We start from the raw sequence: 72,089 nt of genomic DNA on the forward strand, positions 1-72,089 counted from the left end.
TTTGCACCCCAGAGCCGCATCTGCTAAAGATGGCCCTGACAAAGAGAATAAAGTGGGAAATGATGTACAGTGTAATACAAGGTCCTTGTATTCATTTCCTCATATGAAACTGCCTGGGTTCTGAGATCTTTGGAGGAAGTCCTTCTCACAGTTCCACCACCCTCAGAGGCACATTTGGTGGGGACGCAGGAGAGGGCCTTCTTGTGGGATGTAACATCACTGAAGCAGTCATATACAACATGTCAGGGACACGCCCAGCAGAGAGGAATCTTCAGAGGAAGAGGAATTGGCTGCACCCCAGTCGCCAAGAAGTAGGAGGCGTAGCAAGCAATTAGAGCAGAGGCGGGCCAGGAGGCGGGTGCATATATCTGGCCTTGGGAAGGGGTCAGAAGCCAGTTGAGTTAACTGACTCTGATGGCGAAGGATGAGTTGTGGGAGCTTGGACTGCTGTAAGCCTGTTATTGAGAAATAAGCCTCAGCTACTTAAACTGCCAGCGTTCCGTGTCTTGTATGATCTGTGGTCTAAACCACAGAGCCAAGGGCTTGCCGATCGGAAGGTCAGCGGTTCGAATCCGTGTGACGGGGTGAGCTCCCATTGCTCAGTCCTAGCTCCTGCCAACCTAGCAGTTCAAAAGCACATCAAAGTGCAAGTAGATAAATAGGTACTGCTCCGGCGGGAAGGTAAACGGTGTTTCCGTTAGTTGCTCTGGTTTCGCCAGAAGCGGCTTAGTCATGCTGGCCACATGACCCGGAAGCTGTACGCCGGCTCCCTCGGTCAATAAAGCGAGATGAGCGCCGCAACCCCAGAGTAATCCGCGACTGGACCTAAAGGTCAGGGGTCCCTTTAACTTTACCTTACTTAAACTGCCAGCGTTCCATGTCTTATGTGAGAGAAGCGCTAAACCTGACGCCAACATTTCCTGTTTGCCCAGAGTGGACACACAGGGGAATGTTGCTCCAGCCAGGAGGACATCCTGTCACACCTGATCTGGAGCATCCTCACCCTGTGTGTGACCAAGTAGCAGACCCTACAAAAGGGCTGGTCACACAGCCATTTCCCCTTTTCCCCCTTATTGCATTTTCCCTTATGCTGTCTGCCGGCTCTCAATCAGCAGTACATGGGCTCATCCCTCACAGAGGCATAGCTGCCAAGTTTTTCTTTTCTCGCGAGGAAGCCTATTCAGCATAAGGGAAAATCCCTTAAAAAAAGGGATAACTTGGCAGCTATGCACAGAGGATGAACCCACACTTTCCTCTGTAACTGTAATTACAAGATAAAACCTGCCTTCAGGACCACACTGTGAACTGAATGTAAGTAAACCTTATCATTCCTTTTAAAAGAAGACTGTTGTGTCATTGTTGTTTTTTAGAGGGAACTAAAAGGGATTTACCAGGAACGATCCAATCTGGACAAACCAGACTGAATTGCTTAACTCAAATGATTCTCACGAATCCATCAACTAACTTCCTGCAACGTACAAGGGAATGTGCTCTGCTACTAGCTCACTAGCGTGAGTGAGGAAGGATAATATTTAATCAATATATCCTCTCCTACTATCCTCAGCATTCCCACACTTCTCAGTGGTGGTTTCTCATAGTCTTTGGAACTCCCTCCCTAGAGAAGGTAGCCTGTCTCCCTCCTTGTTGTCCTTCTTGTATCAACAGGATTTTGGGAACTGACAGCTTCTAGTGCAGCGTTTCTCAACCGCTGTTCCGCGGCACACTACTGTGCCGCGAAACGGTGGCTGGTGTGCCGTGACGTGCGGCTTGTTTCCCGGGCGAGAGCGCAAACCTGGCTGACGAGAGAAAGCTCCACTTCCGCCACCCCCGCACGCCGTTGAGGAGCCAGAGAAAGGACTACAGTTCCCAGGGGCTCCTTTCGGGCAACTGTTCTCGCCGCTTGCTCTCGCGAGATGGCCTGGCGCCGCTCTGTTCTCCAACCCCACCTCTCGCAAGTTCGCGCTCGCTTGCGGCGCGGTGGTTGAATGTGGGGCGGTGGCGGCGATGGCAGCGCGCTCCGCTGCCTCGTCGTCTCCTCCGACGTTCGTCCGGAAGCTCCGTAAGTGGTGGATCCTCCGAAGCCCCTCTCCCTTTCAGGCTAGTGGAGACGAGCGCGCTGGAGCCGCAGCCGCTGCTTCTAGGGGCGCCGGAATGAGCGGCAGAGGGGAACTTTCTTCCAGGTGTGCCGCGTGATTTTTTTTAATGTAACAAGTGTGCCTTGGCCCAAAAAAGGTTGAGAAACACTGTTCTAGTGAAAGGGCTGGTGCTGTGCTGTTTTATCATAATTGTTGTATGTTTTAATACAGGGGTAGGCAACCTAAGGCCCAGGGGCCGGATGCGGCCCAACAGCCTTCTGAGTCCGGCCCGCAGATGGTTCGTGAATCAGCATGTTTTTACATGAGTAGAATGTGTCCTTTTATTTAAAATGCATCTCTGGGTTATTTGTGGGGTCAGTTTTTACCTGAGTAGAATGTGTGCTTTTATTTAAAATGCATCTCCGGGTTATTTGTGGGGCATAGGAATTCGTTCATCCCCCCCCCCAAATATAGTCCAGCCCACCACAAGGTCTGAGGGACGGTGGACTGGCCCACGGCTGAAAAAGGTTGCTGACCCCTGTTTTAATAGATCTCTCTCCTGGCAATAGCTTTGTCCTTCCAGTTGACACATTTGCATAGCTGCCAAGTTATCCCTTTTTTAAAGGGAAATTCCCTTATGCTGAACAGGCTTCCTCATGAGAAAAGGGAAAACTTGGCAGCTATGCACATTTGTTCTCGATGGTATAGTCCAGGAGTGGTCAACCTTTTTATACCTACTGCCCACTAATGCATCTTTCTTGATGGTAAAATTTCCTTACCACCCACCAGTGCTCGATGGAAGGATTCAGCTTGTGCCATATAGAACCCCCGTGGACTGCTAGAAGATCAAACCTATCCATTCTTAAGGAAATCAGCCCTGAGTGCTCCCTGGAAGGACAGATCGTGAAGCTGAGGCTCCAATACTTTGGCCACCTCATGAGAAGAGAAGAATCCTTGGAAAAGACCCTGATGTTGGGAAAGATTGAGGGCACTAGGAGAAGGGGACGACAGAGGACAAGATGGCTGGACAGTGTTCTCGAAGCTACGAACATGAGTTTGACCAAACTGCGGGAGGCAGTGCAAGACAGGAGTGCCTGGCGTGCTATGGTCCATGGGGTCACGAAGAGTCGGACACGACTAAACGACTAAACAACAACAACCACCCACCTAGAATCCTGAAACGCCCACTAGTGGGTGGTAGGGACCTGGCTGACAAGTCAATCAAATATGCAGTATGCATATATAACATAGAGTTTGCAACAAAATAAAAAAAATTCCTTCAGTAGCACCTTAAAGACCAACTAAGTTTTTATTTTGGTATGAGCTTTCGTGTTCATCAGCTACACTGAAACAGAAGTAACCAGACCCTTATGTATATTCAGAGGGTGGGGGTGATGGGAATGGGTGATGGGCTGATAGGAGTGGTAAACCTGCTGATGACTGTTAACGACTGCAATTGGTCTAGGGGGGGGGAAGCAAGGGCTGGGGTGCTAAGGAAAGCTTGATCATGTATAATGAGATAAGAATCCTGTGTCTTTGTTTATTCCAGGTGGTTCCATGGTTTTAAGCTTGCTAATGAGTTGCAATTCAGCAACTTCTCTTTCCAGTCTGTTTCCGAATTTTTTCTGTAATAAAACAGCTGCTTTGAGATCTTGTATAGAATGTCCTGGGAGATTGAAGTGTTCTCCTACTGGTTTCTCTGTCTTGTGGTTCCTGATGTCAGATTTATGTCCATTTATCCTTTGGCGTAAGGTTTGGCCTGTTTGCCCAATATAGAGAGCTGAAGGGCACTGTTGGCATTTGATGGCATACACAATAGAGTTTGCAGATTTTTTTAGATGTGGTTGATATATTGTTTGAATGTTGGAAAAGCCGTCTGTTGCTGCCGCAGCAGGAAACATGCTGATTGCATCTGGTTTTAAGGTGTATGTTGCCTGGCCTAGTTGCCTTTGGAGATAAGATCATTGGACCTGGATTGTTCTCCATGACTTGGCTCTTGACGGCTTCTGACATGGAGATGCCTACACAGTTAAGTGCCTGGCTGCCCTACTTCCTGTCAGCCTTCATGAAACAGAGCTGCCACTCAGTGTCCATTAACAGACAAGTGACCAATTATTTATGTTACATCTAGACACTAACACTTCATGGCTATACTGTAATAAGAGCCTGAGGTGAACCAATCAGATGTTGCCATCGATGATGACACCTCTACATACCTGTTCCCTTATCTGCGGGATATACGCAGGGCTGCAAAGTGGCAAACCCGGAGGCGATCTTCTATAGAACATCATCTCATTTGACATCCTGCCCGCAACAGATCCCCATTGGAACAGATGCAAGGATGGCCAGAATCCAGCGGCTTCTGTTAACGACTCCAAGGTTTAATGGATACAGTAGGCCTGTTTATGCTTTTCAGAACAGGGTTGCCAACTTTGCAATTAAAATGCTGGCATGGGGTCAGGGATTGGGATTCCCGCAGCAACAGGGCTATTAGCAATGAGTGTACTTCTTCCCCCTACATTTTTGGGGCCCTGAAGCTTGAACAGTCCTGGGGGCCCCTTCGCAACGAGGTCTGTGTTTTATCTTCTTCAGTGGGATTGTTCCACGACAGATCACCACACCTTTACAACGTCTGTGATGCTGGGATTGTTGAAATATAGACAATAAAATAATAATAATAATTCATTATTTATACCCCACCCATCTGGCTGAGTTTCCCCAGCCAAATTAATCAATTTGAGTTGTGCAACTCAAATTGGGTCTACTACTAGACCCAATTCTTTTAAGCTATGTCTTTTGGGCCAAAGGACTTTGGAGGATGTGCAGGAAGGTGGAAAGCAGAGTCGAGGCAGAGCTCAACCACCCGGCTTCGAAAATGGGTGCCGAGCAGCTGAAGCATGTGCTGAAAATGCTCCTGCGTGTCTGTGCGCATGTGTGAACCCGAACCAAACATGACCCTTGGTGTCAAAGAGGTTGCCTACCCCCCTGACCTAGATGATTCACCTAATAATTGGCTGGCCATGAGTCTTCTACTTGGGCATGCTGCTTGAGCCGATGATGGCAGCTCAGCTCTATGCTATTGGCCTAGCAAAGGTAAAGGTAAAGGGACCCCTGACCATTAGGTCCAGTCGTGACCGACTCTGGGGTTGCGCGCTCATCTCGCATTATTGGCCGAGGGAGCCGGCGTATAGCTTCCAGGTCATGTGGCCAGCATGACAAAGCCGCTTCTGGCGAACCAGAGCAGCACATGGAAACGCCGTTTACCTTCCCGCTGTAGCAGTTCCTATTTATCTACTTGCATTTTGACATGCTTTCGAACTGCTAGGTTGGCAGGAGCTGGGACCAAGCAACAGGAGCTCACCCCGTCACAGGGATTCAAACCGCTGACCTTCTGATCAGCAAGCCCTAGGCTCAGTGGTTTAACCACAGCGCCACCTGGGTCCCTATATTGGCCTAGTAGCTGATGCTAATTATCTGGCCCCATTTCAATCTAGATTCTGGCACACGTCATCTAGTTGTAACCCTTACAGCTGTAGCATAATTATTACCCCAGATACAGGAGAGGCGTGCTCAAGGCTGCCTATTGGTTTCACGGCATAGGCAATATTAAAACCAGAGATTTCTGATTCATAACTCAAGTCTCCTAACCACAATGCTTTGGCACCTCTATGCTGCTACCTGCCTAAGGCTAACCTCCTTTATAATATAAAAACATGAAACACGTTATGGCAGTTCCTACCTAGAATTAGGAAAGGGCAAGTGCCCTGCAGCTACATCCAATGAACTACTTTGGGATTACTGTTGGGTGTTAAATATTTTTCACGTGCTTGTTTTTCAATTTGTTGCAAGTTAACACAATGAACGCTGTTCATATCTGAACTGATTGGGTGAGAGGCGATTCATAGTCGACTTAAATTTAAAAAAACCCCGAGGTTAGGTGGCAAAACACATGCTGCCGATTGTGAATGGCAGCAGCACACTTAAATGGCTGGGTTCTCCTCCAGCAAGCATGGAAGCAAATGTATAGAACGCAGTATAGTAGATGCCCAGGGCTAGTTCCCAGGTTTCCCTCTTCCCGCTTTTAGCCATGTGCTCTTTAGCTCCCTCCCCCAAACCACTCCCATAGTTCCTGCGGGCAGTACATCTTTTTGAGTTTTTCCATCACCCCCTAATTATTTTATTCAGGCTTGCTTTCTTGTATGTGCTTAAGACTGTGCCCTCCATACTCTGTCGGATGATGACAGCGGCATTTGAAATTTGCCAGGCGCATTTTGCCATTTGCAACCAAATGAAGATGCCAGGATGGCGTCTGACGTCTTCATCATCTGGAGGTGAATGCTGGAGGGGGGGAATCACTGGATCTTGGCTGTTTTCACACACTAACAACAGATCCTTTAGAATTCTATGAGCGATATTTTATCTGCACAATCAGAATGAATTTCAGGAACCAAAAAGTCGTATTGAAAAGTACGACTTTTTGAGCCGCCTGGTCCTCAAATGGCGAACTAGACGTTTTGGCGACTGTAACCCTGGTTTAAGGAGTTATATATCCGAGTTTCTAACGCTGGCATGGCATTACTCTGAAGGTTCTGTTACAGAAGAGAGCTAAAATTGGGGGGGGGGGAGACCCATAGCTGCCAAGTCTCCCCGTTTTTCCAGCTGTCCCCAGCTGGAAAAACGGATTTTTTTTGTTTTTCCCCGGTTTATTCTGGCGCGGCGGCCATTTTGGAACTGGGCGGAGCATGCTCAGAAGCGACTTTTGATGCTGCTCTGCCCAGTTCCAAAATGGCTGCAGCGTGACTTCTGGTGCGGTGGCCATTTTGGAACTAGGCAAAGCAGCATCAAAAGTCACTTCTGAGCATGCTCCGCCCAGTTCCAAAATGGTGGCAGCGCTACTTCCGGTCTGCTACTTCCGGTCCGATCCCTTATTTTTCAAGAAGGAACTTGGCAGGTATGGGAAGACCTACTCCTAGCCCCAAAAGGCCTTGCACCTAGACGTGATCAACAGCTTTGCAAAGCAAAAATGGGGAAGCCCTTTATTAAAGGTTAGTAAGAAAGCAAGGCTTTGCACACAATCCCGTTCACTCTGCATTTAATGCGCTCCCAAAGCTGGTTTGGGAAGTGGCACACGGCATTGGCCACAATCCATCCTCATCCCATCATTTCTTTTGAAAGACTGTGTTTTGAGGCATTTCCCCCAAAACCAGCTTCGATCCAGACTGAGAAAAGCAACGGCCTAGCTGTGCTTAGGGACCCAGGTGGCGCTGTGGGTTAAACCACAGAGCCTAGGGATTGCTGATCAGAAGGTCGACGGTTCGAATCCCTGCAACGGGGTGAGCTCCTGTTGCTCAGTCCCAGCTCCTGCCCACCTAGCAGTTCAAAAGCACATCAAAGTGCAAGTAGATAAATAGGGACCGCTCCGGCGGGAAGGTAAACGGCGTTTCCGTGCACTGCTCTGGTTCGCCAGAAGCAGCTTTGTCATGCTGGCCACATGACCCGGAAGCTGTCTGCAGACAAACGCTGGCTCCCTCGGCCTATAGAGCGAGATGAGCGTTGCAACCCCAGAGTCGGACACGACTGGACCTGATGGTCAGGGGCCCCTTTACCTTTACCTTAGCTGTGCTTTAAGCTGGCAATGTGTACAACCCCCCCCCCCAAACTCTGTGCTAACTTCTGTTTAACAGGTTTAGTAAAGGTAAGGGACCCCTGACCATTAGGTCCAGTCGCGGATGACTCGGGTTGCGGCGCTCATCTCGCTTTACTGGCCGAGGGAGTCAGCATGCAGCTTCTGGGTCATGTGGTGAACCAGAGCAGCGCAAGGAAATGCCATTCACCTTCCCGCCGGAGCGGTACCTATTTATCTACTTGCACTGGTGTGCTTTCGAACTGCTAGGTTGGCAGGAGCTGGGACTGAGCAACAGGAGCTCACCCCGCCGCGGGGATTTGAACCGCCAACCTTCTGATCGGCAAGCCCTAGGCTCTGTGGTTTAGACCACAGTGCCACCCACATCCCGTGTTTAACAGATTTACTTCTATAGAAAAGCAGCATGAAAGAGAGATCTTTATTATTGTCAAAGTTTATTTGTAGTGCAAACAAGTAGCCGTTTAGCCTCTGGGAGGGGGGAATCAATTTTTTTTCTTACACTGTGCACTAAATAGTTTTGCATAAGAATCTTCCTCCATCCAGCTTTTAATGCAAAAAAGTTGCCGAGACAAGAGTGCTACGAAACAGAAAAATGAAAGAACAGAGAAACACAGGTGTGCTGCTGGAGGTTCATCTGGTATCTCTGCCATCCAGCACAGCAGCAACTTTTTGAAATTAGGGGCTGTGGGAGAATCATTCCTTCCTTCCTCACTTTCCCTGCTTCTAGCCACACACATGCTGCCCTGTCTTTTTTGGGTTTGATATAAAACAACGAGGGAATCCCCCCCACCCCCAATCTCTGCATAATATGTTGTTCAAACCTCATTGTGACAGCAGATTTGCGTGCAAAATCAATTCAATTTACCAATGTGATTTTGTGCCCTTTAAAATGGAATGGAAGGAGATTAAAAAACCAATACCTGGTAGACTTTGGATACTGAGAAGGCAGAATGCAACACTGTAGTACTGAAAATGTCTTTTCTGAAATGGAATCCTTCTTTCCTACTTTCTATAATGGAAAATACATCAAAGGCTTGTGTCTAGGGTTCAAGCTTAATATTAGATGACATCGGCTGGAAGGAACTCAATAATGCAGAATGAGGGGTTTTACTTCGCTACATTTGCATTACAAGCCCACCTTTTCTGCTTTTTTCCTAATCTATATTTGCACAGAGAGGCTCAAAAGGTGAGAGGACCCCCTTATCTAGAGAACACACTTCTGAAAAACACGTCTGAACTGACAAAGGACAAACTTGGGGTGTGGAAAAATAGCCCTTGAGAGTTTGCTTTTCCAAATGGTCCCCACAAAACAAACTTTATTGAAGGCAATTCCATGGAGAGCCTCTGTATTTGGGAGGGAACAATAACTTCACCATGAGCTGGTGGGCTCATGACTTCACACTGGGCTTCAATATATTTCCAAAAACAATTGCCCAAACTGTAATAGATTTTTGTGAAAGGAGGCCCCAATGAACTGGACACTAAAAAGGCTGGGGAGGGAAGCAGGAGGGACTGCCATTTGTGGCTATTACTGGAAGTGTGACAATTCTGCCTTTCTTTAACAAAACATTGAACAAGAACTTCAGTGCAGTATCAAGTTGCTCCAACCTTCAACTGAATTTTAATCAGAACGCTTTCTTAAGGAGACAACCCGGAAAAGGCAATTAAAGCAAGAATCAAGACCTGCCGTTTAATTCTCGGAGACGCCTGAGCAACTTCTACCACGAATTTTTGCTATCTGACAACTCTAAAAAGGTCACGTTCTTCATTGCAGGTTCCCTGTTACAACTGAGTTGCTGCGATCTCAAATGGCCGCAGCAGCCCTGGTGGCGAAACTCTCCACGGACTTCATCCCTTTTTGCAGGAATCCTAATCACTTTGCAGAACGTTAGGATTTGGAGGCAGTGGCTCCCGCGAGCAAGTGTTCTCGCAGCTACGGATTCCAACTCTTGCCCGATTTGTTGCTGAACGCTCCACTCTGGTTGGCTCGTTTTTCATTTGGTGGGTTTGGGGGCCCGCGCTGCAAAGAGATATGGTGACAACACATCAGCAGAAACAGCAGGAGGAGCAACAACATTGTATGCGGAAGGATTATCGGACCATGGCGCTTTTAGTGAAATAAGTGCTTCATAAATACACGAGCAGTTTTTGGCTTTGATGGGTCTTCCTCCATTTAAGAGTCGTCATAGAGAGGGTTGTTGTAATTGCCCCAGGATCCATAGTCATGGTCATCCAAGAGTCTCCCATACGAAGAATGCCTGAGGGTGAAACAGAAACAGCACCGTACTCTGGTCAGCCTATGCTTATTACAGAAATGTAAGGTTCTGGAGTAAAAATTATAACCATAGCCATCCCTCTTTCACCTGCCTCCTCCCGCTGTCCTTTTGGGGATTGTACTTCCGTTACTTAAACTTTCAGGCTGATCAGACATTTAAAAGTGCTTGTGAATGGACTGCTATCTGAGAAGATCAAATGGTGATTACAGTGGTACCTCGGTTTAGGAACTTAATCCGTTCTGGAAGTCCGTTCTTAAACCGAGGTGCGCTTTCCCTAATGAGGCCTGCCGCCGCCGGTGCCCTTCCACTGTTCGGATTCCATTCTTAGACTGAGGTAAAGTTCTCAAACCGGGACACTACTTCCGGTTTTGCTTTACGACGACCTTTGTCAACAATTCCTGGACCGGCTCTGCATCCCCAGAAGGAGACCAGAGCGGGAAATCTTACAATTCCTATTGTTGGGGAAGGACCAGGAGCTCACCAAGATGGTGGCTCATTATCTTCATTTGCTATTTTCTCGTCGTTATAATCTGCAGACGTCTGAATTATTAGAAGCCCCAATGTCATGAAAGTGGATAGCGGAATACTCCCTTCTCTCTCTTAACACAGCGTTTGCCACAGTGATAGTTTTAATCTGCTATTATTTTGTTTGCGTGTTTGTTTGATGCCAATAAAGGTTTTACCGAATACTTCCGGTTTTGCGGAGTCCGTAAACCGAATAGTTCGTAAAGAGGACTGTTCTTAAACTGAGGTACCACTGTAATTAAAAAAGTAGATCTAAGGATCTTAGTAGACCACAACCTTAACATGAGTCAACGGTGTGATGCAGCAGCTGTTCTAGGGAGCATCAACAGGAGTCTAGTGTCCACTTCAAGGGAAGTCATAGTCCCACTCTATTCTGCTTTGGTCAGACCCTATTTGGAGCACTGTGTCCAGTTCTGGGCAGCACTACTTAAGAAGAATATTGACAAACTGGAGGACTATGTGCAGAGGAAGGTGACCAAGATGGCCAAGGGTCTGAAAACCAAGCCAAGGAATGGTTGAGGGAGTTAATATGTTCAGCCTGGATAAAAGGAGACCAAGTGGAGGTTTGATAGCCATCTTCAAATATCTAAAGGGCTATAAGACATAGAGGATGGAGCAAGCTTGTTTTCTTCTGCTCCAGAGGGTGGGACCCAAATCAACGGCTTCAACTTATAAGAAAGGAGATTTTGACTGAACACCAGGGAAGAAATTTATGACAGTAAGAGCTGTTTGACAGTGGAGCTGATGGGCTCTCCTTCCTTGGAGTTTTTAAAGCAGAGGTTGAGTGGCCATCTCTCATGGATGCTTTAGTTGAGATTCCTGCATTGCAGGAGGTTGGACTAGAAGACCCTCAAGGTCCCTTCCAAATTCTATGATTCTAAGTTTCTCATCTGTGGTAGCCTGTTGTCAGTTTACTGTTGCATTTGTTGACACTCCTATTGCTGGGCTTTTGCACAGCTTCTGTATGCCTCCCTAGGAATAATTTGGGATTGAGTACTCTTCGTCAGATGTCTATGCTATCTGGGTAAGAAGTGAATTTTATAGGGGCTCTTCCCACTTTCAGCTGTGGAGGAGTGACTGTAAGAACCATAGTTATAAAGCCAGCCTCTCCCCAAGGAACTACTGCCTCCCCTCTAAATAAGGGCACCAATTCTTACCTGATCTTCAGGAATGCGGCTATGCCGAACACCAACAGAACCACTGCAATCACTACGATGGTAATAGCTGCAATGCTGCCTGCATAGCAAAGGAGATCACAGTTTCACCTTCAACCATCCAGATTATTTTTCATCTTATGATTCAGTCCACAGGCACACTGCCCTCTAATGTAGAAAACGCGGCAAACCAAGAAAGCTTTGAGCACGGAGAGCTCAAAGCATATTAAGCGCCGACTCCAAATCCTGTGATTTTAAAATCTGCACACATGCAGACAGAGTTTGAGATTTAAACAGCGTGGGGTAATTATAATAGCCACTAGGACGGATATAGCGCCTTTCAACCGCTTCTCTGAGGTCAGTCCTATCATCCTCCTATTTAAGCAGCAGAGGTGAGGGGGAGAGAATGGTTGCTTGCTCAAGGCCATCAAGTAACATTAGGGCTAAGAGATTTAATCTCTGGGGCTTTGAACTTCTGCGTTCAAAGCTTGTGCGCTCTTATTAAGTGGCTAACTGCTATTCTAGCTTTTTTTTATACTAGCTTGTAAAAGCAAGGAGAGGGATCGGGGGGGGGCACATTAATTTTTGTAGTGGGGGAAAAACCAACGGCTGCCTGAGTACTAGAGGCCCTCTATCTGCTCTTTCTCTCCTTGTTTCATTCACTAAAGACAGCCTACCGTAGTAGGTTCCATGTGTTCAAGGTACTTTCAAAGTCAAGGCTGGAGAACCCAGGGCTGTCTTAAGCGCCCCTGGCGCCGTGGTGCGACGGATCCCTTCGGCGCCCCCTGCCCCGTTTCCCAGCGCGGTGGGCAGGCACAGCGCGGTTGCCGTGGCGGGCCGGCACCGTGGTGCCCTGCGCCACCCAGCTTGGCCGTAGGGCCGGCCCTGGGAGAACCTGTGGTGATTTATGTGGAAACTGTTCAATTTGGTTGTGTATCAGGCCCGTCGTAGCCATAGAGGCTAGAGGCGCTGTGAACTACGGCGCCGGGCGCTGGAGGGCGCTGGAAGGGCGCCAAGTGAGCGCAGGGTTCCGGCGATCTGGCCAGGACTGCGCTCCACGAGCTGAGAGGCTGCGCTGCATCTCTCTCCTTCTCCGAGGACTCCGTGCCGCATCTCCTCCTTTCCCCCGTGCTGGGCTCCACTCAGTCGAGCTTTGCTACCGGCGCGCGCGCAGCGCCCAGACAGCTCTTGCTGGTCCCGTGGTGCGCGCGCTGGTGGCAAAGCTTGACTGAGCGGAACCCAGCGCTGGGGAAACGAGAAGGAGGAGCAGCGCAGAGTCATCGAAGGTGGCCTCCCGCTGCTGCCATGGTCCATGTGGCACTCCCGGGTCCTTGGAGAGGCTCTGGAGCAAAGTCTGGCTGCTCAGGAGCTGGTTTGGCCAGCAAGGCGGGAGGGGGCTGCCTGTAGCCCACCAGCTCATAGAAGGGCGGCTGCCTCAGCATAATCGCTTTGGTGCTGCACTTTCAGAGGGGGGAGCTGGAGGGACCTTTGCGCCAGGGCGCTGGATGGGCTTAAGACGGCCCTGTTGTGTACTTTTTGATGTGTTTAATTTATTGCTTATGACTATTTTGTTATATTTGTAATTATGTCAATCTTTTCACGTAGTAAGTTGCCTCGAGCGTGCTTTTAACTATGGAAAGGTGGCATACAAATAAAATGATAATGATATTAAGGATTTATTTACAGCTTTCAAGAATGATATCTGCAACTTCCATGATTATGATTTAAACTCTACAGATGAATACAGACATCACTCTAAACCATGGTTAAGTTTAAATTTGCTCTGGCCTGTTGTGTGAATTGACAAGACGTGGTTTGCAATCGGCTGGCAAACCAGAATTGGGAACTACAGGGAGAAGCCGCCTCTCTCTTTAGAATCTGTTAATAATTTATATTTTATTCTTGGCTTCTTCCCCTGCCAGATAAATTTAGAGATATATTTTTGCCACTCTTTGAAGTGACTGAGGATCAGACAGAAGCATTATAACCCTGGTTTATTCTAATGATGATCTGGCGTGATGCATGTATGGAGTGATGGGAGAAACACAATAGTTGTGGCCATCACTCTACAAGCTGCTGCATCACATACAGAAAGTAAGAGATAGGAATGCACCTTCAAAGTTGAGGGCCGAGAGGACGGCTAAAGAAAGCAGACAAACAACTCTAAACCATGGCTTGCCTATTACCGTATATATTGTAGTTTGGGTTCTATGCTATGGTGAATAGCAAACCATGGATTATTACAAGTTCTGCACTGAGTCCATTTTTCAGAAATGTTAAAATGTATCAGGGTGAACAGAAATTTTTTTAGTGGGTGTGTTCTGTTGTGTATTGTTATTAATTAAATTTACTGGTTGCTTTTGCTTGCCAAAGGCAACTCAAAAGTGACTTACAAACAAAACAAACAAACGAAAACCCACATAGATATATTAACACCCCAAATTAAAACAATACATTAAAAACACCCCATCCACTCTTAAGAGGCCACAGGCCTGGTTGAAGAGGGAAACGTATACAGTGGTCCCTCTACTTACGAATTTAATGCGTTCCGAACACACATTTGTAAGTTGAAAAAAATGGTCAACACAACCATTGCCGTGCAAAGCACGGAAACAGGCCAACTCACCCGAACTCAAAGCCCGCTGAACTTCTTGTATGGTTACCCCCACAGAGAACGTGGTACTGCCAGTAGAGGTCACTGGAGTAGCCTTACTTGACAGATCCACTTGAGAAGAAATAGTAGCCCCTTGCGTGGAGCCCGGGGAGGATGCTGCCGCAGATGTCTCTCCAGATGTTGTCTCTCCAGTAGGGAGTTTGCTCGAGGACACAGCTGCTGGAGATGTTTCTGCACTCGGCACTTGGGTGGCACCAGCGGTGCTTAGATAGGTGGCGTTAGTAGGAAAAGGGTTGGTGGACGATCCATTTAGAGTAGGCGAAGAGCTGACTGGTGCGGTTTCTGAGTGAGGAATGGTGCCGGCAACTGGTGTCGCAGAGGCTGATGTGTCTTCCGTGGTTTGTAAGCCAGTGTTTGGCTGCGGTGATGAATGAGCTGCTGCTGAGCTACCCGGGGCTGTTGCTCCTGAAAGGGACGTTACAGCCGAAACGGGGTTTGCACTCAAAGCTTCCACTGTGGTGGTAGGAGCAGTGGCGCTATCCTGCGTCGAAAGTCCCCCTGGGAGTGTAAGTGTCACGGAGGCTCCTTTCTGGGTGCTCAAAGGAGGGCCAACACTGGTTGTAGCAGCGGGATCATTCAATTCTGTTGTTCCTGAGCGAACCGTGCTTGAGGGAGTAGGTGAAGAGGCACAGGAGACATTTAAGCCTGCACAGGTGAAGCATACGCACAAATATTATTACCTTCTAGATTTATAACCAGTTGGCCATATTATTCGCGTGACCGGGAAACAGAATCTGGAGGGGATGGGTGGGCGATGCAGGTGGATTGGAAGGGCTGTGAAGGAAGGGAGGAGGCTAGATTCTCAATGACCAAAGCAGGGATATTGCAGGTTGAGTTCCTCAACCCAACAGTGCCTCTGAATCACCCCTATACATTCTCCCATCTAAATGAATGGTTTAACTGAGTCCTCCGCCGGGTGTTGCCAGCTATCAGAAGGCTACATATCTGACTACTGGAGAGAAGACCTTTTCTGTGGTGGCACCTCAGTTGTGAAGTTGCTTCTCCAGGCAAATTCACTTGACACTATCGATGCATTTTGAATGCCAGGCAAAATTTGCTTGATTAATAAAACCAGGATTCTTTTATTACTGTTTGTAGAGGATCCCACCGCCATATACCAACTGCGGCAGATCCCACCTACCTACACACTCTGTAGTAACTACCGCAGGTTATCTTTTGGATTTTGTGTGAGGAAATACTTACTCAGGCAAAAGTTGAACGAATAAGAAATATTTGTTATATAGAACAAAGTGGATAAAACAGGCACCCCCAGACTTGGCCCTCCAGATGTTTTGGGACTACAATTCCCATCATCCCATGTTAGCTAGGGATGATGGGAGTTGTAGTCCCAAAACATCTGGAAGGCCGAGTTTGGGGATGCCTGGGATAAAACAAAGGATGTTATCAGGAGATAATGTCCTTTCAGGAAACAGTTAACCTATTAATAATTATACTAAATCTAATGGATGTGACAGGCTTCTAATCTAGCACAGCTTCTTTTAAACTTCAGTTGCTTAAGTTCAATTATTACGCTTCAGGTAATCTAGACTAGAAGGTAAATAAATGCTCAGCTTGTTTCCAGTTATTCCACTTCCGTCCCGTAACTCAGTTGTTGCAACACATCTCACTACTTTGGTTCTTAAACAAGGTGGCCCTTTTATCAACCACACTCCTGAGGTGCTTCCAGAAGTATAACGGACACAGGGGGTCACCACACCCCTTTTAACTGGTTTTGGGCTCTTTTCTATCTAGGAAGACCACTCCCCTCGTGACTGGGATGAGACCCAAGTAGCCTTGTACCCTCACAACTTCTTTTTCTCCTGGCTCAAACTCAGCCCTCTGTGGATCAAGGATTCAGTTGTCAGGGGCTAGCCTCCATAATTCCTAGCTTCTCCCCACGCTCCACCCCGACTAGCATAAGCAGGGTCAATTGTGAAAAGTAAGGGAAACCGGCAAATCTAATCAGCCCATCCATGCTGCAAAATTCGGCTGGTGGAAAATTTACGACTCCTGGCTTCCTTTTTGTTTCGCAAAGCGCTCACTGAACCCTGCTTAGTATCTGCTTGCCCAAAAGTCGCATTTCTCCCGCCGAGCTGAGTCTGCATCACTAAATCAAGCCTAATTAACTTCCTGTCGTCAAAGGGTGAAGACAGGCGTAACATTGCAGCGGGACCGCAGCGCAGGGCGAGAACAGACCTCAGTATGACTTTGCAATTTGTCCCCCTGCAGCTGCACGCCAGCAAGGTGAATGCCGGCTCCTCCCTCGATCTTGGCCTCTCCTCTCACGCCTCAAGGCAGGCTGACTATCTTTCAATAAAACTAAAGTGAAAGCAGCCCACCCACCCTGGCTTTATTTGCTCGTTAGATGAAAAAGTGAAAGCCTTCCAAACCGGCCAAACTACTCCAGCGATTGACTGGGAAGCTGTGCCGGCCAACTGGTGTCAGCCACAGCTGTGGTTTCCCCAGTTGAGCGGAGCAGATTCTAAAAAGCCGCAGAACACTTTTATAGTTCATCTAGAACAGGGGTGGCCAACTTCCAAGAGACTGCGATCTACTCACAGAGTTAAAAACTGGGAGTGATCTACCCCCTTTGGGGGGGGGGGGTTCAGGTCAAAGTTGTTGTGCTTTTTTTTAGGAAGGAGGAAGGCCCATGTTGGGGGGTTGTTTCCATGTAAAAGTTGTTGAGCTTCTTTAGGGAAGAGGAAAGCAACATTGAACTTTTTTTTTAGGAAGGAAAGCCTGTCTTTGGAGGTTCGGGTCATTTTAGGGGTGCAGGGCAAAGATGTTGAGCTTTTTAAGGGGAGCCAAAGTTTTTTAGCTTCTTTAGGGGGAGCCACTGATCTACCGGTGATCTACCATAGATGTCCATTGATCTACTGATAGATCACGATCTACCTGTTGGACATGCCTGATCTAGAAAAACAGCAAATGCAATTCCAGCCCCCTTTTGCCTATTGCTCTGAGAAATCTTGCTTTCACCCAATTTTCATTCCCCCAGCAAGCAGAGAAATTTTTCGAGTTTCACCTGTAGAGGCTAGGTGCCAAACAGCATCTTAAACCAGAGTTACATTCCCCATAATGGAACGTCTAGTTGCTCTTTCGGGGCAAGACGGCTCTAGACTCTTATTTTTCAAATGAAGGACTGATTGTGATTGATTAGCAGTTAAACAAATGGCTAGTTTAGATGATAACCTTGAACTAGGCTGAGAGCTTGGAGAACTTAAAAGAAGAAAAGTCACTTGATCCAGGGAGAGTCTCTCTCTCTCTCTCTCTCTCTCTCTCTCTCTCTATATATACACACACACACACACACACACATACACATACACATACACACCGGCTGATTCCTACCTCTTCTTCTAAATGGCCAATTCATAACATAAGAGTATGCTTCACAACTGTGGGGAGGGCAGTGGGAAGAGGGGGGAATGTAAAAATAAGCTACAACAACTGTTCACTACTCTTGCTCAGGCTGCACAGAGGCAACACTTTGGTTCCTGAAATTCACTCTGATTGTGCAGATAAAACACAAACAGGATGGGGTATAAGTGTGTGGAGCAGTCCCTATCTGATGATCCCAGATGGTGGAGATGTCGGGCACGATCCTGGCACTCAGGCATCTTCACTTGGTCGCAAGTGGCTGGTAGCCCGGTCCAAAATGTGCCAGGTGCCTGGCTAATTTCAAACACCGGCAGTGCCACCTATTTGCCAAGAGATGGCTGCACAGGTGGCATTGTGGGGTCAGCTGAGAAGGTGACAGATCCAGCCGCAAGAAGCGATGAGTTCCTTGGAGGCCGGCTGCCCCTGTGGATCCTGAGGCCTGAGGGTCATCTCACTTTGCCTCATGGGTGTGCCAGCTCTGGCAGAAAGCCTCTCTCCTCACCCACTGTTACACCGATTTCAATCGTGGAAAATGAAACCCAACGTAACAGTATGCTTAGGCAATCCACTCATATGAGGATTTTAAAAGAAAAAATAAATATCACAATGTAATTATTATTTATCTGGACCTGGGTGGTATTCAAGCACGTCAAATGCGCCCGTCTTTGGACAGAACTAGATCCTGAAATTATACCAATTGTTTCTCTCTCCACTTGCGTGACAGGAATTGTACTGTCAAGAACTGTCGCTGAAAAATGTGGGGCTAATAATATACGCACTCAAGAACAATTTCTTTTGTCCCTGTGGAAGCATATCTATTAAAGGTCATTATAACTTTTGTGCTAGGAGGACTACATGTTGATGAATGAAATTCCTGAACCTTCTGTACTTCTCTTTGGTGGCAATGAAAAAAATAGCTAGTGTCAAAACTTTCCAGTCCTTCTGAGACAGTTAATACGTCTGTTTGCTCCCTCACACTTACCGGTAACCATTTGAGGATCAGAAGACACTGATCTGAGCATTTCAGATAATCCACAAATTTCCCCCAGTCCCCCACCCCCAAGATTTCTAAGAGGTGTGTTATTTTTAAACTTCAAGGGAATTGGTCGTGGTGGGTGTGAATATAGTTCCAATATTTAACAGGGGGCACAGCAGGTTCATCATCCATGGCTTTGCAACTTGTAGAAAGTCAAACACAGGCTCAGTTGCCAATCATAGAATCATAGAATCGTAGAGTTGGAAGAGACCACAAGGGCCATCCAGTCCAACCCCCTGCCGAGCAGGAAACACCATCAAAGCATTCTTGATACATGCCTGTCAAGCCTCTGCTTAAAGACCTCCAAAGAAGGAGACTCCACCACACTCCTTGGTAGCAAATTCCACTGCCGAACAGCTCTTACTGTCAGGAAGTTCTTCCTAATGTTTAGGTGGAATCTTCTTTCTTGTACCGTGTTTCCCCCTTTTTAATACGTAGTCATAAAGTAAGACATGGCAGGGTTTTTAAGCATTTGAGAACTATAAGACATACCCCGAAAATAAGCCATACTTCCGCGCCGCGCGGAGCAAGACCACCGAGCACCCCAGCCAGCTAGCGGGACCCAGCACACCGGCCGCAACAGGAGGAAGCCTGCCGGGTCGGGTCGGTGCCCGGAAGCGGCGGCGGCTGCTGCAGCACTGATAAAGCGTGCAGCAGTGCCGCACGGAGCACCAAGGGCACAAGCAGCAGGAGGAAAGAGAGAGAAGCTCGTTGCTTGCGGCCGGAATGGGGGAGCAGCCCGTTAATGGGAACAGCTGCTGCTGCTCCGGCAGTTCACTGGGCGAAGACGGGGGAATTCCAGCACCGAGGCTGAGACCGGGAAAACGTGCGGAGGGATGGTAGCGTGCGTGCGTGCGTGGCTGCTGGCGAGGCCAGTGCGCGCCAAGGTGGGAAGCCGCGGCAAGGGCTGCTGAAGCGGGAGGAGGAGGAGACGGCGACCACAGCAGCAGCAGTAGCGCAGAGAAACAGGGAAGCTCCGTTTCCCTCTGGCGTTTGCGTCTGGGAAGGCTCCTCGCTGCCAGTTCCCCACTCCCTGGTGAAGTTTTCCGAGACGGAAAGCCAAGCCGAAAGCTCCTCGTTCTCCCTACGCGTGGAGCATGCCGAGCGCTACGCAGCGCCGTTCGGGCCAGGCGGAGTGCCTGAGCCAGCAGCCTCCACCTGGCCCGGCCAAGGAGGTCTGCCTCCCCGCCGCCCGGAACTGGCGGCTGCAGCACCGAGCACACCAAGCGCTCCGCAGCGCCAAGCGCTTGGAGCGCCCTGTCGGGCCGGGCGGAACGCCTGAGCCAGCAGCCTCCGCCTGGCTCGGCCAAGGAGGTCTGCCTCCCCGCCGCCCGGAACTGGAGGCTGCAGTGCTGAGCGCTTGGAGCGCCCTGTCGGGCTGGGCGGAGCGCCTGAGCCAGCGGCCTCTGCCTGGCCCAGTCTTGGAGGCCTGCCTCCTCGCCGCCCGGAACTGGCGGCTGCAGCGCCAAGCGCACCAAGCACTCCGCAGCGCCGAGCGCTTGGAGCGCCCTGTCGGGCCGGGCGGAACGCCTGAGCCAGCGGCCTCCGTCTGGTCCGGTCAAGGAGGTCTGCCTCCCCGCCGCCCGGAACTGGCGGCTGCAGCTTGGAGCGTTGGAAAAGACTCCTGGATGAAGGCAGAAGAGAAGCTGGGGGGTTTGTGAGTTGACCCCAGGGCAGAAGAATCGTGGGCAGTGTGGAGGGATGCAGAATGAAGTCGGGCAAAATTAAGACACCCCACCGAAAATAAGACACCCCGTGTTTTTTTGAGGGAAAAAAGTTATAAGACGGTGTCTTAAAAAGGGGGAAACACGGTAGTTTGAATCCATTGCTCCGTGTCCGCTTCTCTGGAGCAGCAGAAAACAACCTTTCTCCCTCCTCTATATGACATCACAGCCTCCCCCACCAGTCATGTATTAGATAGCCACTCCTGCTTATATTCCAAAGTGCCATATTTACCAATAACTGTATAAATACACCCACACCCAATCTTATTTTAAAAGCTCCACAGATACGGCTGCAAAATTCCCGCGAGAACTGAGGTGGCTTCCTCGAGTCAACCATACTGCAAGCGTGCAAAAACCACCCCTCAAAAACAGGATCCCAAGGCAGAGGAACATACGATTGCACGGATAGCGATGAGGGTTTTTCCACATGAGACCTACTGGTCTTAAAATGTCATGTCGGTCTCTTTCCTTAATAGATTGTTTCCTAAAAGGAAAATGCAATGTATGCTGGAGAGCTCAGGACGGGGGAATCTCTTTCTGGAACAGATCAGGGATACACACCAAGGATACAGTCAATCGTGAATTCTTTATCATTTGGATTTAGTAAATAAGACATCCCTTGCTTTTGTTTGAACGAGGTGTCATTCTTTTGATACCAGTAAAAAGGTAAAGGGACCCCTGACAGTTAAGTCCAGTTGCGAACGGCTCTGGGGTTGCGGCGCTCATCTCGCTTTACAGGCCGAGGGAGCCGGCGTTTGTCCGCAGACAGTTTTTCCAGGTCATGTGGCCAGCAGTGCTAAGCCGCTTCTGGCAAAACCAGAGCAGCGCAGAGAAACGGCGTTTACCTTCCCTATTTATCTACTTGGACTTTGACGTGCTTTTGAACTGCTAGGTTGGCAGGAGCTGGGACTGAACAACGGGAGCTCACCCCATTGTGGGGGGATTCGAATTGCCGAGCCCAAGGCTCAGTGGCTTAGACCACAGCGCTACCCGTGTCCCTTTGATACCAGTACAGTATATTAAAAATGTTTGGGGACGTGGAGTACAGTGGCAAGGCATCTCTGAGTCGCGCTGAGACCGACTGTGGTGCTTTCTCGCCAGTCCAAGTAGGGAATCCTGAGCTAGCAGAGTCCATGGTCCAACTCTGTAGAAAGTAGCTTCCTAGGTTCCTAGAATTGATGCTTTTGAATTATGGTGCTGGAGGAGACTCTCGAGAGTCCCATGGACTGCAAGAAGATCAAACCTATCCATTCTGAAGGAAATCAGCCCTGAGTGCTCACTGGAAGGACAGATCGTGAAGCTGAGGCTCCAATACTTTGGCCACCTCATGAGAAGAGAAGACTCCCTGGAAAAGACCCTGATGTTGGGAAAGATTGAGGGCACAAGGAGAAGGGGATGACAGAGGACGAGATGGTTGGACAGTGTTCTAGAAGCTACCAACATGAGTTTGACCAAACTGCGGGAGGCAGTGCAAGACAGGAGTGCCTGGCGTGCTATGGTCCATGGGGGTCACGAAGAGTCGGACACGACTAAACAACAACAACAACAGGTTCCTACAGTCTGATTAATGCACTGGCCTTGGTTTAATTATTTTCAAATGCAAACATAATAATTAAAAAAATAGGCCCTGGTTAACTCCAGCCAGTGATCAGCATACAACAACAAAATAAGTAGCCGATGGAAAATAACGCAGCCTGACTTTTTAAAAAGCATGTCTATATATAAACAGACAGCATATGCAATTAACCTGCCTTCTAGGTTGCCTCCAGCAGATAAACCAGAGCAGCACATGGAAACGCCGTTTACCTTCCCGCTATAGCGGTTCCTATTTATCTACTTACATTTTGATGTGCTTTCGAACTGCTAGGTTGGCAGGAGCTGGGACCAAGCAACGGGAGCTCACCCCGTCACAGGGATTCGAACCGCCGACCTTCTGATCAGCAACCCCTAGGCTCAGTGGTTTAGCCCACAGCGCCACCTGGGTCCCCTTAGTGTTTGTTACTGCTGATCAAAATTTAACTAGGTTTGGGGGCTACTTGTGTTATTACATTTCTTATCACTGGTTTAGGTTTTGGGGCTGCTTGGTGGACAGGAATATGGGCAAGAAGTAGAAGGGAGTAATTTTCTTTTCTTTTCAAACTGCCCTTCAACAAATAATAAGTTTCGGATCTTACTGGCTGGTGAAAGGCCTGTTTGCTCCATCTGTCTTCCAGCATTAGCTGGTTGGCGCTTGATAAGGGTTTTGGGTTGCCAAAGATTCTCTGGAAAAGCAGCAGCAGCAGCAACAACAACAACAGAGGAGGAGTTATGAGGGCCACTCAGAAACTGTGACAGTGAACAGATAAAAGGCGGTTTCCTTCTCCACCCTATCCGTGCTTATCCGGTCCCCTTCGGAGAAATACAGCAGCAGCCCTAGTGGCTTTAGCAATGCAAGAGTCTGGTAGCAAATTGCTTTGCTAGTCATATTCATTTTATATTGGTCATTCCCGTTTGCTGTAATTCCACCAGGGGTGCTAATGATGGGAGGGTCAAAGCACACGGTTTGCATGCAAAATGTCCTCTCCCCAATCCCCAGTAGCTGCATGCAGGGCTGGAAAAGATGCCAGTCTGAAACTCTGTCGGTCCAAATATTGGCAATATGGTGCTGGATGAGCCAATGGTCTCACTTGGTACAAGGCAGGCATCCCCAAACTGCGGCCCTCCAGATGTTTTGGCCTACAACTCCCATGCTTACCTTCCAAGTCCCGGATTGCAGAATCTGGGACCGGCAGCCGTGTGACACCGGAAGTTGCGTCGACGTAACTTCCGGTGTCGCTTTGCCCTTTTCTATGGGCACCAAAAATGGCCGCCGCTGGCTTCGAAAGTCGCTTGTACGCATGTCAGGAAGTGCGTCGACGCAACTTCCGGTGTCGCTCCGCCCATCTATGGGCACCAAAAATGGCCATCGCCGACACCAGAAGTCGCGTCTATGCACTTCCGGACATGCGTAGATGCGACTTTTTAAGCCGGCCGCGGCCATGTTTGGTGCCCATAGACGGGCAAATCGGACAGAAAAAAAATGGCCGCCGGCAGGAGAAAATAACGGAGAAAAACGGGAGACGAAGTGATACGGGGGACCACCGGGAAAAGGTAAGTAAAAACGGGGGTTTCCCGGGGAAAATGGGGTACTTGGCAGCTATGCTCCCATGATCCCTAGCTAACAAGACCAGTGGTCGGGGAAGATGGGAATTGTAGTCCAAAACATCTGGAGGGCCGAAGTTTGGGGGTGCCTGGTACAAGGCATCTCCCCATGTCCCTATGATGGCGGGATTCTACTACAGTATTCCTCATGCCTGCAACAGAATTTTTTTCTCCAGTGAAAAAGCTCCCCTCTGCTTGCCTTTCCCCCTTTGCAGAGCTAGCAGGTGAGTTTAGGGCAGGCATAGGCAAACTCAGCCCCTCCAGATGTTTTGGGACTATAACTCCCATCATCCCTAGCTAACAGGACCAGTGGTCAGGGACGATGGGAACTGTAGTCTCAAAACACCTGGAGGGCCGAGTTTGCCTATACCTGGTTTAGCGGGATGAATCACAGAAGGAAAATTGTCAAAACCGTATCCCAGAGCATGGGTAGGCAAGCTAAGGCCCGGGGGCCGGATGTAGCCCAATCGCCTTCTAAATCCGGCCCATGGACAGTCCAGGAATCAGTGTGTTTTTACATGAGTAGAATGTGCCCTTCTATTTAAAATGCATCTTTGGGTTATTTGTGGGGCATAGGAATTCGTTCAATTCCCCCTCCCCAAGGTCTGAGGGACAGTGGACCGGCCCCGTGCTGAAAAAGTTTGCTGGCCCCTGTCCCAGAGAATTACCTCTCTGAGCTGCAGGGCAGAGCATCCCCTACAGGGCTGTGAATGAGCAAAAAAAACCAAACAGCCAGATATCCTAATCAAGCCTCTAATGTTTCTGTCTGGCCCTCAGCCTGAGTGGGATTAAATTCAGAAACAGAATGCTGGTAGAGCCATTATATTCTGAATGATTCCCTGCACCAATTAAGGTTTGATGTAGGGACAAAACCGGGGGGGGGGGGAGAGAGGAGAGAGAGAGAGGCATATTGTTATGTTTCAAGCCACGGAAATACAGTAGCCGCTGTAATTTTCTGTGAAGTCTGTAACTTGAGACGTTGTCTTGCTGCTGCGGTGGCAGGCCCCCAGGGATGTCTGAACTGGTTTTTAAACCTAGGCATTGCCAAAATACAATCGAGATTTGCTTGATGACAAGCCTGTAACATTCTGTAATTGACAGAACGCATGCAAAGGGCAAGGCTGTCCAAGAAAACAGAGACAAGGCAGATATGTCTGCTTCGAGGGTGGAAAGACCTTGCAAGGAGCTGTCACGAACTGGCCGTTACTAAAATGCGCTGCAACTTATTGTTATCGGGACACTTATTTTCTCACATCTTCATTTCTGTACAGTAAAATGTCAAGATGGCTTTCTTTTCCTCTTACTTATTTTCCATAACCCCCCCCCCCAAAAAAATCACTGCTCTGGAGTGCTTTTCTTTTTATCTCTCTGCTTAATAAGGTTCGTATTTGCTGAGAAATTTAACCTGTGCTGACGTCGCAAGATTGAGCGTTGTGTTTGCTGAAGGCAGGGTGAAACTATTTGTGACACAGCTATTTCCCTGATCTAAAATTTGCCCTCCTAAACCTGCAATTTGAGCCTTCCTATTTTAACCCTGTGAAGCTAATAAGGGGTTTTCTGTTTTGTTTTGCAAGGCGTGGGGGGATTGAATCAGGGAAATACCATGGGAGAAAAGGATCAGACCCCCCCCCCTCTCCCAGTGCCAATTCCCTAATCAAAGCTTACAGTCTCCTACAGCTGCTTTGAAGTTAAAACAAATAAACAAGCTGAATGCATGTGGAAAATTCTGGTCATGCCTTGTCTGGCCCTTCCATTCCAGATATGGCATTTAGTGGTTCTCCCCAGTCGCACAATGGCAGCAATAGATGCTATTATTTAAAAATTCTTCTCTTTTCTCTTTTATTTTCTCTGCTCTGTGGATCCCATCCCGTAGCTTTCGGATATCTCAAATTGGGGTTTTTTTTTTAATGTAAATGTAACCTCTGGTTCATTTGAGCACATTGAGAAATGACAGTACAGTAAATGTTTTAAATGGAACGACACCTTGCGCAAATGGAAAAGGCCACCGGCACAAATTTTAGCATACATGTGTGCTTTTATCCAGTTATAAGGAACCTTGCTTCTCCGGCTGAAACTTTGTAGTACAGCCGTACCTTGGTTCTTGAACAGAATGCGTTCCGGAAGTCCATTCGACTCCCGGAACTGTTCAAAAACCAGGGTGCGGCTTCTGATTGGCTGCAGGAGCAGCCACGCCCGACGTTCAGCTTCCGAAAAATCGCCCCAAAACCGGAACACTCACTTCCAGTTTTTGATCGTTCGGAAGCTGAAACGTATTAGTTCCGAGGCGTTTGGCATCCAAGGTACGACTGTATTCCCAAAGTGATTTCAATATTAATTTGCAACCTTCTACCAGCAGGTGCCACCAAACGATGGTTTGGGAAGGTGGGTCAGGGTGAAGAGTGTTGGAGAAAACGCCTGTGGTCAACTCACCTGCTGGCAGAGGGATCTATTCTAGACCTTTATTTACCAGGTCTTGGTGCACAAGCCGGTTTGGCAGGTAAGGAAGGGCAAAAGGGAAGGAAGAGACTTTGCAAGACAGAGGGAGGCAGGAGCAAAGGGTCAGCACAGAGGGTTCCCTCCCCACACGCTGATGACCTGTGAGCCCCAATGCATTCTCCTATTTTTAAATCAAACTTGAGCTTTTGTTTTAACCACTGAGCAAATTCTCTCGTGCAAAGTCTTTAAAAATGGGCAAAGGTGGTGTGAATTGCCCTTGTGATAATCTCTATCTATATGATGGGCATATACTAAAATCAGACAGCAGCCGTAACCAGGTGTTTTTATTATTCTGTTGAGAGAACACACTATCTATCGCCTTGCTGCTGCGGCTAATAATCACGTTTGCAATGCAGCGTTAAATCATGGGTTACTTATTATTTTTCACTTGTCCTTTTCTTTGCTAGAACTGTCCATCTGCCAAGAAGCACTTGTTTCTAGGCCCCCTCTCTCTCTAGCTGGTCCTAGGACAGGTGGTGCAGCAATAAAAATGCAAGCCCGCTTGCAAAGCTAAGCAGGGTTCCGTATGGTTTCAAACTGGATGGGAGACTGAGTGTTGAGATTTCCTGCATTGCAGGGGGTTGGACTAAATGACCCCCTGGGTCCCGTCCAACTCTACAATTCTATGATTCTAAGCACTTGCTACATTCAGGTTTTCCCTTGCTGTGTCTGAGGCAGGCATAAATGTCATAAAGCACGTTTCGTGATGTAATTTATATCCAGCCAAAGTTAAGTATTGAGTGGTAGTTGACAAAGTGAGTTTCTTTTCTGCTGCTTTTATATCGATTGAGATTAATGCGCCTGAACTCTCTGCTGCGTTATGCTGCAGAATTGGCACCAACATAGATATATTAAGACTTTCCTTTGGAGAAAGTCATTATGGGAGATGGTAGACTTGAGAGGCTATATGCTAAACTGCAACCAATACAATGCAACCGCCCTATGGCATGTGGGGAAACAACTGCCAGTCTCTAAATTCACACGTCATGGGTTAGGTAGCAAGGCACTCAAAACCACTTGCCCCTGTAACAACAGCAACCAGTTCTGATCTTTAACTGATGACAACCACCAGTACATGCTGCCCAAGAGGACTAAATTCTCGCTGTCCCAATCATAAACAAGATAATAAATGCTGGAAATGTAAAAAGCAAGAAGGAACCTTCTTCCACATGTGGTGGATGTGCCCCCAAGTGAGAGACTTCTGGGAAAAGTTTTATAATGAATTTAAAAAAGTGTTGAAAAACACCTTTGTTAAAAAACCAGAGGCCTTCTTACTTGGGATAACGGGAGATGAAATACCTAGGAAGGATGTTACTTTTTCTTTTTGTATGCCACAACAGCTGCAAGAATTCTACTTGCAAAGAATTGGAAGAATGAAGAATTACCAACAGTGGATGAATGGCAGAAGAAGTCGATAGAATTTATGGAACTGTCTGAACTGACTGGGAGACTCCGGGATCGGAGTGAAGTAGCAGTGAAAGAAGATTGGAAGAAATTTAAAATTTGTTTAAAGAATAAACGTATAATAGATTAGAATCAGTGGAAGTGAGGGAGATAAAATAGAGGTTGTAGATAATACAATGGTGTGAAATAAGTATTGATAGAAGTTAAGGACAATTTAATTAAGAAGCAAGATCTAGATAGAATATAAAAGGATAAGATATAAAAGATTAAAGAATTAAGGTATAGTTAAAGTAACAATTAGAATTTATATAAGATTTAGAGTTTACTACGGAGGATATGTAAAGAATCGCAGAAGGGGGTGGAATGAGGAAGTCAATAGATTGGAAATAAGGTTTATAGTTAGAATTTTTGTTTTTGCATTTTTGTATATTCTTGTTTTTTTTATTTTTTATGTTTTGTAACTCTCTTTGTGTGTTTTGTATTTTTGTATGTTTTGTTGTTTGAGAAAATCTTTAATAAATACATTTAAAAAACAAAAAAATTCTCGCTGTCCCAAATCCAATCTTATTTCTGGAAACAATGCTCACTTTCCACCATGGCTTGGTGGGCTGCTTTGAAATACTGGCTTAAGATCTCAGCATTTGGCCTGGGGAAGGGACTACTAACCAACGAGGAGTTTATCAGCCCATGGCTGAAAACTATGGCCAGAAAAGCCACCTCAATTGGACAGTCACCATCCCTTTTGTACCAGCTGGGCTACGATACCGCCCTTGTATCCCTGAGGCAAAGGCTTTGGGACATCTCACATAGCAACTGTGATCCACATCCAATGTAATCTGTGGCCCGGTAGCAGCTGGAATACAATACAGGCACAACTTTTAGTTAGCCTCATATCTTAGGAATTTGTCTGTACCCACCTATCGGCGTTTATTTACCAAAACTAGATTAAATGTATTTCCATCGGAAGTTCTAAATCAGGCATCCCCAAACTGCGGCCCTCCAGATGTTTTGGCCTACAACTCCCATGATCCCTAGCTAACAGGACCAGTGGTCAGGGATGATGGGAATTGTAGTCCAAAACATCTGGAGGGCCAAAGTTTGGGGATGCCTGTTCTAAACGGTAGACTGAGAGGCATCCCCTACCAGAACAGGCTTTGTTTATGTTCTCAGGATGTCGATTGGATGAACCATATCCTACTGCATTGTGGGCAGTATGGGCAAGCAAGGGATGAACTGATCAAGCCCTTACTAGCAAATTTGCCAGGAAAATCTGAAGCCTCCCGTATTAAATACCTTCTGGGGGATAGGTCAAATGATATTACACTGACCGCGGCAAAGTTTCTTTCGGAGGTCGCAAGAAACAAAGACCATCACGCTCTAGACATAACAAAATGACTACCTCGGTCTCTTTCGCCCGTTGTTTGGTTGTTTTAACTGTACCTTGTTTTGAAACTGTTTTGTGGGTCTATGGACCGCAATAAAGGTACTGTATTTGATTAAATTATCGCTGAGATGCTAAACCTGTGCCTAGGTCCTGGGATGTACCACATCAGACCGGAATTTGCCCTGCCACACACTTCCGCCCTCCAAATCCCTGCACCTGGAAAACCAGCTGCCGGGGAGGAGAATTCAAGCAGAATATTCTCCTTGATATACCAGTTTTCTATCTGCAGGTGACTTTTAAGCATGCCCCCACCGGAGCCCCCGCCTGTACCCTGAAGTGGTACAACTCAGGGGTGCACCAGTTCAGTAGGAAGCAGGTCATCGTCTCAAACCCCTGTGCCTTTTTGGCTGCAGTTTTCTGAAAATCCTAGGATTTGGCATGAGGATATTTTTGCAGGGACAGCAATACAGAGCTATAATATTCCCCCCCAGCATGCTCTGTTATACTAGGAGTCGCGGAAGGAAAGAAGGGAAGGTTTCTTCTAAGTTTCCCGTAAGAAAGACTTATCTGTTTATGATTGAGAGCAGCCTGCATTCTCTCCAAGTAATTAGATTGCATATTCTTGGAGTCACGCAGCCCTGTCGGTCTTGCGTAAATCACTCTCCATAGCTCTATAGTTCTGGGCAGCTGCTGCTTAGGAGATGACATCCCATCACCACATTAATAAGCTTCACTGCCAGGCCTATTTTATTGAGTTTACTGGTCTCTGCTTTCTGTCACCGGAAAGGCACTGTGCAAGCCATCCGATAACTCCGCTGGCAGGCTTGGCCTCGACCGCGATAGCACACAGCCTGTTTTTGTACGGTGTTTCCACTATGAATATGCATTCAAAAGCAGAGTGTGTAGCAAAAGCTATGGGGAAAGGGATGGGAAAATGCACTGGATAAGTGTGGGATAACAACTCCTTGGCACAGAATCGTCTAACCTTCCCACAAGCAAATCAGAATGAATGATCAATATATAGTTGACCCTCTTTTCTTTTGGCTAATGTTTTCTGCCACTGGGGAGGTGGTAATTCTGTTATGGATGTTTGTATGTATGTGATGCAATAAAAGGTTTGATGATGATGATGATGATGATGATGATATATAGTTGATGCTGTCTAACCTCCTTGCAAACTTTGTGCCAGGGTGGATAAAAAAAAAAAATCGGATTTTTTGATTTAAATCGATTTTTTTGATTTAAATTGGATTTTTTAAAATAAAATGCTTTTTGAGGAAAATATATTACCATCCAAAGGTTGTTCCATCATGAAATAAAGATTAGTTTTTAATTATGTAGAATAAGGTTGTATATGTTTAATTTTTGGGGTAAATAAATTCCATTAATCCATTCACAATGTCATGCTCTTCCAGAGGTTTTTGTAAGATTATTGGGCAGTTTCTCTGCCTACAAGATATTATCACAGATGCTTGGTTTACTTTTGCAGTTCGCAAAACTGAATTTGACTCAACAGAGATCACATGCCTCTTCTTCACAGCAAAAATGTTATAATATGAACAGAGTTGAGAAAAAGACCTTAATCCTATTGTTCTACAAACCTATGAATACAGAAACAACCCCTTCAGTGCTAAGTTTCAAGAAGTTCAGTGAATAGAATAGAAACAATATTTTCTGATTGTTTGGAGTGGACAGTATTTAAGTTTTTCATATATTGTTTTTGTTTAGCCAAATTAGTTAACAAACATGGATGTTTGTTTAAGCAAATAACATATGCTGTAATGTTATTGTTTCAGTTGAATAAATCTATTTAAATTGTTATTATTAAGGTAATGATTATTTTTCTCCTTCCTAAGTACAACAGTAAAGTTGTCCAAATATGAATTATTAACCTATTAAACTGGGGATAAAAAAACTAATATGAAAAGTTGCTATTCTAAAAATCTTCATCTACTTGCATATTAAAGTTATACCAGCAAGAATTAGTCTTTATGTAGAAAACTATGATTTAAATCAAGCCTTACTGACTAGTGATTTAAATCATGATTTAAATCGGTTTGATTTAAATCAAATCCACCCTGCTTTGTGCCAATAAATCAGGGTGTATGCTCAAATGAATAGGTTGCCTGAAGCACCCGTTGTCCTTGGTGGCTGGCATTTAAATTTTTGAGGACAGTGGTTGGACTGACTGGAAATAGAAGTGCAACCAACCTTCTTTCTTTTCATTCTCTGCTGGAATCCCTGTTGTGGTTTTTTTTGGGGGGGGGGTGTCCTCTGTGTGTGTGTGTGTTTTGTTTTTTGGGGGAATGGTGTATATTGCTTTCCTTATTATTTGTTTAATATTATTTTGGTGCTGAGCCCCCCCCCCCTCCATATGGTGATGGGGTGTTGCCTGTTTGTATTTCCCTTTGTTTTGGTGGTTTGGGGCATTGTGTGTGTTTTGCCAGTTTGAGCACTGCCTATCCTTCTTCTGTGAAATGGGTACATTTTTTTGGTGACCGTGACAGTTCCTTATATTGCATTCCTATGGGATTCGACTTGCAGTTTTTGCGTTCGGAACACATTAAATCCGTAAGTAGAGGTACCACTGTATTTCCAGAATGTGCTTCCCCTGACAGGGCCTGAAAAGATTGTGGAGCCCTGTTTCAGTCTGAGGGAAGTACTGACCTGAGAGACAGTATCGTCCTTCCACACAGTTCCCATTCTGTCCAAAGTGGCTTTAAAGGGATTGCTTCCCAACTGTTGCCAAACAAAGGAGACGGAATTGCACCTCTACTGACCCCAAGAACTCGGAGCAGGTGTATTGGACTGCACCAGCCCGTTACCTGGCGGATATCCACTATGTGGAATACCGCAGATTACTTGCTGCGGCTAGACTGAATGTCCTTGATTCGGCGGTTTTGAGGCGAAGATTTGGAAGAGTCCCATACGGTCAGAGAATGTGCCATTGTGCCTTGGGTGAGGTAGAATCCACAGAACACATTTTACTGAGTTGTCCCTTTTATAATGATTTAAGGCAGTATCTTATAGCCCCATATTTATCTCAGTTTAGTTCCCAACTAAGAGAACGGCAGGCAGCATATTTGCTAAACAAGCCCACTGGGAAAATAACCTTCTCAGTGGCTAAATTCTTCTTCCTGGCGCTCAAGTGTCGGAAACGTATAATCGAATGTCTTGATGTGGGTTACCTGTAGGAGGTTTAGTAGCGCGGTCATACCCCATTTATGTATCCCTCTGATGCCTTCAGTTTTATATTTTTATATTTGTATTGAGAAATCTTTTTTCCTTCTGACTATCGGTCGAATAAAGTATATTGATTGATTGACCCCAAGAACTCAAGAAACCAGCTGTATAGCGGGGAACTCCAAAAAGAACTGTAAAAGCAAACGTTTTGGGTCCTCGAGTGGGCTCAAAAGCCACGCTGCTAAATGTTGAACTTATTATTGAATGATTATTCTTTTCATGTCACCACAGTGCCCTCAGGTCCCAGCAGCCAGGCTTCCGATTCCTGAAATTGTCTAGTTTGCTGTCACCCGCCTGTACATTAAAGCAGCAACAGGGCACTAGTTCGGAATTCAAACTCATAATGAGGCAACTGGCTCATTTTGTAGCTTTTCATCTCAGCATGAGCTTTGATCTCATTAAGACAACAGTTCCATAGCATCAAATCCTTCTAAATTATTCTTCGCCACCCTGCTTTTCAAAATGGAGTGTTTGTTTCTTAAGGCACGCTTGTCTTGCGTTTAACAAGCATGAGGAAAAGAAAATGCCTTAACAGTTAAATCTCAGTTGCAGTCCACAGGGATTTGAAGAACCATTATCCACAAAGGGGGGGGGTGGACCCACAACTAGTCATCTAAGGTTTTTTTTAAAAAAATAGCAATGGATTTCTTACAGGGGTCAAAGCAAAGCGCCACACTTTTTTTTCTAGTGGGAACCAGAATAGATCCAGAATTATTAATTACAGTGGTACCTCGGTTTACAAACTTAATCTGTTCCGGAAGTCCGTTCTTAAACCGAGGCGCCCTTTCCCTAATGAGGCCTCCCACCACCGGTGCCCTTCCACCGTTCGGCTTCCGTTCTTAGACCGAGGTAAAGTTCGCAAACCGGGACACCACTTCCAGTTTTGCGGAGTTCGTAAACTGAATCGTTCGTAAACAGAGCTGTTCTTAAACCTCCTGGCAAATAGAAGGGGAAATAATGGAGGCAGTGAGAGATTTTACTTTCTTGGGCTCCTTGATCACTGCAGATGGTGACAGCAGTCACGAAATTAAAAGACGCCTGCTTCTCGGGAGAAAAGCAATGACAAACCTAGACAGCATCTTAAAAAGCAGAGACATCACCTTGCCGACAAAGGTCCATATAGTTAAAGCTATGGTTTTCCCAGTAGTGATGTATGGAATTGAGAGCTGGACCATAAAGAAGGCTGATCGCTGAAGAATTGATGCTTTTGAAATATGGTGCTGGAGGAGACTCTTGAGAGTCCCATGGACTGCAAGAAGATCAAACCTATCCATTCTGAAGGAAATCAGCCCTGAGTGCTCACTGGAAGGACAGATCCTGAAGCTGAGGTTCCAATACTTTGGCCACCTCATGAGAAGAGAAGACTCCCTGGAAAAGACCCTGATGTTGGGAAAGATTGAGGGCACAAGGAGAAGGGGACGACAGAGGACGAGATGGTTGGACAGTGTTCTCGAAGCTACGAACATGAGTTTGACCAAACTGCGGGAGGCAGTGGAAGACAGGAGTGGCTGGCGTGCTCTGGTCCATGGGGTCATGAAGAGTCGGACACGACTAAACAACAACAACAACCACAACCACAACCACTGTATTGCTCAGTGATGAGAGTTCATTCTAGACGATGCTGGTATCTCATTTATGTACAGGGCATGTGAACACATGCACGGTTTCTGCAGGAAACAGCTGTCCCTATGTAAAACTAGCGGGGGGGACGGACGGCTATGGTGGCTGAGTGGCTAAGAGTGTGCATATATAGCAGGGAACCATTTTTCTCTGTGTATAGAGGAATACGTCTCTGTGTGCAGCAGTGACAGGTGAGAAGGCCAACACCACGAATATAGTGTTTTGCTTTGGGCCCATAGGAGTCAGGTTACCTGTTTAATAATTTTTATGCCTCTCCCTCTAGCATCAAGGCGGAAGTCTACAGAAGCCGCGCCAAAGCCCAGCGACAACAGGAGTGTGTCAACAGACAACCAAACACAACAGTGAAACTGACAACAGGCTACAAGCACCCATTGCAAATTCTACCACAGATGAGAAACGTTGCACCATGGGATCACAGAACTGGCTCACAGAATTATAGAGTTGGGTCGCCTAGTCCCGTGGTTCCCAACGTGGGGCACAGGCCCCCAAAGGGGGGGCAATCTGATTTTTAAGCGGGGCAATTCGAGAATGAGTTATTAACAGTGAATGGCCTTTTAGGCTTCCTGCACGTGAATAGGAGTTCACTTTTTGAATAACCAGAATTATATGTCACCAGGGGGCGGGGGCATCAAGATTTTAGAGATGCTTAGGTGGGGTTTTCCAAAGAAAGGTTGGGAACCACTGGCAAGGCAGGAAACTTGTACAGTAACGCTGAAACACCTGTAAAATTAAAACATATTCTGCCAAGGGGCTGAAAAGATGTCAAGAGGTGATGGCAGGTGACCCCTCCCCCAAAAAAACACCCCCCTGAGGAATTGCTACCCATCTCACCTCAATATAGAGGGATATAATCTTGGGTAGACTTGGGATTCCAGTCACTAACTCTCTCTCTATATACAGTTGTACCTCTACTTACGAATAACTCTACTTATGAATGTTTCTACTTATGAATGGAGCTCCGTCCGCCATCTTGGATGCGGTTTAGATAGGATTTTTTCTACTTACGAATTTTTAGATAGGGTTGCTTCGACTTACGAATTTTTTCTCCCAATGCATTCCTATGGCATTCGACTTACAATTTTTTTCGACTTACGAATGTGCGTTCGGAACGCATCAAATTCGTAAGTAGAGGTACCACTGTATATAACATGTTTATATGTTTATTGGTTTATATGTATGTTAATTTTTATAATATATATATATATATATATATATATACACACATATATACACACACACACACACACACACACACACACACACACACATTGCAACATAGTTGTGCAGGGGGTGGAACAGGCTATCTTTGAGGAAATGTGATGATTTTTTTTTAACTGAACCTGGAAGTCATCGGTCAGAAATGGAAGGAGGGAAGGCCCATTGTTCCACAGCGCTACAGGGGTCAGAAGGATCACACCTGCACAGATGGAAAGAAGATTCTGGACCAACCAAAGATGAGTGGCAGATTAAACTTAACAGGAGCAATAAGGAAGCCAGAGGAGAGAAACTTTTATCAGAGACTGAGGCGAAATTGTAGATTATTTGAAATGCCATTGTACGCACCAAAGTTCATTAGCAGGATTAACTTAAACCAAACAGTTAAAATGAAACTTAAAAGGAAACCAACGAGTAGTTAATAATTGGAGTAATGAAGAAAATGCAGTGTTATAAATTAAAATAAAATAAAAAACCGCAAAAGGGGAGGGGGGGAGTCAAAATATTTTTGTTTATTGCAATATTGGATTTGTATTGTTGTCAAAATATTTTTTAAGGGAAACTGAGAAAGGAAACTGAGAAATTATAAATATAATTTTAAAAAACCACATGCATACACCCATTCCTTAGGAGCAGTCATGTGCAATGCCAGCTGAGCTATTCTGCACTCCACTCCTGTCTTCTAAACTCTCTCCCCGGGAGACTGAGTCCCAGCCAGACACCCTTTCATTCTCTTGGGCTTTGATAAAGGCTTGCGTTGTTTTCTGATTGTGCTTTTATTTATTATGTTTATCCAAAGGTTTGTAAATCTGCTCTGAAAGATGATACTGAAGTGCAATATATGAAGCGTTTTTTAATAAAAGAAAAAACGAAACGAAGAGGTACGGTACCATTGCTACGTTTCATTTCTCCCACTTCAGGCAAGTCACAACTGACTAGATGCAGTCAGAGCCAGGCTTCCTAAATCAAGAAGGAAAGAAATATCTATTTGCCCTCCATAAAATTAAGGTAAAAAAAATAAAAAAATCTTAAGATCATGGTGAAAGGAGAAAATACGCAAAGCCTTGGGTCAGTAGGTTGCCCTGCTGATCTCATAAACGCTCACTAAAAGGTAAGACTTATAGCCAATAGACCAGGGGTCAGCAAACTTTTTCAGCAGGGGGCCGGTCCACTGTCCCTCAGACGTTGTGGGGGGCCGGACTATATTTTGAAAAAAAAAAATGAACGAATTCCTGTGCCCCACAAATAACCTAGAGATGCATTTTAAATAAAAGGACACATTCTACTCAGGTAAAAACACCAGGCAGGCCCCACAAATAACCCAGAGATGCATTTTAAATAAAAGGACACATTCTACTCATGTAAAAACATGCTGATTTCCGGACCGTCCGCGGGCCGGATTTAGAAGGCGATTGGGCCGCATCCAGCCCCCGGGCCTTAGTTTGGAGACCCTTGCAATAGACTCAACCGCCCAGGTAATTAGGGGCAAGGAGGAAAGTTCTCATTCCTTTTCACTCAAGCAAGATTCACAAAAGGCTAAGCTGTCCTTAAAGCGGCCTGCAATTTCCTTGGTGAATTTTGGACCTAGAAAGTTACAGGATAACTAAGGAAGAATTGCATGGTGCCAAAAGTCATTCAGTATGCAGAGGCGGCTACAAACTCGGGTGGAGAGCAACAAACGGCTGCTGCATCTTACAAGTAACTGAGTTGAAGCTAAACCCCCAAAAGGGATCCAAGTTACCTCTTTTTAACTATTCAAAAGTCTAGGGGAGAAAGATTAAAATGCTATTTTGGATTGCAAGGGGATGGCTCTTTGCAAAATAACTTGATTATTTAGAAAACCAAAAACAATAAGAAAATTGAAGTAGGGAGGGACCCGGAGGAACATCTAGTCCAGCCCCTGCATTGCAGGAATATGCAGTTGCCCCATGCAGGGATTCGAACCTGCAACCTTGGCATTATCAGCACCATGCTCAAACCAACTGAGCTATCCAGGCTGACATAGCTGAAGGTGCAACCATTTCACTGCACACTTTGTCAGGTGCATGAAAAGTTATCAAATGGATGGGGGACTGCGTGTCGAGATTCCTGCATTGCAGGGGGCTGGACTAGATGACCCTCCGGGGTGGGGGGTCCCTTCCAACCCTACAGTTCTGTCCTTCACCAGCAGGTGTCTATACACACATCATGGTAACAAGAAAAAAAAGGAACCGGATCTCCAACAAAGCCTAAAGGACAGAGTGATCCACTCACAGCAGTTGATTAACTGAGAGGAAGATTTGACAAAGGGCCATACAGGCTGTTGTACTGTCAGGAACTGTGCTCCGAAGCAAAGCACGAGGTTCAAGTGAGCTTGCAAAATACTTTGTGACAGTGGAAGCTGCTGGATACCTTTCATCAAGCTGGGCTTGTCCCAAGACTCGCTTAAAAGTCCCAGGTCCCCAGGTTGTTTTGTACAACAATAAATACTGCAGGAACAAAGGAAAGGGCAAATTATCACAAATTATGTCAACAAGCAGAAAAGCCTTTCTGTTTCCAGGCAACCACAAAACCACGGAACAACAAGCATCAGAATTGGGAGACGCCGCCTGCCATTGCTGTCGAAAGAAAGCGGGCACACTGGGAAAACGAAAAGCACAGCTTGAAGAGAGCTTGCAGCCCCAAACAAGACCAGCGACTTGTTTTGAGCGAGCTGCTTCCGACTAACTGTGTTTAGCTAAATTGTAGAGTGTGAGGAAGACTCTACAGTGCAAGTATGGCCCTCTTGACAACAAGAACATGGTTAGCCTGGGGAAACGTAGCAGGAAAACCAATGAAGTGGAATATTGTGGGGATGGTCCAGTATTAATCCATTTGCTGGCATCCGTCTGTCTCAGGAGACAATGGAGTCTGCCTCCGGGGGTGAAGCAGCACTGAAGCGACCTCCCTGGGGCGCAAGTCTGGGCAGTGTGTCTGGAGGTCCTGGGCTGCCCAGATGACAAGACCCACCCCTTCTCGTCCTTACTGCTGTGGTTCAAAGGAAAGCAGAGCAAGACATTTGGCACCTGCTTGGCTGCAGGAGTTGCCCAAATTCCTTCTTTTACACATCCGTTAAAGATCCCGGCCTTGCCTCTCTCTGACGCTGCGGCAGTTCTGCCAACCAGCCACCAAGGCTTCATCCATCTCCCAACCTCCCTTCAAGAACAAAATCTTGTACTGAGTTACTCTGTAATGGCAATTCTCCGAGTCGTATGTTGAACATTTTGACCTTCTGCTGTAACACTGGCTGCTTTCAATTATTTACTGGATGTTGTAGGTAGGCCAATATATCTATCTGCTGTTTCTTAAGGGGAAAAAACATCTCCTGGTTGCGTACTTTGTACTGTGGCAGTCACCTTCAGTGAGCAATGGAATTTTACTATTTTTGGACCCTGAAAGCAAATTGCTTTGGTGACGGCAACTGACCTGATAAACTGTGCGAAACTTCCAATACAAAGTGAACCATTCTTTTAGTACTGCTTGGGAGCAAACTCCATTTCTGGGGCTGGCTGGCCTGAACTACTCCAATACAGTGGCATCTTGGTTGTCGAATGGCTTGGCTCCTGAACAAACTGGCTCCCGAATGCTGCAAACCCAGAAGTGAGTGTTCCAGATTGCGAACATATTTCGGAAGCCAACGTCCAACTGAGTGCAGGAAGCTTCTGCAGTCAATCGGAAGTCACAACTTGGTTTTCGAACGGATTAGGTTTGATAACCAAGGTACCACTGTAAAGGTAAAGGTACCCCTGACCGTTAGGTCCAGCCGCAGATGACCCTGGGGTTGCACGCTCATCTCACTCTATAGGCCGAAGGAGCGGGCGTTTGTCCGCAGACAGCTTCCAAGTCATGTGGCCAGCATGACTAAGCTGCTTCTGGCGAACCAGAGCAGTGCACGGAAATGCTGTTTACCTTCAGACCAAATAAATTTTGCCCTCTCTTAGTTTTCCTGTGACTTGGAAGAACCCCAGCCTGTGGCAGCCAGCCTGCTTCCCTCTAAAATTGCATGCTTCAAAGAAGTACAGAAAAGCCCAATAAAATGGTACTGAGAACTTGAAGTCAGCTTAAAAAGGTAAAGGTAAAGGGACCCCTGACCATTAGGCCCAGTCGTGACCGACTCTGGGGTTGCGCGCTCATCTCGCATTATTGGCTGAAGGAGCCGGCGTACAGCTTCCAGGTCATGTGGCCAGCATGACAAAGCCGCTTCTGGCACAAGCCCTAGGCTCAGTGGTTTAGACCACAGCGCCACCTGCATCCCACTGCCACCTGCGTCCCATAACCTATAGATCAGTGATGAGCAACCTTTTCAGCTTGGTGTGTCAAAATTCGCCAAAAAACTGAGCATAACTCGGGTGGTGTGTCACTTCAAGAAAAAAACCCATAATTTCACGATATTTAGAGTTTAAATAACAAAAATGTATAATTGTAATATATCTGTATTGAATAAACCAAAAACTAATTATTTAACTTGTTTTTTTTTTAAAAAAAATTACTTTTTTTTAAAAAAATAATTACCTCCCCATACACACACTGACTGAGCTACTCTCACAACGGCTACCAAGCCAATACTTAGCCACGAGAGAAGGAGGAAGGCAATGAGGCTCAGCAGAGGCTGCAGAAAAATTCCCTCCGAAGGCAGGGGGTGTTCCTCCCTGGGATGTTGGCAGGAAGCACAGAGGGTTTGAATGCTGCTGCGCCAGCCTAAACAGTTGTCAAACCCGCCCGCCCCCCCCCCAAGCCGGCCCTATTGGCCAGCCAAGAGGCTCGGCACGGCAGCAGGGCTAGGCTGGAGCAGGGGGCCGAAACACGCCTCCCTGCTGAAGCGGATCCCGTTTGCAAAGTCTCCCCTCTTGGAAGAGGAGAGATCTTTCCGCTGCCGGCCGGAGATCGCCGCGTGTCACTGGAAATGGCTCCGCGTGTCAGTGTCATAGGTTCGCCATCAGAGCTATAGATTCATCCTATTGGATGAATTTGCCTAAATCTGTTCCTGCTTCCCCTCAACATTTCTTCTTTTTCATAACTTTTTTGGCTCATGCAAACCTTGATGAAGGATGAACAACTAAACCCCACAACACTGCAGTGCCTCCCACGAATACCAGGGAAACCTTTTCAGCAACTCCTTGGACTTCTGAGATTTCCGCAGGTGTTGCCTGCACACACTGTACTTTCAAGCACACTGCTCCATAAGGGTTAGGTGTGCTTTAAAAGGTGGGGTGAAGACTGCAGTCCTATACACACTTACCTGAGGATACATTACACTGAACTCAGTGGAACTAGCTTTTGAGTCAACTAAGCATGGCGCTTTGGGCTAAACCACTGAGCCTAGGGCTTGCTGATCAGAAGGTCGGTGGTTCGAATCCCTGTGACGGGGTGAGCTCCTGTTGCTCGGTCCCAGATCCTGCCAACCTAGCAGTTCGAAAGCACGTCAAAAATGCAAGTAGATAAATAGAGACCGCTCCGGCGGAAAGGTAAACAGCATTTCCGTGCGCTGCTCTGGTTTTTCCAGAAGTGGCTTAGTCATGCTGGCCACATGACCTGGAAAAACTGTCTGTGGACAAACGCCGCCTCCCTTGCCCAGAGTCATCTGCAACTGGACTTAACTGTCAGGGGTCCTTTACCTTTACCTATAGGTTACGGTTGATGTTGGGAAAGATGGAGGGCACTAGGAGAAGGGGACGACAGAGGATGAGATGGCTGGACAGTGTTCTCAAAGCTACGAACATGAGTTTGACCAAACTGCGGGAGGCAGTGGAAGACAGGAGTGCCTGGCGTGCTCTGGTCTACGGGGTCACGAAGAGTCGGACACGACTAAACAACAACATAGGTTACAATTCAGCTTTCCCAGCATGAAATCTCTACGAAACAAAAAAAGTGGTGGCGGGGACACGGTGCCAAAGGGAATGGGGAACCCATGTGTACACAAAAGGATTACCAAAGAAACTTGAAGGGAAACGGGACAACTTGGGTACAAACTTATTTTTTTAGCTCATGGAATACAGTCTACACAGCTCTGTTTGTGCTGCTGTACTATGCCTACCCTACGTGATGAAGAGTTGAATGTTGTTTGCCTGCTATTTCTGGGTGATGTTGTGACTACTACTGTCAACCAATTACGGAAATAATGCAGTGCAATGCTAATATTTTATGTTAGGATTTACTCATGTTTTCTCAGAAGTACACTAAATAGGGAGTTACAGAATGGTAGTCACCTAGTCCAACCCCCTTCAATTTCCAAACTCTAAAATGTCATGATTCTAAAAGGGATTTATTTACAGTTTTATGGTTTGGTATGGTGTGGTATTTATATGGTTACAGTATATGGCATTTGGTATGTTGCTATGTTTACGTATACATTTTAAAATAGCCTAATGAATATTTTGAAAACTGATCTGGGTTTAGGAAGGATAGGATATTTTCAAAATCGAAAACGTATCGTTGTAGCCACACAAGGAAATAAGCTGGCTGTGGCACCGATCCATGTATAAATGGAATAAACAGCAGCTAAGTGAGAGTTTGCCACCCAATTAATACTTGACACACAGCCAATCCTGGCTTTTCCACTAACACACCAAAACAATAGGTGCATTTGCAAATATATGTTGGACGCAGTCACATTTTTTAGATGTAGGCTTTTACGAAAGTTATGAAATAGCCCTCTGCTATTAATGACTGCACCCCCCCCCCCAGCTGAACTTTTCATAGGTATACAACTCTGACACTTCATGGAAGGGAAAATTAGGGAGTTTTTTTTTAACCCTTTGCTTCTTAGTTGCTATTCCATGACATGGGGGCAGCCAACTTACCTATACCTACCTAACAGAGACGAAATAAATCATAGTGTCCATTGCAATTTCCTGCGTAAAACTCTGGGCAGGGAACATACCCTTTGCTCCATATTCTTGCTCTCACTGCCGGCCTCTCCAACAAGAGAGCCACCTTTGCAACGCTTACGTTTCGGTTTCCCACACCACCTCTCCTCTTTCTCCGCCAAATATTTGACTTAAAGTAAGTGCCCCACCCCCGCCCACGAGGACACGCACGCACCCTCCTTCGAGGAACCCGGAGAGATGATGGGCCTGGGCAAATTCACTCCAAACCATTCCTTCGAATGCAAACCATCGGCTTCTAAATATTGCCCTGTTCACTGGCATCCCCCGGCCCTCTTTACTCGCAAGTAAGCGCCACCTGGTTCCAGTGTCCCATACTTTCAAGCGCAAGTGCTTAGTGACTGCAGCCCGATCGAACCAAAAACGTTGCGCTTGGAAATCTGGTCCTCGCGCTCTTTGGGGGAAAGGAAAGGTGCGCGCATTGGTAAAGAAACCCACATTTCCCCCGGGGACCTCCAGACGGCTCCTTCCACTGAGTTTATTTCTGGTCTCTGCCGCCCCCCTCGTGCGCTTCCAAGCCGGTACCAACGCCTCCCAACAGCGCAACGCTCCCTGCCTACCCAAGAAAGCAAGTCGCGTCGCCTTCTGCGCGCCTCTCCCCCTCCTAAGGAAAAGCGGGGTTAAGGACGGCAAGCCTGATTTTTTGAAAAAGAGAGGGAAGGCTCGGAGCGCGCTGCTGCGTTTCCAGCCCCCGCCATGCTTACCTGCCGCCGTGACAGCGAGGAGGAAGGCGGCGAGCGCCCGGCCACCCCGGTGCGCCATGGCGCGCGCCCTGTTGCGCACGGGGGGACCGCGGCGCCGGGAGGGTGGGGAGCTTTGGCGCCCCGCTTGGAGACAGCCGGGCACGGAGCGCGCGCGCCTTGGCGGGCAGAGGAGCTGCTGCGATCCGGAGCCGGCGGCACTTCCTCCGGCTGCTCTGAGGAGCGCGCGTCTTCCTCTCTCTCCTTTCCTTCCTCTCTGGTCCGGAGCTGCTGGTGCTGCAGTGCAACGCCTCCTCTCCTCCTGCTCCTCCTCCCTTCCCCGGGACTCGTCCGCTGACTTCTCGCCTCCCCTTTCGCCGCCGCCGCCGCTGCAGCCGGCCCTCGCTCGGCCTCAGGGCGGCCCCTGCTGGGCGTTGCGCGAAGGCTTAAGCGCCGCGCTCGCCTGTCGGAAGCCCCATGGGAACCTGGAGAGGGGAAAGGAGACGCCAGGCGTCGAGAGGAGCAGAACCATCTTCCCAAGCGCAAGCGGGCTTCTCTTTGTCCCACAATGCCCCGGGCCCTGCCCACTGGATTGATTGATTGATTTTCTATGCCGCTTTTCATTCAAATAAATGTCAAAGAAGCTTACAAACAATAGAATCATAGAATCCAAGAGATGTAGAGTTGGAAGGGGATCATAGTCCAACCCCCCTGCAATGTAGGAATTTGCAGTTGTTATTTATGCTGATAATAATTTAGTAATGATTTAGTATAATGGTTGAGGGTGATTTCTCTTTAATTTTCATTTGATGATATTTTGATATTTTATTGTGTATTATTATATTCTAATAGGTTATTGAATCAAAATAAATAAAAAATCATTCAGTAGCACCTTAAAGACCAACCAAGTTTTTATTTTGGTATGAGCTTTCGTGTGCATGCACACTTCTTCAGGTATCTGACGCTACATCTCCTCCGCCTGTTCCCATGTATTTCTATGGGTTGACCGGAAGAATCTATTGTGATGGCTCGCTGTGCTCCAATCAATAGTCACTCTTGAACAGTGTCCTTAGCGGTTGTGTACTGATTATTACAACAGTATTCCAAAGTCTTTCCATTCACTTACCACAATGTTTTCCAAACCAAATCAGCTGTAACCAGGATTTAAAACCACTACTGATGAGAGAGAGTGTTTCTATTGATGATACTTAAATCCATGAGAAAAGAAACCAGTCATGAGTCAGATTTCTTTTATTTTATAATATACTTTATTATAATCTGTGTATAAAATTTATCAAATAACTGTGCCAGGTCGGGACGCTTCAAGGCTCTTTCACTTTCCTTAAGGGTCCCTCCTGCCTGGGTGTTTAGCTGAAAAACAGGAGAAAAAGGGAAATGGTCAAGGACAATGGGAGTTGTAATCGAGCATCACCTGTAGGAGGGCCCCAGTTCCCCAAACCCTCTTATTAGGGTCCACTTTTTCCCCTTCATCTTACCTGCGCCTTTTGGGGGAGGTTTCGGCAGCAGCTGCATCGGTGTGAACAAGAGATCCTGCAAGAAAGAAGGGATCATTTAAGCAGGGGAGAACTCAGCACTAAGGGATGCTTCCCCCTGTCCCATTATCTCCTTCCCCCTGTCCCATTACCTCAGAGAAATGTATTCTCCGCCTGGGCTCCAGTCCCTCCCGGGATGCGGCGGCTCCCAGGCTGAGTCGTTCCCTCGCTGCAAAGAAAACAGAGACATCAGCAGGCGCCTGGCTCCCAGCCACGCTAGCCCCAGTTTAGGGCAGGAGGGTGGGGGACCTGGGAAGGGAGCATTTCCTCCTACCTGATCTTATTAATGCTCCCCACTTGGCCTCCGTACGGGCGTCTCCCGGCCGGCCTAGCACAGAAGCAGCAGCCAAAGTTTCCTCCCTCTCTGAAATAACTTCAGATGATGTTTTAATGGGAGGAAACTTTGGCTGCTGCTTCTGCGCCAAACCGGGCCGGGAAGGAGCCATGCCCGTACGGAGGGGGGGCAGTGGGGCAGCACTGCGAGGGAACGCAGCCGGGAGCCGCCGGGATGTTATTTGGTTCCTCATCCCGGGAGCTGGACCTGGAGCCTCATGCCTGGAGAAATAAGGAGAAATATGGGATAAGAAGGCAAATAAAGAACCTGAAATGCAATGTATTTCTTTCACCTTTTGAGATTTCATAAGATTTCTCAATCTGGCTCTGTCGGGTGTTAATGTTTGGGGGGCATCATTTCTAAAGGAGGAGGAGGAGGAGGAGGAGGAGGAGGAGGAGGAGGAGGAGGAGGAGGAGGAGGAGGAGGCGAGAATAAGCACAACATGCCCTTGTTTGAGATCTAGGTGGTCCTGGACAGCTATAAGCCTAAATTGAAGCCCACCATCATGGCAGACTACACTAAAATAGTAAACTGAAGCCCAAACATGGAGAACTCTCTATTTCCCAAAATATTTAGGTATGGACTAGTAGGCTGGTATAGATTCTGTTCCCCAAGGCAATAGCCGGGGGGGGGGGGAGAGAAGTGGACCACCAAGAAACACTTCCGGTAAAACTACAGGAATCTCTCTAAATCAGGCCTTCCTCCTCCTGCTGGCAATCCCCACCCCTAGCAATGGGAGACCCACTTCTTCCCCCGGTCCAGTTCCACACACCACGTCCGCTTCTGTCGGAACGAAGGAAGGACGTATGGGGAGGGAGGAATTCTGGGATTCATCTCCACAGAAGCATTCCCAAGCAGAGCCCGATTGCCCAATGGGCAGAGCAGGCCTATTTGGCCTATGGCCCCTGCAACAACGGATCACCATAAATACTCTTTGTTTTAGTATTTTGTAAAATAAAAGGCGTATCACAGCATACCTGCACACTTGCGGTTTCCCCCTGGCACCGCTGGGCTGCTGCTGGTGGGGGGGGTGAGGGTGGGGGTGGGCTGGAGCCTTCACCTTTCCTGCCAAACCATGGCCCTGGGAGAGACGAAGGACATTGTATTTTCCTGGCATAAGCATCCACTCTAGGGCACCGGGGGTCCCCAATTATTTTCTTCTGGGACACAGCCCCCTCAATACTCCCTCCACCACCCCCCGTCTGCCTTCCCAGCTCCCTCCCGCCCTGGCTGCTGCCCCCCCCCCAGCCACATCCCTCCTTCTCCTGCGTGGCACAGAGCAACTCAGAAGCGGAGCAGGGGAAAAGGGGTCAACGGAGGCACAGCCCGACCCCTGGCTTAGAAACGGGGGTGGGGCGAGGGGCTGGGGTGAGACAACCTGCTTTCCCCCCCCCCCCAGCCCTATTTGGCACATGTGGGGAATGGATTCCCTATGGAATTAACATACCACAACTTCGAAGGAGGGTTTATCAGTGGCCCTGCGCCATAGGAGTCGCTGGGGCCTTCTACTCAGAGGAGCTGGGAGACAGAAAGGAAGACAAAAGCAGAGGAAGTTAGCAAACAGTTATTCATAAGAGAGAGAAAATATCACCCGGGGACCAAGCTATCCTTTTTTTTTTTGAAGTAATATTTATTTATTTTCTTCATCAAACAGAAACGTTTACAATTTTACATCTTTACACTTTCCAGTCCACATTTTCGACCCTCCTTTCTCAACAAAAAAGGAGAAAGGTAGGGGAAAGGAAAAAAAGGAAACAAAACAAAACAAAGGAGAAAAAAGAATAACAAATGATAGCAATAAAAAATAAAAAGACTTCCTGTTATCTCCCTCAGCATACTCTTTTCCTTTATCGAATGTATATACAATCAGTGCTATTTCTTTTTACCAGTAGTTTCACATTCCTGTTGCTTTAAACATCCTTTTTTCTACTAATCAGCTCAAGTTCCTTCCCATTTTTACTCAAACACTATCATTTGTTAGCCTGCCAAGCTATCAACAGCTCAAGGCAAGCCAGGGAGCCAAGCTACATGCATCAATGACGGGTGATAATAATAATAATAATAATAATAATAATAATAATAATAATAATAATAATAATGAGCTCCTCTTACCTTCACATTTCTTGTTTGCCATTTTCGATGGGCAGACTGTCACCATCATCTGACAGGCATCCCTCTTGCAGGGCAATTTAAGGCTTTCTTGAAAAATGGCACTTTGTGACATCAGCTGGCAAACAGGCAGCTGAATTAAGAAAAATAAAATCAGGGGTTCAAAATGTGCTGGGATGAGGCCACTGTGGGTCAGGCCAGAGGGTGCTGTTGGCATGTGTGGTTGTGCCTCCCCTGGTTCTACATCTTGCTCCCCTGCCCGTTCCTTTAGCTGCTTGATGGAATCATAGCATGGTAGAGTTGGAAGGGATCCCAAGAGTCATCTGGTCCAACCCCAGCAATGCCAGGATCCTGCCCACTGCTAGCCCTGGCTGGGCTACAAACTCCGACCATCTTCTTACCAGCCATGGGGTGGAGAAAGGGGAGAGAGAAAGGTTTTGCTCTCTGTCCCTCAGGACATGGATGTGAGAGCCACGCCATGCAGCCCGGTCAAGATCTCAAGAGCCGTCACAGGGAGGAAGGACGACGCTTGATTTCTCCTGCTCCAGATGCCCTCAGGACCCGTAGCCATGGCTTCAAGCTACAAGAAAGGAGATTCCGACAACTTCAGGAAGAACTTTCTGACAGCGGTGAAAACACTACGTTTTCGGCGCCCTAACCCACGGGGTCAGGATTCCGCCAAAAATCTGCCAGCGTCTGATTCACTCCAAAGTGGTGCCAAATGTGGGGGGGGGGAGAGGGGCTCTGCAACGTTTGGCGGTGAAAACTTTACATTTCAATGTGCAGCACAAAATAAGCTCACTGGCTCTTGCTCAGCAGCACTGGTTCCAGACTTTGGGAGTTGGGGGGTGTAGACATAGGACTGGATCTAACTAATAACTGATGTTTACCCTTGTATTTCTGTAACAACGGATTTATATGTATTTCTGGGTATGCAAACCAGCTGATAAAGCTGATAAAAAGGGGCAGAAGGAGAGCAGACCAGGGGCTCCAGGGGATTTAAAGGGAGAGACTGCATCAAGAAAACCAAAGTAATTAGAGAGAGAGTGAAATTTAAAATGCCTCCCAAAAGCGATAAAGGTGTTAAAGCACCAGCCACAGGTGCATGCCATTAAAATATATGCAGAAGGGCCAAAGGGAACTTGGATGGTGGAAGAAATTAGAAGATCAGGGATTCTATAAATTAAAAGATAAGTTTGACGAAGAAGGGAATTAAATTACAAAAAAAGCTCTTTTAGAAAAAAATAGGAAAACAATATTGGCTGAAAGTAGAAAGACTTTATGATTTAATAAAAACAGGAAGAGCAGAGGAGACAATGAAGACAGAAATGAAAATAGATATGGTGCTGAACAAAAGACAAATAATGGAGAAAGGGGAGCAGGGCTGATATATAAACTGATATAATACCTCCCCCACACCATCTGACTATATATAAGTGTCTGGGGACTTCTGCTTCAGTGTATCTGAAGAAGTGTGCATGCACACAAAAGCTCATACCTATGACAAACTTAGTTGGTCTCTAAGGTGCTGCTGGAAGGAATTCTTTTATTTTGTTTCGACTACGTCAGACCAACACGGCTACCTACCTGCAATATAAACTGATGATAAAAGACATAGACAGATTGACGAGGATAATCCAGATTAAATGGGAGCAGGAACGTATGATTCATTCAAACACAGCACAAGAAACGATGAAGAATATAAACAATATCAAAATAGAAAAGTATAAGGAATTAAGTAGAATTTTTTTACTAAAATGGTATAGCACCCCGGCACAAATGGCGTACATAGTGAAAGGATTTAGCCCCAGATGCTGGCATTGCGGTCGCAAAGAAGGATTCTATTCACATATGTGGTGGGAATGCAATCTGGTTAAGGAATATTGGCAGAGGATCATAAGGGTAATCTCTGGACTATTCCAAATAAACATAGAAATTAATAGGGACTTGCTATTTTCGGGAATATTGGGAAATAATAAAGTAAAAAGTAACAATCAAGAGTTGTATAAGATCATGATTTTAGCTAGAATGGCAGCTATTGCTCTAGGATGAAAAGAAAACGCTAAGTGGAATATGGAAAAATGGAACGATTATGTTTTTGAGAAATATTTGCACAGATAGCGGCAGAGGATAGATGGGAAAATAAATGCCAAAAAATCACAAACAAGTGGTGTTGTAGGAATTACCCCCCCCCAATCTTTCTACACTAAATATAGGTTTACACAGTTCCACAAGCACACCCCTTCTTTCACGTAGCCTCCTTTCTTTTATGGCCCCCCGTAAATAAGGGCTGGCCGACACTTCGTCCCTCCGGAACGACACGCTCCCGCTCCCGCTCTTTGTATGGGTAGACCGGATAGACAGCTCTATCAGCATGTTTCCCATGTCTGTTCTCCGTCAATTGGTAGACCGGGTGAACCTACTTTGACAGCTTCCTACATCCCAAATATATTTCCACCCATCATATACTGGACATTGCAACGTTATAAGAAACCCTTTCTACACTTACCTCAGGTGATTACTGACTGGTTTTTGAAGTTGCCTATAACCCAAAGTGTTTGAATGTGTTAACCCATTACTGTCAAGGACAGACCGTTTATCCACATACTGTACATCTAAAATGAAACACTCACGACTCAGGGTTCTTTGGATTCCATCTTTATTTCAGTCTGTATATTAAACTGTATCAAAGGGGGGGATACTGGGAGGAGAAACAGCCATAATCTGGTGAGCGGGACAACATGTACACAGCCTCCTCCCAAACAAGGAAATTCCACCTCCAACTGTGCCAGACAGCCGACCATCTCCTATACAATGGATTTCCCCCTTCATGTGGATTCGGACCAAGCCCAAGTCAATGGACAACCATCACCCTCCTCATGACTGTGCACCTCCCTTTGACCTGAGGAAATATAGAAGGGAGGGGGTGAGAAGGCGCCAGGAACACCTGGCCAGGTACTCACATTACTACCTCTGAACCCCTCCTTTTTTGTGATGATGTCTTGGTGACATTTTAGTGACGTAGACTTAGGGGTGTATCTTGGTGGTGGGGAGCACATAAAAAGGGAAGACCCCTTTTGTTCGGGGTCTCCATCTTGCTTCACTTCGTTGCAGGTGGGGCCCTGTCGCGACAGTCCATCCTTAATCAAGACCAAGCCTACTGGCTGCTGTTTTGCTCTGATATTTTGGCTGGAGTCTTGTTTTGTCCAAGGGAGCCCTCAGATTTTTCCGTTAACAGTGGGCATTTTATAGGAATTGGGTAGAAAGGGGATGGTAACTGATGATGTTAAAAAATGCGATCAAAAACTGTTCTTGTACGCCACCACAGGGGGTAGGTTGCTACTGGCCCAAGTATGGAAGCAGCATCATATACCCTCTGTAGAGGAGTGGAGACAAAAAATAATGGAATATGCGGCCATAGCCACATGGACCGGGTTAGTTAGACACGAAGGAGAGGAAGTTTTGAATTAGGAATGGAAGAAATTTATAGAATATATTGAGACAACACTTTGAAAATTAAAAGAACAAATCAGTAGAGTCGGCACAATTGGTACAAAAAATATTTTTATTGTCATTATTATGGACAAATACATAAACACACAAAAAAGAAGCCTTTCACAATAATGTAATATTCAAAAATGGAATCGCAAGGAACATACATGATTCACAATATGATGTATAATGATTTATAATTGCGCAAAGTTATTTTATCTTAAATTACAAAAGACTGCAAATAATCCAAATTTGAACTGAATATATGTAGAAAGAAAGCTGTATTGTAAAATTTGTTGAGAATGGTGAATATCAATCGTTGTAAAGGGTTTTTGCGGGGGTAAATAGAAAACCAATAAAAATTATGTCAACAAAAAAAAGAGAGAGAGGAGCCAAAACATCTGGAGGGCTGGAGTTTGGGGATGCCTGGACTAGCCCAAGGTCACCCAGCAGCTGCATGTGGAGGAGTGGGGAACATAGTTGCCAAGTTTTCCATTTTCTCGCGAGGAAGCCTATTCAGCATAAGGGAAAATCCCTTTAAAAAAGGGATAACTTGGCAGCTATGGCGGGGAATCAAACCCAGTTCACCAGATTAAACGTCCACTGCTCTTAACCACTACACCACACTGGCTCTCCACACATAGCCCTGAAGGAACACCAACAGAGAGAGGGAAAGAATAAGTAGAGCTCTCCCCCTAGGGAAACATTAAAATAATGAATACAGATGGACTGAGAAAACCTGAATAAACCCAGCACTGTGGGACCACTGGTTTCAGGTGTAAAGAAATGGACAAATAGCATGTGAAATACTGGACTCTGCTGACCCCTGCAGGGCACTATGGAAAACCGCAGTGCTTATACAGTGGTACCCTGGTTCTAAATGCCAAAAACTCAGAAGTGTTTTGGTTTTCAAACGTTTTTCGGAAGCCGAATGTCCGATGCTTCTGATTGGCTATTGTTTCTGGGGCACCTGCACTAATCAGAAGACAAAACACATACCTAAGTATATAAGCCACATGTCTGAAATAGTACAGAAAGCAATCCTGAAGTCATTTTGACTCTCCCAAAGTGACCTCAATATATTTCTCTGTAAGGAGGGAGGAAATGGGAAAGCCTTCTCTTTGTCTTTCTGCTTAAAAATCCTGTTTTAAGGGCATATTTGTGTATGAATAGGGTGAGCCTGTGACCTGGGTCAGGAATTAAAGTATTTACCGTCACAATAGAATGGCCTGACTGCGCAGGTAAAGCAACCAGTGACCATTAACAGATATCCTGGCCAACAGGATTTCTGCTGTAGCCGCCTCTTGTGATGTGTTTCTGCTGTAGACCCGCCTCCTTCTGTGATGTATGTATGATGTTTTGGGGGGTGGTCTTGAGCTACAGGGTGGGCAATTTCAAAAGTCTATATAAGGGCTTGCGCACCATTGTTCTGGGTACCTCCTCCCTGCTGCATGTGGTGAGTGGGGACCCTTTTGCAACAGCTGAATAAAGATCAGGTTTACTAGCTGCTTCGCTTCTCAATATTCTCTGGCTGGCCTCTGTTATTTTCTCCCACCGATAGAGAACCCACTTAAGGACTCTATACGGGCTCTTGGATAAGGGAAGAGGAGCAGGTTTTTTCTATATCACGTGGGTATCCTGCACATTGTCCAGAATACAGGGCTCATGTAGTCCTCACAGCTTACGAAGAGTGAAATTAAGAAAGACACAGCATCATCCTAAATAAAGGCTTTATTGCCAAAAGATGCAGGAAACAGGTGTGTGTGGGTTTGCATGTGGGTCTCCCAAGATACCGAGACTCTTCCCAGGTAGGTGGCACTCGGGTGCTGCTCTTTCACGGTGCAACTCCTGAGATTCCTTCGAGACAGGTGGTGAATGATGCTTGCCGCCTAAAGCCCATCTCAATCTCGTTGCCACCCCCCTGGGTGTTTGGCTGAAAAGCAGGAGAAAAAGGGAAATGGCCAAGCACAATGGGAGTTGTAATTGAGCATCACCTGTAGGAGGGCCCCAATTCCCAAACCCCTCTTATTAGTGTCCACCTTTTCCCCTTCCTCTTTCCTGCTCTTTTTGGGGGGAGGCTTGGGCAGCAGCCACAGTGGTGCGGACAGGTGATTCTGCAAGAAAGAAGGGATCTTTGAAGCAGAGGAGAACTCCGCACTAAGGGATGCTTCCCCCTGTCCCATTATCTCCTTCCCCCTGTTGTAGAAAATACCCCCCCCCATCTTAGTGCATATGAAATATAGGTTCACATTTTTTCACAAGCACCCCCTCTTCACGTAGCCCTCATTTCTCTTATTAATATGGCCCCCTGTAAATAAGGACTGGCCGGGATCTCGCCCCTCCGGAGAGACGTGCGCCCACGCTTTGTATGGGTTGACTGGAAGCAGTGGCGTAGCGTGGGTTGTCAGCACCCGGGGCAAGGCAAGTAATTTGCGCCCCCTAACCCGTGGATTTTAGCACTCAAGTCTCTTCCACTGGATTAGTTAAAGAAACCCTTACCCCCTAAGCACATGTATTGTTTGTTATGAAAATAATGGTGTAATTAAAGTAAAATGCATCTAAATACAAGTTTATTTTCAAACACTTTATTGAGTGATGAGTTTCGTCACTCGGTCCAACCATGAGTGACCAACCAATGGTCAGGGCCGGTGCTAGGGTTTTTTGCGCCCTAGGCGAGATCACCTTCTGCCCCCCCCCCCGGCCAATCATATTTCAAACACAGATGTTTGAACACAGAATGAAAAGCACAGAGTTTGAAATTGTTAATTTATTTTTAAAAAATTGTGAAAACAAGTCATAAAACAATTTCTGATTTATTTTCTCAAACAGAACACAGTTTTAGCAGCATACATTATAATTAATAATAATAATGGCTTAAAATATAGGAATATGTAATTTGGAAATGTCTCTTTTCCACCCTCCTGAGCGGAGGAAAAACTTCATTCAAGTTTGTGTCCTGAATTGAGAGACAGTATGTCAGTTATGACTAATAATAATAATAATGGTGGCTAATAAATATAGTATATAAAATAGAAGCCTGTTCCCCCCTCTCATGTGATGAGTTTCCTTCAAATGTGCCCTAAATACACAGCATGTATGTGTCTGTTATAATTATTATTACAGATGCACACAAGAGCACCTAATAAATAGGAATATATTAAATAGAAATCTATCTTCCCCCTCCTGAGGGGAGTAAAGCTTCCTTCAATCATGTATTGAACTGGGAGACAGCATGTATGTGTGTCTCCTGTCATTATTGTTAGACACACACATTACTAATAATGTTAATATAGAAATATTTATACTTTGCTTTCTCCCAAGGGAAGCTTCCTTTAAATGCATCCTAAATAGGGAGGCAGTGTATATATAAAGAAAAGCTATTTTTTTAAAAAAATAAATAAATCCTAAAATGCAATTATTTGTGAGGGGTGGCATTACATACGCAACATACTTTATACATACTGTATATACACGAGTATAAGCCGACCCGAATATAAGCCGAGGCACCTAATTTTACCTCAAAAAACTGGGAAAACTTACTGACCTGAGTGCAGCTATTGGTACTGTCAGTGTCAACTTTGGGTATTTTCACACCTGAGGTTTTTCTTATTTTTAATTGTTTTATAGCCTGCTTTTCAGCTTCAAAACAAGTCCCTCAATGTGAGAAACAAAAAAGTTAAGAACTACCGTACTTATATAAAAGTAAATTACCGTAAAACGAAAATCATAAACAAAATTTTTTAGAGAAGCAAATCTATACATGTTGTCGTTAAAGTACCACAAGACTGTGGCTTTCATGAACCATTTCATCAGCTGCATGGCAAGCTGTTATGAGATGAGAGGCAGATATTTGCTATTACAAATTCAGGCTGGAAAGACTAGCAATGCAAGATGTATGGTAAGTGTTACTTTGCAGGGCACAACTTCAATTCAAGATCCACATTTTAAAAAAGTTATCTGAGTGGTCTTTGAATTCCTGCATTGCAGGGGGTTGGACTAGATCAGCGTTTCTCAACCGCTGTTCCGCGGCACACTAGATGCTGGCTGGTGTGCCGCGACGAGAAGGGTGATTTGCATTGTCACGTGCCTGGCGGCCGCCAATACTCACCACTAACCCACCGGAAAGGAAGCCGGCCGGGTCACGACGCGGGGTGAGCGCCCGCGTCGTGACCCGGCCGGCTTCCTTTCCAGCGGGTCAGTGTTGTATATTGGCGGCCGCCAGGCACGTGACAATGCAAATCGCCCTTCTCGTCGCCGCATGTCGCGGCAAAATTTAGACAAACTAAGCTAAAATTTAGACAAACTTAAAGAAGCTGGCTGGATGAGCTCAACCTGAAACTTGCTGAGCAAAGGATTGTGCTGGCAGAGAAATCAGCGGCTTGTGAAGCCTTATTACAGGAGATTGCAACCAACACAGCAATTGGCAAGTGTTTCTTACAGTCATAATTATATAGTCAATATAGGGCGGCACAGAGTTAAATTTTTTAACTTTTTTAATGGTGGTGTGCCTCGTGATTTTTTCCATGGAACAAGTGTGCCTTGGCCCAAAAAAGGTTGAGAAACACTGGACTAGATGTCTTCAGGGTCCCTTTCCAACTATGATTCTATAGTCGTGCCATCTATGATTCTGTGTCATTGACTGAACCTGGGACTTTCTGTGTACAAAGCATGTGTTCTACCACTGAGTTGTGAACCTCCCCCCTTTTATTTTTAAAATCCTGTTGCATTGATACTGTCACAGCTGTGTAAAGCAGCCTTTGTCAACCTGGTGCCCTCCAAGAGACTTTGAATCAGCACCAACCAGCAAGAGATTTATTGTATTGAAGTATGTATTGAAGGGGGAGAGAGCTGATATTGCAGCTATAGAACAGAAGCATGCAAAAAAAGGGGAGTGAATGAAAGAACAGCGCTCAAGAATGTGAAGGGTAGGTTTATATCAGCGCCGTCTTTAGCGCCCCTGTCGCCATGGTGCGCCGGATCTCTCTGGCGCCCTATGGCGCCCCGTTTCCCAGCGCGGTGGGTGGGTGGGCGCGGCGTTGCTGCGCGCCGGGCGGGCAGACACAGCGCAATCTCTCCGGCGCCCTCCCGCCCCGTTTCCCAGCGCGGTGGGCAGGTGGGCGCCGCGCGCAGATGCGCAGCGGACCGGCGGGCGGGCGCAGCTCGCGCCACCCTCCTGGCGGGCCGGCGCCATGGTGCCCTGCGCCACCGGGGGTCTACGATGAGCCGGCCCTGGTTTATATTGTAGCAGAGCAGAAAGAAGAACTTATTCAAGCTCCAGTTCTGACATGCGAGGAAAGGGGGCAGGGGGACAAACAAAGTCTCTCTCTCTCTCTCTCTCTCTCTCTCTCTGTGTGTGTGTGTGGCAAAGGGGGGCAGAGAGAAGAAGGATGCAATGAGGATGGGGGGAGATAGAAGAAAAGGAGGACCAGTTTGAGAGGGAAACACCGTGAAGGGGGGGAGTGAGGCGAAAACTGAAAATCCTAAAAGGAATTTAGGGGGGAGGAGGAGGAGTGTGGGGAAAGAGAGAGAGATAAGCATGGGGAAAAGGGTGGAAAGAGAAAATAAAAGAGAAAAGTCACTATCAGGTTTGGATTGGAAAACAGCCTTGCATCCTGTGGAATACACTTCAAATGGTAGATCTTGTTAAAGGAAACCACTTTTTTATCATTCAAACAAAAGGTCAAAACACCCCAACATTTAATTGTTATTTCCTCCGTCCTGTCATCAAAAGGGGGCAGGAAAAAGGACCTTATACATTTTATGAATGAGTAACAGATGGGACTCTAAGACTGAGGAAAATCGTTTTCAGCTCCGGACTTCAAAGGCGATGGAGAGATCAGATAAGACAATAGGTGTGTGCATTCCATGGACTGATCAACGAAAAGCAGCCAGCAAGGAGGCTTTACTTTAACAATTAATATAAAATATATGATAACCATGTTCAAATATATAAAAGGATGTCATATAGAGGAGGGAGAAAGGTTGTTTTCTGCTGCTCCAGAGAAGCGGACACGGAGCAACGGATTCAAACTACAAGAAAGAAAATTCCACCTAAACATTAGGAAGAACTTCCTGACAGTAAGAGCTGTTCGGCAGTGGAATTTGCTGCCAAGGAGTGTGGTGGAGTCTCCTTCTTTGGAGGTCTTTAAGCAGAGGCTTGACAGCCATCTGTCAGGAATGCTTTGATGGTGTTTCCTGCTTGGCAGGGGGTTGGCCCTTGTGGTCTCTTCCAACTCTATGATTCTATGATTCTATGATTCTATGAAAATTGAGATTTTAACCGATTCACAAAGTTCCAGTGCCAGCTCCCCTCTGCTACACAGAACTCATAAATAAAGCAAACCAAGAGCACTCGACCACCCTCCTACCCCTCTTTCCCCCCTAGGAAAGAGACGAGCCCCCACCCCTTACACACCTCTCCCGCTCGTCCCCACCTCCGCCTCCTGAGCAGGAGAGGCGGCAGCAGCAGCAACAACACCATTTCAGCGGCTCCTCAAAAGCTGCCCTTTCTCGCAGCCATGCCCGCCTCTCTCTTTCCCAGCAAGCGTGTCTCTTTAACCGCATCAGGGCTGGGCTGTCCATGCCTCTGCCACCCAACTCTTCCAGCCTCGGCAAGTCCACCATTTCGGAGCCGGCGAGTGGGAAAGCCCCGATAGGGTTAAAGAGGCTGCGTGAGCCAGGCAGGGGCAGAGAGCTGCGAGTGCCAGCGCGCGCCCCCCCAGATGTTGCGCCCGGTGCAGCTAGCCCCCCTTGCACCCCCCACGCTACGCCACTGCTCCACAGTCACTTACAGACTCATTGTTAAAACCGTGTTTATGGAAGACAATCTTACTCAGCTACAAGTGTTTGCCAAAGAAGATAGTTACTCATCTCCTCGGCTCGGGGGCTGTATAACTTCCTCCCAACTCTACAATTCAAGTTACAGTGGTACCTGGGGTTACAGACGCTTCAGGTTACAGACTCCGCTAACCAAGAAATAGTACCTCGGGTTAAGAACTTTGCTTCAGGATGAGAACAGAAATCGTGTGCCAGCGGCGCGGCAGCAGCGGGAGCCCCCATTAGATAAAGTGGTGCTTCAGGTTAAGAACAGTTTCAGGTTAAGAACAGACCTCCGGAATGAATGAAGTTCTTAACCCGAGGTACCACTGTACAAGAAAGGAGATGCCAACTAAACATTTTTTTGGGGGGGGGGAAAGCTTTCTGACAGTAAGAGTTATTTGGCAGTGGAACAGTCTCCCTCCGGAAGTTGTGAACTCTCCTTCCTTAGAGTGGATGCTTTAACTTGAGATTTCTGCATTGCAGGGGGTTGAACTAGATGACCCTTGGGTCCCTTCCAACTCTAAGATTCTATGATTCTATGATTCTATGAAAGCTAGCTCACTAAAATACATACATTAAATACATCTAGTCAAAATAGCAAAAATGCCAACGTTTTAAACAAAGATGTCCGTTTGCAAGATTCAGGACACACCAGACACTTGCCCACCCTAAAGAAATAATGCGCAGGGCAGTAGTTTGATAAGGGTGCTAGAATTGTAGGTCCATGAATGGTAAATTACAGTTCGCAGGATTATTTGCTTTACATGTATGGTGTGTGTGCAGATTCAGTTCATCCGCCAAAAGACCGTGGTCTGCTCCTGGTATTGCCATGAATCGCAGCCTTGCCTGCTCAGATTCCCAAAACACTGGGCACTTTTAAAATATGCAATTATCCCGAACAAAAGCAACAGTGATCACAAGCGAATGTGGAGTGTGGTTTCGTTTTGCAGTTTACAAAATCGTGACCGCAGTCCTGATTTGTGGAAACAAACGCCTCGGGATTCCAGAGGGGTGGCCCTATATTTCTCTCTGTTGAAGGAAAAACAACAAAACCCTCCAGGTCACCTTTAAGACAGGCCACTTTATTATGGCATAAACTTTTATGGGCCAAAGTGGGTAGACTGGGAAGCGGGGAGGTTTGTCAGCAGAGAGACCTAAAGGTCATGGAAGGTGCATATTGCTAAGCAGAGTTAAAATGAAGACAACCAGATTAGAACAGGATATAGAAACCTTAGTTTGAGGTTATCGGTTGGTCTGCTTGTTCGTTTGTTTGGTGTATAGACCCACCACACAAACAAGATTATATACAGTGTTTAGTTTTGCTTTTGAAAGCTGCTGTGTCATGTTTCGGAAAGCAAATGTTTAGCTGCCTCTGTATCTAAAGTTAAGGCAGATAAGTTAAACAACCTTCTGTCTAAGTCTAGCAGGCAATTCTCAGCCTGTTTTCTCAGAAACAGGTTTTGCTCACTTCCATGGGGAAGGTTAGCTTAAATAAATGCAGACCCTCCCAAGTGTCCCTATTTCCCAGGGTTGGTCCTGGATTTGCAGAAGCTGTCCTGGTTTCTGATTTGATTCCAGAATGTTGCGCTTTTCCTTAGGATGTCCCTATTTTCACGGGACAAATGTTTGAAGCTATGGAGTTATCTGACCCCTGAGCCATCTGAAGGCAGCCCTGTATATAGGAAAGTTTAAAAATGTTTAATTATGGTTTTATATATGTTGCAAGCTGCTCCAAGCTGCCCCACTGTTTCAATAGGAAAAGCAAAGCCTGCAGGCTTTATTGGTCTCTTCCTCAAGGGAAGTCTACAAAAAAGATGGCTGCTCCCAGAGTGAGGTTTGGTGTTTCTGTAGCTAATAATAAATAAGAATAAGAATACTGACAATGGCAGTGGGGTGAGGAAAAAGGGAGGAGGAACTGAGCAAAAATTGGAGAATACTTTTAAATGTGAGGAGGGACGTTAAATTCTGCTCCCCTCCCTAAGAGGGTTCATATAATTACACAAGCTTCCTTTAAAAAAAAACACCAAGGAAATTGCAAAATAAAGTACTCAGCCTTAGGTTCTACACCATGCAATGAGCATCCTGAGGTGCTTCACATACCGTAGATTCAGCAGCCAGTCATTGCTGACCCAATTTAAGCTACAAGCAGAATAGCAATGCTGCCTGCAGATTTCTGGAACCCAAATAACATTCTGTAACCAAGAGGGAAGTCCTGGATGTGTGTGCGTGTTCGTGTGTGTGTGTGTGGTGAACAATGGTTTCCATTTGAACCGCAGTGTGTGTGAAAGGGTTAAACACACCTACCTCTTGCTAAGCTCCTGTTCATATTTCCCTTCTTCACCACAAACTGTGGTTTAGGCAAGGAAGAAAAGAAATGGATATAGAGGCAGTGGTGTTTTGAAAGTGAAGTGTTACAAAGTGGTGGGACTGGTTCCTAGAGAGGTGAGATGGACCATAGAGAAGGGAAGGTCTGGTCTGGAGAGCATGGGTAGGCAACCTAAGGCCCGTGGGCAGGATCCAGCCGAATCGCCTTCTCAGTCCAGCCCGCGGAATGTCTGGGAATCAGCATGTTTTTACATGAGCAGAATGTGTCATTTTATTTAAAATGCATCTCTGGGTTATTTGTGGGGCCTGCCTGGTGTTTTTACATGAGTAGAATGTGCGCTTTTATTTAAAATGCATCTCTCAATTATTTGTGGTGTGTAGACATCAGGGAAAAGAGGATCTACAGGAGAATGAGGATCACGCAGGAGAAGGAGGGATGTGGCTGGGGGGGGGCAGCAGCCAGGGCGGGAGGGAGCTGGGATGGCAGACGGGGGGTGGAGGGAATATTGACAGGGCTGTGTCCCAGAAGAAAATAACTGGGGAGGGCCCAGGGGACCCTGGTGCCCTAGAGTGGATGCTTATGCCAGGAAAATACAATGTCCTTCGTCTCTCCCAGGGCCATGGTTTGGCAGGAAAGCTGAAGGCTCCGGCCCACCCCCACCCTCACCCCCCCCACCAGCAGCAGCAACAGCCCAGCGGTGCCAGGGGGAAACCGCAAATGTTCAGGTATGCTGTGATACGTCTTTGGTTTTACCAAACACTAAAACAAAGAATATTTATGGTGATCCGTTGTTGCAGGGGCCATAGGCCAAATAGGCCTGCTCTGCCCATTGGGCAATCTGGCTCTGCTAGGGAATGCTTCTGTGGAGATGAATCCCAGAATTCTCCCCACCCCATACGTCCTTCCTTCCAACAGAAGCGGACGTGGTGTGTGGAACTGCACCAGGCGAAGAAGTGGGTCTCCCATTGCTAGGGGTGGGGATTGCCATTTCCTCATGCCAGCAATGGGACAGCCAGCCAGCAGGAGGAGGAAGGCCTGATTTAGAGTGATTCCTGTAGTTTTACGGGAAGTGTTTCTTGGTGGTCCACTTCTCTCCCCCCCCCCCCGGCTATTGCCTTGGGGAACAGCCCACCCCCCGGAGCTGACTCCATGACTTTGGCTTCAGAACTGCATGAATCTATACCAGCCTACTAGTCCATACCTAAATATTTTTGGGAAATAGAGAGTTCTCCATGTTTGGGCTTCAGTTTTACTATTTTAGTGTAGCCTGCCATGATGGTGGGCTTCAGTTTAGGCTTATAGCTGTCCAGGACTACCTAGATCTCAAACAAGGGCATGTTGTGCTTATTCTCGCCTCCTCCTCCTCCTCCTCCTCCTCCTCCTCCTCCTCCTCCTCCTCCTCCTCCTCCAAGATGCTCGTACGAAGGGGGAGGCCAAGTGGGGAAAATTTATAAGATCAGGTAGGAGGAAATGGCCCCTTCCCAGGTCCCCCACCCTCCTGCCCCAGACTGGGGCTAGCGTGGCTGGGAGCTAGGCGCCTGCTGATGCCTCTGTTTTCTTTGCAGCGAGGGAACGACTTAGCCTGGGAGCCGCCGCATCCCGGGAGGGACTGGAGCCCAGGCGGAGGATACGTTTATCTGAGGTAACGGGACAGGGGGAAGGAGATAATGGGACAGGGGGAAGCATCCCTTAGTGCTGAGTTCTCCCCTGCTTCAAATATCCCTTCTTTCTTGCAGGATCTCCTGTCCACACCGCTGTGGCTGGTGCCCAAGCCTCCCCCAAAAAGAGCAGGTAAGAGGAAGAGGAAAAAGTGGACACTAATAAGACGGGTTTGGGAACTGGGGCATCCTACAGGTGATGCTCAATTACAACTCCCATTATCCTTAACCATTTACCTTTTTCTCCTGCTTTTCAGCCAAACACTCAGGGGGGTGGCAACGAGATTGAGATGGGCTTTAGGCGGCAAGCATCGTTCACCCATCTGGAAGAAATCTCAGGAGTGGCACCATGAGAGGGCAGTACCCGAGTGCCACCCACCTGGGAAGAGTCTTGGCATCTTGGGAGACCCACATGCAAACCCACACACACCTGTTTCCTGCATCTTTTGGCAATAAAGCCTTTATTTAGGATGATGCTGTGTCTTTCTTAATTTCACTCTTCGTAAGCTGTGAGGACTACATGAGCCCTGTATTCTGTGCAATGTGCAGGGTACCCTTCATGGATCAATGCCTTGTCGTGGCGAAGGGGCTTGAATAACTCAGAGAAGCTATGAGCTATGCCATGCAGGGCCACCCAAGATGGACAGGTCATAGTGGAGAGTTTTGACTAAACGTGATCCACCTGGAGAAGGAACTGGCAAGCCACTCCAGTATCCCTGCCAAGAAAACTCCATGGACAAAGACAACAGGCATATAAAAGTCATGACGCTGGAAGATGAGCCCCTCAGGTCGGAAGGCGTCCAACATGCTACTGAGGAAGAGCGGAGGACAAGTACAAGTAGATTCAGAGCTGATGAAGCGGCTGGGCCAAAGCCGAAAGGACGCTCAGTTGCGGATATGCCTGGAAGCGAAAGGAAAGTCCGATGCTGTAAAGAAAAATATTGCATAGGAACCTGGAATGTAAGAACCATGAATGGAGGTAAGCTGGATGTGGTCAAAAATGAGATGACAAGAATAAATATCGACATCCTGGGCATCAGTGAACTAAAATGGAAGGGAATGGGCGAATTCAGTTCGGGTGACTATCATATCTACTACTGTGGGCAAGAATCCTGTAGAAGAAATGGAGTGGCCCTCATAGTCAACAAAAGAGTGGCAAAAGCTGTAATGGGATGCAATCTCAAAAATGACAGAATGATCTCGATACGAATCCAAGGCAGACCTTTTAACATCACAGTAATCCAAGTTTATGCACCAACTACCGGTGCTGAAGAAAGTGAAATTGACCAATTCTATGAAGACCTACAACACCTTCTAGAAATGACACCAAAGAAGGATGTTCTTCTCATTACAAGGGATTGGAATGCTAAAGTAGGGAATCAAGAGATAAAAGGAACAACTGGCAAGTTTGGCCTTGGAGTTCAAAATGAAGCAGGGCAAAGGCTAATAGAGTTCTGTCAAGAGAACAAGCTGGTCATCACAAACACTCTCTTCCAACAACACAAGAGACGACTCTACACATGGATATCACCAAATGGGCAGCATCGAAATCAGATTGATTATATTCTCTGCAGCCAAAGATGGAGAAGCTCTATACAGTCAGCAAAAACAAGACCTGGAGCTGACTGTAACTCAGATCATCAGCTTCTTATAGCAAAATTCCAGCTTAAACTGAAGAAAGTAGGAAAAACCACTGGGCCAGTAAGATACAATCTGAATCAAATCCCTTATGAATACACAGTGGAAGTGAGGAACAGGTTTAAGGATTTAGATTTGGTGCACAGAGCGCCTGAAGAACTATGGATGGAGGCTCGTAACATTATACAGGAGGCAGCAACGAAAACCATCCCAAGGAAAAGGAAATGCAAGAAAGCAAAATGGCTGTCCAACGAGGCCTTACAAATAGCGGAGGAGAGGAGGCAAGCAAAATGCAAGGGAGATAGGGAAAGATACAGGAAACTGAACGCAGATTTCCAAAAAACAGCAAGGAGAGACAAGAGGGTCTTCTTAAATGAGCAATGCAAAGAAATAGAGGAAAACAATAGAATGGGGAAAACCAGAGATCTGTTCAAGAAAATTGGAGATATGAAAGGAACATTTCATACAAAGATTACCATAATCAAGGACAAAAGTGGTAAGGACCTAACAGAAGCAGAAGACATCAAGAAGAGGTGGCTAGAATACACAGAGGAATTATACCAGAAAGATATGGAGGTCTCGTACACCCCAGGTAGTGTGGTTGCTGACCTTGAGCCAGACATCTTGGAGAGTGAAGTCAAATGGGCCTTAGAAAGCACTGCTAATAACAAGGCCAGTGGAAGTGATGATATTCCAGCTGAACTATTTAAATTTTTTAAAAATGATGCTGTTAAGGTGCTACACCCAATATGCCAGCAAGTTTGGAAAACTCAGCAATGGCCAGAGGATTGGAGAAGATCAGTCTACATCCCAATTCCAAAGAAGGGCAGTGCCAAAGAATGCTCCAACTACCGCACAATTGTGCTCATTTCACACGCTAGCAAGGTTATGCTTAAAATTCTACAAGGCAGGCTTAGGCAGTATGTGGACCGAGAACTCCCAGAAGTGCAAGCTGGATTTCGAAAGGGCAGAGGAACCAGAGACCAAATAGCAAACATGCGCTGGATTATGGAGAAAGCTAGAGAGTTCTAGAAAAACGTCTACTTCTGCTTCATTGACTATGCAAAAGCCTTTGACTGTGTCGACCACAGCAAACTATGGCAAGTTCTTAAAGAAATGGGAGTGCCTGATCACCTCATCTGTCTCCTGAGAAATCTCTATGTGGGACAAGAAGCTACAGTTAGAACTGGATATGGAACAACTGATTGGTTCAAAATTGGGAAAGGAGTACGACAAGGTTGTATATTGTCTCCCTGCTTATTTAACTTATATGCAGTATTCATCATGCGAAAGGCTGGACTAGATGAATCCCAAACCGGAATTAAGATTGCCGGAAGAAATATGAACAACCTCAGATATGCAGATGACACAACCTTGATGGCAGAAAGTGAGGAGGAATTAAAGAACCTTTTAATGAGGGTGAAAGAGGAGAGCGCAAAATATGGTCTGAAGCTCAACATCAAAAAAACCAAGATCATGGCCACTGGTCCCATCACCTCCTGGCAAATAGAAGGGGAAGAAATGGAGGCAGTGAGAGATTTTACTTTCTTGGGCTCCTTGATCACTGCAGATGGTGACAGCAGTCACGAAATTAAAAGACGCCTGCTTCTTGGGAGAAAAGCAATGACAAACCTAGACAGCATCTTAAAAAGCAGAGACATCACCTTGCCGACAAAGGTCCGTATAGTTAAAGCTATGGTTTTCCCGGTAGTGATGTATGGAAGTGAGAGCTGGACCATAAAGAAGGCTGATCGCCTCGACGAAGAATTGATGCTTTTGAATTATGTTGCTGGAGGAGACTCTTGAGAGTCCCATGGACTGCAAGAAGATCAAACCTATCCATTCTTAAAAAAATCAGCCCTGAGTGCTCCCTGGAAGGACAGATCGTGAAGCTGAGGCTCCAATACTTTGGCCACCTCATGAGAAGAGAAGAATCCTTGGAAAAGACCCTGATGTTGGGAAAGATTGAGGGCACTAGGAGAAGGGGACGACAGAGGACAAGATGGTTGGACAGTGTTCTTGAAGCTACGAACATGAGTTTGACCAAACTGCGGGAGGCAGTGGAAGACAGGAGTGCCTGGCGTGCTATGGTCCATGGGGTCACGAAGAGTCGGACACGACTAAACAATGGGGTATCCAAGAGCCCATATAGAGTCCTTAAGTGGGTTCTCTATCAGTGGGAGAAAATAACAGAGGCCAGCCAGAGAATATTGAGAAGCGAAGCAGCTAGTAAACCTGATCTTTATTCAGCTGTTGCAAAAGGGTCCCCACTCACCACATGCAGGAGGGAGGAGGTACCCAGAACAATGGTGCGCAATCCCTTATATAGACTTTTGAAATTGCCCACCCTGTAGCTCAAGACCACCCCCAAAACATCATACATACATCACAGAAGGAGGCGGGTCTATAGCAGAAACACATCACAAGAGGTGGTCTCCAGCAGAAATCCTGTTGGCCAGGATATCTGTTAATGGTCACTGATTGCTTTACCTGGGCAGTCTGGCCATTCTATTGTGATGGTAAATACTTTAATTCCTGAATCCAGGTCACCGGCTCACCCTATTCATACACAAATATGCCCTTAAAACAGGATTTTTAAACAGAAAGACAAAGAGAAGGCTTTCCCATTTCCTCCCTCCTTACAGAGAAATATTTTGAGGTCACTTTGGGAGAGTCAAAATGACTTCAGGATTGCTTTCCTGTACTATTTCAGACATGTGGCTTATATACTTAGGTATGTGTTTTGTCTTCTGATTAGTGCAGGTGCCCCAGAAACAATAGCCAATCAGAAGCATCAGACATTCGGCTTCCGAAAAACGTTTGAAAACCAGAACACTTCTGGGTTTTTGGCATTTAGAACCAGGGTACCACTGTATAAGCATTGCAGTTTTCCACAGTGCCCTGCAGGGGTCAGCAGAGTCAAGTATTTCACATGCTATTTGTCCATTTCTTTACACCTGAAACCAGTGGTCCCACAGTGCTGGGTTTATTCAGGTTTTCTCAGTCCATCTGTATTCATTATTTTAATGTTTCCCTAGGGGGAGAGCTCTACTTATTCTTTCCCTCTCTCTGTTGGTGTTCCTTCAGGGCTATGTGTGGAGAGCCAGTGTGGTGTATTGGTTAAGAGTAGTGGACGTTTAATCTGGTGAACTGGGTTTGATTCCCCGCTCCTCTGTATTTTTTTGTTGACATAATTCTTATTGGTTTTCTATTTACCCCCGCAAAAACCCTTTACAACGATTGATATTCACCATTCTCAACAAATTTTACAATACAGCTTTCTTTCTACATATATACAGTTCAAATTTGGATTCTTTGCAGTCTTTCGTGATTTAAGATAAAATAACTTTGCGCAATTATAAATCATTATACATCATATTGTGAATCATGTATTTTCCTTGCGATTCCATTTTTGAATATTCCATTATTGTGAAAGGCTTCTTTTTTGTATGTTTATGTATTTGTCCATAATAATGACAATAAAAATATTTTTTGTACCAATTGTGCCGACTCTACTGATTTGTTCTTTTAATTTTCAAAGTGTTGTCTCAATATATTCTATAAATTTCTTCCACTCCTAATTCAAAACTTCCTCTCCTTCGTGTCTAACTAACCCGGTCCATGTGGCTATGGCCGCATATTCCATTATTTTTTGTCTCCACTCCTCTACAGAGGGTATCTGATGCTGCTTCCATACTTGGGCCAGTAGCAACCTAGCCCCTGTGGTGGCGTACAAGAACAGTTTTTGATCGCATTTTTTAACATCATCAGTTACCATGCCCAGCAAGAAAGCTTCAGCCTTTTTCTTGAAAGTATATTTCAAAGATTTTCTTAAGCTCTTTATATACTTTTCCCCAGAACTCTTTTCCCATCACCAAGAAACACCCCCAATACATCATTCCTACATCACAGCTACGTAATCAATACCTCACAAAAAGGGAGGGTTCAAGGTAGAAATCTGAGCAACTTTGACACCTCTCCTAGTCCTCCTCTTACCCCTCCCAGGTGTAAATTCCTAAACACAAAGAGAAATTAACAGTTTCTTAAAAGTTGATCACTATCTTTTGTTCGGAGGAGTCTTCCATTGTGAATGAGATGGCTAGTAGTCTGGCACCATTGATGGGGAAATGTCCAGTTGGCAGAGCCTCCGGCTTACAGGATTATGGCTCCCAAGTTGACAGCCATGTAGAAATGTGTGTGTGATTCTGGTCAGAGAGAGTCAAAATGGTGTCAGTCAGGCCTGTCTTCCTGTGCTGCTTCAGACATGTGCCTGTACATTCATGTACATGTTCATGAACAATTATATATATATATATATATATATATATATATATATAACCGTAAAATTTACAACACTTGTATATTCGGGTTGGCTTCTCTCCTTTCTACCCAATTCCTATAAAATGCCCACTGTTAACGGAAAAATCTGAGGGCTCCCTTGGACAAAACAAGAGTCCAGCCAAAATATCAGAGCAAAACAGCAGCCAGTAGGCTTGGTCTTGATTAAGGATGGACTGTTGCGACAGGGCCCCACCTGCAACGAAGTGAAGCAAGATGGAGACCCCGAACAAAAGGGGTCTTCCCTTTTTATGTGCTCCCCACCACCAAGATACACCCCTAAGTCTACGTCACTAAAATGTCACTAACACATCATCCCAAAAAAGGAGGGGTTCAGAGGTAGTAATTTGAGCACCTGGCCAGGTGTTCCTGGCGCCTTCTCACCCCCTCCCTTCTATATTTCCTCAGGTCAAAGGGAGGTGCACAGTCATCAGGAGGGTGATGGTTGTCCATTGACTTGGGCTTGGTCCGAATCCACATGAAGGGGGAAATCCATTGTATAGGAGATGGTCGGCTGTCTGGCACAGTTGGAGGTGGAATTTCCTTGTTTGGGAGGAGGCTGTGTACGTGTTGTCCCGCTCACCAGATTATGGCTGTTTCTCCTCGCAGGATCCCCCCTTTGATACAGTTTAATATACAGACTGAAATAAAGATGGAATCCAAAGAACCCTGAGTCGTGAGTGTTTCATTTTAGATGTACAGTATGTGGATAAACGGTCTGTCCTTGACAGTAATGGGTTAACACGTTCCAACACTTTGGGTTAGAGGCAACTTCAAGAACCAGTCAGTAATCACCTGAGGTAAGTGTAGAAAGGGGTTCTTATAACGTTGCAATGTCCAGTATATGATGGGTGGAAATATATTTGGGATGTAGGAAGCTGTCAAAGTAGGTTCACCCGGTCTACCAATTGACAGAGAACAGACACGGGAAACATGCTGATAGAGCTGTCTATCCGGTCTACCCATACAAAGAGGGGGAGCGGGAGGGCGTCGTTCCGGAGGGACGAAGTGTCGGCCAGCCCTTATTTATGGGGGGCCATAAAAGAAAGGAGGCTACGTGAAAAAAGGGGTGTGCTTGTGGAACTGTGTAAACCTATATTTAGTGTAGAAAGATTGGGGGGGGGGGTAATTCCTACAACACCACTTGTTTGTGATTTTTTTGGCATTTATTTTCCCATCTATCCTCTGCCGCTATCTGTGCAAATATTTCTCAAAAACATTTTTCCATATTCCACTTAGCTTTTTCTTTTCATCCTAGAGCAATAGCTGCCATTCTAGCTAAAATCATGATCTTATACAACTCTTGATTGTTACTTTTTTACTTTATTATTTCCCAATATTCCCCAAAATAGCAAGTCCCTATTAATTTCTATGTTTATTTGGAATAGTCCAGAGATTACCCTTATGATCCTCTGCCAATATTCCTTAACCAGATTGCATTCCCACCACATATGTGAATAGAATCCTTTTTTGCGACCGCAATGCCAGCATCTGGGGCTAAATCCTTTCACTATGTACGCCATTTGTGCCGGGGTGCTATACCATTTTAGTAAAAAATTTCTACTTAATTCCTTATACTTTTCTATTTTGATATTGTTTATATTCTTCATCGTTTCTTGTGCTGTGTTTGAATGAATCATACCTTCCTGCTCCCATTTAATCTGGATTATCCTCGTCAATCTGTCTATGTCTCTTATCATCAGTTTATATTGCAGGTAGGTAGCCGTGTTGGTCTGACGTAGTCGAAACAAAATAAAAGAATTCCTTCCAGCAGCACCTTAGAGACCAACTAAGTTTGTCATAGGTATGAGCTTTTGTGTGCATGCACACTTCTTCAGATACACTGAAGCAGAAGTCCCCAGACACTTATATATAGTCAGATGGTGTTATATCAGTTTATATATCATCCCTGCTACCCCTTTCTCCATTATTTGTCTTTTGTTCAGCACCATATCTATTTTCATTTCTGTCCTCATTGTCTCCTCTGCCCTTCCTGTTTTTATTAAATCATAAAGTCTTCCTACTTTCAGCCAATATTGTTTTCCTATTTTTTTCTAAAAGAGCTTTTTTTGTAATTTAATTCCCTTCTTCATCAAACTTATCTTTTAATTTATAGAATCCCTGATCTTCTAATTATCCATTAATAACAAGAAAAAAGAAATAGCATAAAAAAGAGAAAAATTTAAAAAGAAAAAGAAAAAAAGAAACATACACACAAAAAAGAAAAATCTCTTAATTGTAACCATTACCATAAATCTTTAGACTTCCCCCGTTCCCTCCCCCTCTGGGTTCCCTATTAATTATCCTTACAGCAGTTTTCACATTTATTTTCATACATCATATATCCATTTACATATTCCCAATTTTACTACCTTATACATATGATTATATATTTATTTAATCAATTTCTATTCATTCCAAATCCTCACCTTAATTCAATTCTAATTCATCATAATTATATATCATACATCTTCTCTTAACTTATTATTTTTTATTAGGAATGCAATATATTTTAAATCATAATCTATCTTATTTTGTTTTTTCCTTTTAAATTTAAAATCACCCCGCCTACTTCTAAAGCCGAATCCTCAGGGCAGTTTAATGAATTCCATTTATCGTACCCAGTTCAAACCATACATATCCAACCATTAAAATTAATCTTTACATAATCATCCCTCTCCCACCGTTTCCTATATCCACCTCCAGCCTTCCTTAAGTGGGTTCTCTATCGGTGGGAGAAAATAACAGAGGCCAACCAGAGAATATTGAGAAGCGAAGCAGCTAGTAAACCTGATCTTTATTCAGCTGTTGCAAAAGGGTCCCCACTCACCACATGCAGGAGGGAGGAGGTACCCAGAACAATGGTGCGCAAGCCCTTATATAGACTTTTGAAATTGCCCACCCTGTAGCTCAAGACCACCCCCCAAAACATCATACATACATCACAGAAGGAGGCGGGTCTACAGCAGAAACACATCACAAGAGGCGGCTACAGCAGAAATCCTGTTGGCCAGGATATCTGTTAATGGTCACTGATTGCTTTACCTGCGCAGTCTGGCCATTCTATTGTGATGGTAAATAGTTTAATTCCTGACCCAGGTCACAGGCTCACTCTATTCATACACAAATATGCCGTTAAAACAGGATTTTTAAACAGAAAGACAAAGAGAAGGCTTTCCCATTTCCTCCCTCCTTACAGAGAAATATATTGAGGTCACTTTGGGAAAGTCAAAATGACTTCAGGATTGCTTTCCTGTACTATTTCAGACATGTGGTTTATATACTTAGGTATGTGTTTTGTCTTCTGATTAGTGCAGGTGCCCCAGAAACAATAGCCAATCAGAAGCATCAGACATTCGGCTTCCGAAAAACGTTTGAAAACCAGAACACTTCTGGGTTTTTGGCATTTAGAACCAGGGTACCACTGTATAAGCATTGCAGTTTTCCAAAGTGCCCTGCAGGGGTCAGCAGAGTCAAGTATTTCACATGCTATTTGTCCATTTCTTTACACCTGAAACCAGTGGTCCCACAGTGCTGGGTTTATTCAGGTTTTCTCAGTCCATCTGTATTAATTATTTTAATGTTTCCATAGGGGGAGAGCTCTACTTATTCTTTCCCTCTCTCTGTTGGTGTTCCTTCAGGGCTATGTGTGGAGAGCCAGTGTGGTGTATTGGTTAAGAGCAGTGGACTTTTAATCTGGTGAACTGGGTTTGATTCCCCGCTCCTCCACATGCAGCTGCTGGGTGACCTTGGGCTAGTCCAGGCATCCCCAAACTGCAGCCCTCCAGATGTTTTGGCTCCTCTCTCTCTCTTTTTTTTAAACATAATTTTTATTGGTTTTCTATTTACCCCCTGCAAAAATCCTTTACAATTATTGATATTCACCATTCTCAACAAATTTTACAATACAGCTTTCTTTCTACATATATACAGTTCAAATTTGGAGTATTGCAGTCTTTTCTGATTCAAGATAAAATAACTTTGCGCAATTATTAATCATTATACATCATATTGTGAATCATGTATTTTCCTTGCGATTCCATTTTTGAATATTCCATTATTGTGAAAGGCTTCTTTTTTGTGTGTTTATGTATTTGTCCATAATAATGACAATAAAAATATTTTTTGTATCAATTGTGCCGACTCTAATGATTTGTTCTTTTAATTTTCAAAGTGTTGTCTCAATATATTCTATAAATTTCTTCCACTCCTAATTCAAAACTTCCTCTCCTTCGTGTCTAACTAACCCGGTCCATGTGGCTGTGGCCGCATATTCCATTATTTTTTGTCTCCACTCCTCTACAGAGGGTATCTGATGCTGCTTCCATACTTGGGCCAGTAGCAACCTACCCCCTGTGGTGGCGTACAAGAACAGCTTTTGATCGCATTTTTTAACATCATCAGTTACCATCCCCAGCAAGAAAGCTTCAGCCTTTTTCTTGAAAGTATATTTCGAAGATTTTCTTTAGCTCTTTATATACTTTCCCCCAGAACTCTTTTCCCATCACCAAGAAACACCTCCAATACATCATTCCTACATCACAGCTACATAATCAATACCTCACAAAAAGGGAGGGTTCAAGGTAGAAATCTGAGCAACTTTGACACCTCTCCTAGTCCTCCTCTTACCCCTCCCAGGTGTGAATTCCTAAACACAAAGAGAAATTAACAGTTTCTTAAAAGTTGATCACTATCTTTTGTTCGGAGGAGTCTTCCATTGTGAATGAGATGGCTAGTAGTCTGGCACCATTGATGGGGAAATGTCCAGTTGGCAGAGCCTCCGGCTTACAGGATTATTGCTCCCAAGTTGACAGCCATGTAGAAATGTGTGTGTGATTCTGGTCAGACAGAGTGAAAATGGTGTCAGTCAGGCCTGTCTTCCTGTCCTGCTTCAGACATGTGCCTGTACATTCATGTACATGTTTATTAATATATATATATATATATATATAACCTTAAAATTTACAACACTTGTATATTCGGGTTGGCTTCTCCCCTTTCTACCCAATTCCTATAAAATGCCCACTGTTAACGGAAAAATCTGAGGGCTCCCTTGGACAAAACAAGAGTCCAGCCAAAATATCAGAGCAAAACAGCAGCCAGTAGGCTTGGTCTTGATTAAGGATGGACTGTTGCGACAGGGCCCCACCTGCAACGAAGTGAAGCAAGATGGAGACCCCGAACAAAA

General features: G+C 45.9%; 1 protein-coding gene and 1 non-coding gene across 2 annotated transcripts; both read right to left on the reverse strand.

The window, feature by feature from the left end:
- Positions 1 to 8,118: 8,118 nt before the first annotated feature.
- On the reverse strand, positions 8,119 to 42,984 carry PARM1 (prostate androgen-regulated mucin-like protein 1). Its single transcript, XM_035101853.2, has 4 exons — positions 42,659 to 42,984; positions 14,301 to 14,993; positions 11,678 to 11,756; positions 8,119 to 9,977 (listed from the first exon to the last, which is right to left on the reverse strand). The coding sequence occupies exons 1-4, from the start codon at positions 42,714 to 42,716 to the stop codon at positions 9,893 to 9,895; spliced, it is 915 nt and encodes a 304-aa protein (XP_034957744.2). The 5' UTR covers positions 42,717 to 42,984; the 3' UTR covers positions 8,119 to 9,892.
- TRNAI-GAU (transfer RNA isoleucine (anticodon GAU)) lies at positions 36,975 to 37,049 on the reverse strand. The gene has a single exon. It is a non-coding gene; the product is annotated as a tRNA-Ile (tRNA).
- Positions 42,985 to 72,089: the final 29,105 nt, after the last annotated feature.

Source organism: Zootoca vivipara, chromosome 13, assembly GCF_963506605.1.
Source record: "Zootoca vivipara chromosome 13, rZooViv1.1, whole genome shotgun sequence".
Taxonomy (NCBI): Eukaryota; Metazoa; Chordata; class Lepidosauria; order Squamata; family Lacertidae; genus Zootoca; species Zootoca vivipara.

Bases quoted from the DNA above. Each gene is read 5' to 3' on its own strand.
- PARM1 (XM_035101853.2), bottom strand. From the start codon at position 42,716: ATGGCGCACCGGGGTGGCCGGGCGCTCGCCGCCTTCCTCCTCGCTGTC. The intron at 14,994-42,658 runs GTAAGCATGGCG...TCACCTGTGCAG, and splicing joins CCTCGCTGTCACGGCGGCAG to GCTTAAATGTCTCCTGTGCC. The intron at 9,978-11,677 runs GTAAGAATTGGT...TTTCACCCTCAG, and splicing joins GCCGCATTCCTGAAGATCAG to GCATTCTTCGTATGGGAGAC.